Raw genomic sequence first — 72,089 nt, 5'->3', positions numbered from 1 at the left:
CTGAATGTGATAGATGTTATCCTGTGAAGCTTAATTTCATCTGAAAGAAATGTAAGAGAAAATAAAAAGCATTGTATTGCTTAGTAATTATCCTATGGCTGATAGGGATATTTCATTAAAAAGTGGATAGAGTGCTAAATATCCCATAACACAGCTATTTAAGTGAAGTACCAAAGTGTTGAGAGAGTGCTCATTGTTTTGTATTCCTTATGTAGGCTAAGGTTTTCCTGTTTCAGTTGTTGACAATGTGTGTCTGTATGTGTGTATGTGTGTGTGTGTGTGTGTGTGTGTGTGTGTGTGATCTGTCTGGTTCCATAAGTGGACATGAATATTGGATTCCTTTCCTTTCTAAACAATACTTAAGTTACTTGTGAAATGTTATAGTTCTCTTTTCAGTAAACGAAAAAATCAAGGCCTTCTATTTAAGTGACTTAACCAAGTGTTATTTAGCATGCCTGAGGTTTGAACCTAGCTCTCCTGACCCCACATTTATTGGCATTTCTACTACATTATGCTGATCCTGTTTGGAAGATTAAGCAGTAAACATGGTACAGGTGAATCCTGTTGGTTCTGGGGGAGAGTAACTCTCTTCAAATTCCATTTTTATTGCAATCAAGAATGTGAAAGAAAATGGCATTCACCCCTAAGCATTACCCCACTTGAGAATTTTAACAATTGCTAATGTCATCTCTTTTTTTTGCAAATAAAGACTATGTTTCCCTATTCTAGATGCCCACATGGAAACTTAAAAACCAGTCAATAGTCCATATTGTCTTGAGATTGAGACAATATGTCAGGTGGACAGAGAGTAACTAGATCTTTTTACCTGAATGCTTTGATTTTCATCAGACACTTGAATGTCATGGCGATATGGCCAAAATGTTTTCTTGTTTCATTCTCTTTCCCAGTGATCAGAGTGAGGACCAGTGCTCTCTACAGACAATGTCCATCTGTCAAGGCTAGTGACTACTGCTTACTTGGTTCCTTGTTGTGAGTTTGAATTTCAGGGCCAATTTGCTCAGCCATACGCATTACTTCCCAATGCTAGTGAATATTCTGTTTTCCCATTTAAAATCAGTTCAGATTTGTTGGCTTTTTTCTTTACAAAACATAATCTTTTCTATTATTTAAAAATAATCAAATAAATGAATAGGGTGAAACTTTTAAATAGTCCAAATTTCTTTTTCTTTTCTTCTTTTTGAGACAGAGTCTCGCTCTGTCACCCGGTCTGGAGTGCAGTGGCACGATCTCGGCTCACTGCAACCTCCCGCTCCTGGGCTCAAGCAATCCTCCCACCTCATCCTTCCAGGTAGCTGAGACTACAGGTGTATGCCACCACATCTAGCTAATTTTTGTATTTTTAGTAGAGACTGGGTTTCACCACGTTGCCTAGTCTGGTGTCAACCTCCCTGGTAGCTGGGACTATAGGCATGTGCCACCATGCCTGGCTAATTTTTGTATTTTTAGTAGAGACTGGGTATCCTTATGTTGCCCAGGCTGGTCTTGAACTCCTGAGCTCAAGTGAGCCATCCCCATCAACCTCTCAGAGTGTTGGGATTACAGGCATGAGCCACTGTGCCCAGCCCAAAATGGTACGAAATTCTGAAAGTTAAAATATGAGTCTTCTTTCTATTTGAGAAGTGCATTTCTCCCCAACCCCTGGTCCCCAGAGAAGAGCTAAGTACTAGAAGTTTATTTTGTATTCTACCAGAAACTTTTTTTGTGTGCATTTATGCCAAAACACAAAGTTGGTGTTTCCCATGTATGATAGCTTACTAGAATGGCTCACAGAACTCAGGAAAGGAGTTTACTTGTTCTTTCCAGTTTATTATAAAGGGTACAACTCAGGAATCACCAAATGGAAGAGATGCATAGGGTAAGGTATAGGGGAAGAAGTGCAGAGCTCCCATGCCCTTTCTGGGCACAACCACCCTTCTAGCACCTCCATGTCTTCACCAATTGGGAAGCTCTCTAAACTTTAATTTTTAGACTTTTACTGGAGATTCCGTTTATATAGGCATGATTGGTTAAATCACTGGCCATTGGTAATTAACTTAATCTTCAGCCCCTCTCCCCTCACTGGAAGTTGGGGAGTAGGACTGAAAGTTCTAATATTTTAATCACATAGTTGGCTCCTCTGGCAAGCAGACCTGATCTTGAAGCTCTCTAGGGGCGCAGCAAGAGTCCCCTCATTAGCACAGACTCAGATATGTTGGAAATGATGCAAGACAGAAGCTTCTGCATCATTTTTAATCAAGGGGAGGAGAACTGGGAATATGGAGGAATAAGGCGCTTCTCCAAGCCTGGAGTGGCCAGGAGAATCTGGAACTTCAAGATTTCTGAGTGTATTGACACGAGTCTTTTTATCCCACATCTCCTTTCTAATCAGAGCTCTTACCTAAGGGGAGCAGACTTGCCAGGGTTGAGAATTCAGTCTTCTCTGAAACTCCATTACCACTATGCTTAAATGCTGGGGTCTGAGCCCTGGTTTTTTTCTGTCCTCTAGCTATAGAAGTAGGAGAGTCTCCTTACATGCTGCCAGGGAGGCCCTTTGGCTTTGGTACTCTGTCTTACATTTGTGATTGATCATCTTAGCCTTTCACTGTATTTTTTTTAGTGCATCAATATCCACCCCCCAACCTGCAAAATCCACTTACTTTTATAATCCTTGAAATTATTGCTTTTTTTGAACATCAGCAACACTTGAGATACTGCCCCTACTTGCTTATTTTCATCCACCAAGATTCCATCTCAGTTTTCCACTAGTGAAAACTGTAACAATTGCAGCTATAGTATATGAGGGCTATTAGCACTTCACCTATCACTCGTGACGAAGTCCATAGTGTCAACCAACTAGTAGGTGATATAGCTCCAAAATCCCATTTAAAAATCTATTCTTGACAATGAGAACACATGGACACAGGGAGGGGAACAACACACAAGGGGACCTGTCTGAGGAGTGGGGTAGTAGGAGGGATAGTATTAGGAAAAATAGCTAATGCATGCTGGCTAATGCAGACCTAATACCTAGGTGATGGGTTGATAGGTGCAGCAAACCACCATGGCACGCATTTACCTGTGTAACAAACCTATATATCCTGCACATGTACTCTGAAACTTAAAACAGAAATTTAAAAACATCTATTCTTTTTTTTTTTTTTTTTTTTTTTTTTACAGTTTAATGAGTTTTTTTTTTTTTTTAAATTTATTTATTATTATTAAACTTCAAGTTGTAGGGTACATGTGCACAACGTGCAGGTTTGCTACATATGTATACTTGTGCCATGTTGGTGTGCTGCACCCATCAACTCGTCATTTACATCAGCACTAACTATTTTTGGGTTCCTTGGGAAATGCTCTTAGATCAAGATGTATGTGTAGGGAGTTTACTGAGCAGTTTTTGCAATAACACTTAATAGGGAATAAGGAAAACATAATTGGTCAGAGGGAGAAGTTAGTGCACTTGCAATAGAAGTTTTAGTTGATTCTATGGAGTCTGGAGCTGGGATGGCCCTTCAGAATTCTGCCAAATCTAGGTGGGGTTGATCTTTGTACTTGCCATGGTTTGAATGCTTCCTACAAAACTCATATTGAATTTAACTGCCGTTGTAACAGTATTAAGAGGTGGGGCCTCAAAGAAGTGAGGTTATGAGGGCTCTGCTGTTGTGAATGGATTAATGCTGTTATCACTGGAGTGGGTGTGGTTAAGCAGTCAAAAGGGTGGTTGTTTCATCTGGTTGGCTTGTTAGAAAAAATTAAACCAATGCAAAAGAGGTCACAAGAAGTGGTTTATACTATTAGTAGAAACCCAAACTCTGACATCCTCCTGAATATTGTTCTATTTTTTAAGCTTTTTTCCCCACTTCTATTTTTTAAATTAAACATTTTATTTTGAGATAATTGTAGATTCACATGAAGTTGTAAGAAATTCCTGTGTTCTGTTTATTCACCTTCTCCCAATAATAATATCCTACAAAATAATAGTATAATACTACAACCAAGATTATCATTGACAGAGTCAAGATGCAGAATATTCCATCACCATTAAGGATTCCTTTTGTTACCCTTTAGTAGCCACAGCCAGTTCCCCTATCCTTGTCCCTTCAGTAAACCCTGGGAACCACTAGTCTCTTCTCCATTTCTATAAATTTGTCACTTCAAGAATGTTATATAAATGGAATAATATAGTATGAAACCTTTTGGGATTGACTTTTCCACTTAGCATAATGCTCTGGAGATTCATCTAGGCTGTTGTGTATAACAATAATTCATTCCCTTTTATTGCTAATTATTAATTCCTTTTAATTGCTTTGTACTCCATGGTATGAATATACCAGTTTATTTAACCACTGAAGGACATTTGGGTTGTTTCCAGTTTTTGCTTATTATGAACAGAGCTGCTGTAAACATTTGTGTACAGATTTTTGAGTGAACATAAGTCTTCATTTCTCTGGAATAAATGCCCAGGAGTGCTACTTCCATGCCATATGGTGGCTGCGTGTTTAGTATTTTAAAAAACAGTCGAACTGTTTTTCAGAGTGACTCTACCATTTTATATCAATATCAGCAATGTATGAAAAATCCAGTTTCTCTGCATCCTTGCTAGCAATGGTGGTGTTGCTATTTTTACTTTAGCTATTCTAATATGTGTGTAGTATTATCGCATTGTAGTTTTAATTTTCATTTTCCTAATGGCTAATGATGTTGATTTTCTTGTGCTTATTTGCTAACTCTGTATTCCCTTTGAAGAAATATCTCTTTATGTCTTATATCCATTTTATACAGTTTCTTACTGTTGAGTTTTGAGAGTTTTTTTTTACATATTTTAGGTACTAGTTCTTTGTTGGATGTGTGGTTTGCGAATATTTTCCTCCATTCTGTAATTTCTCTTTTGATTTCTTGTTTGTTTTTAAAAACATTTTTAATTTTTAATTTTTGTGGGTACATTATAGGTATATATTTTTATGGGGTACATGAGATATTTTGATACAGGTGTGCGATGTGGAGAAAGCACATCATGAAGAATGAGTTAACCATCCCCTGAAGCATTTATCCTTTGAGTTACAGACAATCCAATTACACTCTTTAAGTTATTTAAAAATGTACGATTAATTGACTATAGTCACTGTTATGCTATCAAATTGTAGGTCTTATTCATTCTTTCTAAATATTTTTTGTACCCATTAACCATTCCCACCACCAACCCCACACCCTCCCATTACCCTTCCCGGCTTCTGGTAACTTCTACTCTCTATGTCCACGAGTTCAGTATTTTGAATTTTAGATCCCAGAAATAAGTGAGAATATGTAATGTCTGTCTTTCTGTTCCTGGCTTATTTCACTTCACATAATGATCTCCAGTTCTGTCCATGCTGTCTATGGCCATACCACCTTGAATGTACCCAATCTCATCTTTTCATTTCTTAAGTCTATTACAGAGCAATGTTTTTATTTGGATGAAGTTAAATTTATCATTTTTTCCTTTTAAGGGTTGTGCTTTTGGTGTCAAGCCTGAGAACTCTTTGCTTAGGTGTAGATCTAAATATTTTTTATTATGTAATTTTTGTTTACCTAAAATCCATGATTGTTTTTGAGTTAATTTTTGAGTAAGGCATGTAAGGTATGAGATTTGGGTTTAGATCTTTTTTATTTTTTTTTCCTTTCCTGTGGATGTTCCATTGGCCCAGGACCATTTCTTGAAAAGGCTATTTTTTTTTCTCCATTGAATTACTTTTGCAGCTTTGTCAAAAATCAGTTGGCCATATTAGTGTTGATCTATTTCTAGGTCCTGTGTTTGGGTCCATTGATTCATGTGTCTATTTTTTTTTTTTTTTGCCATTCCTACACAATTTTGATAATGTAGCTGTAAAATAAGTCTTGAAACTGGGTAGGCTAATTTTTTCACTTAATTAATTTTCAATATTGTTTAGCCATTATAGTTTCTATGCCTTTCCACATACACTTTAGAATAATCTTGTCTGTATCTACAAAAACTCTTGCTGAGATATTGATAAGCATTGTGATTAAATCTGCATATTAATTTGGGGAGAACTGACAGTTTTACTATGTCGAACCTTCCAATCCCTGAACACAGTATGTCTCTCCATTTACTTAGACCTTATTTGATTTTTAAACAATCAGCATGGGTAGCTTTTAGCATGCAAATCCTATGCATGTTTGTTAGATATAGCTCAGTTTTACATTAAAAGTAATCACTTATTGATACACAAATTTTCACCCTGCAGCAGGATCATAAAATCTTTTCACTGAGCTATTGTCTGTACCCAATGAGGTATTGCATAGGAAAGTGTTTAGGAACAGATTTACTTCACAAAAGCTAATAGTGGCAAGATATAGTAGAACAAAGACTTTGATTATTTGACCTCTTAGCAGCTGTGCTACATTCAATTTATTCCTTATTCTCTATGAGCCTTGGTTTCTCCTTCTGAGGATAAGTATTTTGTTCTTGCAAGGGTTTTCTCAAGGACAACTGAGTCAATGCTTATGAATGTGTTTTTTAAACTGGACGGCCCTATCCAAGGTAACATGCTATACTCTTACTCCATCTGAATCTGCTCACTCAGATAGATTTTGTCTTCACTATTCTTTGGTGTACTCAATATATGACTTATAACAATGGTGAGTTTAAAAAGGATGCGACTTTTATTTAATTTAAAAGTTTAAATAATTTAATGTCCCTTTTCTCACGGTACAAATCTGTGTTTGTATAAAGCTCTTTTGGAAGCAACATAGAAGAGACCATCCAGCAAGATAATAAAGGTTAGCCCTGTCTGGTTAAAAATTCCAGCTCACTGGGCCAGTCACAATTGAATACTGAGTCTTGGCTTCCCCAGTGCATCCCATGGTCAGTATCTGTCTCTCCAAGTAAAAGTCAGTGACAACTTGCCTGTGAGGGAAAGATCCAATTGCATCTCTAGAATGAAGATCGATACAATGACTGCAAGTAAACCGTGTCCGACCTTATCGTTTGTAAGAAGGAAAAGAATCAACAGGGCATGAAAAGTGTCAGCATTTTCAGTTTTGGGAGGTGATAAAGGGGAAACAGTTTGTGTTGTGCTTACCTGTCATTGGACATCAGTAAAATCATTAAGGGTAAAACTAGAGGTAAAGAAGTAGCAATTTATCCAATTTCACTGCTGGAACTCCTAGCACCAATTCAGTTCAATTCAGTTCAACAAGCATTTATTAAGTACCAACATTGTGTATGACTGTGCTAGCTTCAAAAAATCCCCAACTTCTGAATGTTCTTTCAGTTTATTTCAGGCCAGACTCTGCTAGTTGCTGGAAATAAACATGCCTGATATGCGAGGAGGATATGCAGACACAGAAAATCTATTGGAAAATCTTTATCCATAAAGAATATGGATAAAATTATCTGAAATTATTGTGGATGGAAACAAAAACTATGTGCTTACAGAAAAAAGGGGGTGATTTTTGAGTTAGGACTTCCTGCAGAATGAGTAGGCATTTACTCACAAGTAGAAAAGGGTTTAGTTTGGTTCAGTTGGAAAATTATTTGTTGAGACCTACTGTGGGCTGGACAGTAGGCACTGGGGTTAAGGAGATGAATAAAACATCATTGCTATCCTCAGGAGGCTCAAAAGTATCATATCAAGTGGAAGCAGCAGCCTGAAAGGGCTTGTAGCCTTATAGAAGAGATGAGCAAGTTTACAAGAAAAGGTCTCGTTTGCAACCCATTCAACACACCTGGTTTCTAAGATAATCTTTGGGCTGGTCCTAGTTGTTATATTTTGCTCTCATAATGGCAGAAACATTTTTTTAAAAAAAATGCTAGGGAACTGGAGATAAATAAGGACAAGTGCAAAGATATGGTGACGAAGTTTCCAGGGTGTTTTTTACTGGATTGTGATGCATATGTACAATGAGATAAAATACAGCTGTTCCAAATGGTATGATCAAAGAAATATACTATAACATGGAAAATTACTTATGATATATAGTTGAGTTAAAGATGCATGCAATAGTACAAGTATGTATGGTGTGACTCTACTCTGGTAAATATATATTGCACATTCACAGAAAAGAGTGTAAGAAGATGCCCTAAAATGTTAACAATTTTTTCATTTGGATGAAGGAATTATAAAGAGAGATTATGAATGATAATTTCTGTCCTTTCTTTCTTCCTTTTTTTACTCTTCTTTTTTTTTTCTTCTTTTAATTTGTTCATGCGCATTTCATTTCTTTTTTATGATGAATCTGACTTCACAAAGGAGGAAAAAGCAAATTAAAAGTTAATTTAAAAATTCTTTAAGTAAGCACTTTCATATATGTGACAATTCACCATTTATTCCATTGTTCCTCGTAAGAGTCCATGCTCTTGGAAGGTCAGATCTTATTACTAGTATTGTTGTTGTTGTTATTATATTTCCATGGACTGGTATTATTTTGAGGTTTTAATTAGTGTGCTTTCTTTACTCTCAATTCATAAAAAAGACACAAATCAGCTTCTTCAGAACTAGAAACAAAGGCTGCAAACATGAGAACAGAAAGATTCAGACTTCTTTTTTTCAAAACAAAGTTTTCTGTTGCCAGAGATCGTGAAAAACAAAAACAAGGCCACAGACAGGAGTGAGAACATGCAGACAGGAAAGCATGATAGACAGAAATCGGGCGACTTGACCTGGGAATCCTGGGGCTGTGTGGAAGCTGAGTGGGCACTGTCTTACTGCTCCTGACACTGAAGAGGAAGGACCACCAAATGATGGTCATCCACCCATCGTCCACTAATCTTCCAGTCTGAAGAGATACTCTTCTCTGCCTTGAGCTTCTGCTCAACCCCCATGCATCTGTGTGTGGACACTGTCTATCTTTTACCCTTGGCAATCCACTGTTGCATTCCCATTTTTTGATGAAGGAGTGAAGGTTTCGAGAGGCTGAGCAATTTGCCTACAAGTTACCAGCAGGCTTGTAACTAGAACTAGGGACTTACGAGTTCCTGCTGAGCACTCTTTCCAGAACCCCATCATATTGCCTAAAACTTGATTCATGGATCACAGTGTTCAAAGCCGACAGTTTTGTTTCTCATCGCTCTATGCACAATTATTCCTTCCTGTGACAAGAAATAAACAGGATAGTGACAAGCTCCTGAAGTTATGCCATTTTCAACCTGGTGCTCTGCTTCTGCAGCTAGAGACAGGGTTATTTCTGGTGAAATCCTTGCTGTAAAATACACTAATCAATTTTCCTTACAAATGATTTCTAATATGTAATTATGTAATCAAGCTCTCCCATAAAGAAGCTGAGCCTTGACATAGAATGATGGGGTGCAGTAATATTTTAAATAAAGGATGATCATGTCACCATTTATTTTGAAGTCCAATTTTCAGAGTTGGGAACTATGCATTAATGGCAGATTAGAGATTAGCAGCAAGCTAAATGTGAAACTCTATGAGTCAATGCCTTTGACATAAACAAATGTACAAAAATAGCATCCCACAACTGTTTGCAAAGTGTGACAGAGCTACGGGGCTTTCTGCAAAGCAGAGGGTGCAAAGAGTACAAGATTCATCACATTCTGGCAGCGATCTGCTCAAAAATAATGGTTTTGTCTACAAATGGAAACTGCTAACAGCTTTCCCCGTCCACTGCAATCGTCTTTCCATCTGCTTGGGTTTTATAATCATGTCGCCTTTGGAAAATTACAACACAGAACATATTCTCCTGGAGGTCTTTTGTCTCGCTGAATATTCTGTACCATGAAATGGTAACAACAGTTGAAGTTTCGCCGCAGAAGTGTTGCAACCATTGCATCCCAACAAGTCACGCTGGTGCCGCAAGGGTCTGGCAGGAGTAGAGCATCGAATTGCATTTGAGCACAATTTAAAAAAAGCTCTCACTTAAGTAGCCACTAACACTCACAGTTCCTTAGTGTAATGGCTGCTTCTTTCTTCCCTCTTTCCTTCATCTTTTCTCTTGCTGTTTTATTTTCCCCATTTCCCTACCAAAAATTATTATCTAAGATATTATTTTTGACCCAGCAACCCCATCACCGGGTGTGTATCTAAAAGAAAATAAATCATTTTTCCAAAAAGATACATGCACTCATATGTTCACCCCAGCAGCATTCATAATAGCAAAGACATGGAATCAACCTTCATGCCCATCAATGGTGGATTAGATAAACAAAATGTGGTACATATAAACCATGGAATACTAGGTGGCCATTGAAAAGAATGAAATCTTGACCTTTTCAGCAACATGGCTGCAGCTGGAGGCCATTATCCTAAGTGAATTAATGCAGAGACAGAAAACCAAATACCACATATTCCAGCTTATGAGTGGGAGCTAAACACTGAGTATTTATGCACATAAAGATGGCAACAATAGACACTGGAGACTTCTAGAGGTGGGAGGGAGGGAAGGAAGGAGAAAGGTTTGGAGGACTAACTGTTGGTTACTATGCTTACCACCTGGGTGACAGGATCAATCGTACCCCAAATCTCAGCATCATGCAATATACCCGGGTACTAAATGTGTACATGTACTCCTGAATTAAGATCAAAATTGAAATTAAATAAAAAAAGAATTTTACTTTCCTTCTCTTTTTTTTTGTTTTTGAGGCAGGGTCTTGCTCTGTCACCCAGGCTGGAGTGCAGTAGTGTGATCATGGTTCACTGCAGTCTCTACTTCCTAGGCTCAAGTGATCCTCCCTCCGACCTCAGCCTCCTGAGAAGCTGGGATCACAGGCATGTGCCACCACATCTGGCTAATTTTTTGTTTTTTTTCTAGAGACAAGCTTCTATTGCATTGTCCAGGTCTCGAATTCCTGGGCTCAAGCAATCCCCCAGCCTTGGCCTCCCAAAGTGCTGGAATTACAGGCATGAGCTACTGTACCCGGCCTAAGATATTAGTTTCTAAAACAAGGCCATAATGAATCTGGGGGTCTCCTCTAGCTTGTGATCTGGTCAAGAAAGGACATTGTTCCTTACTTCAAGATCCTTTGCCCAGGGCCCAGCTCATGGTGGGCCGATCAGTACCAAACTTTGGAATAAATGAATGAATGACACTGTCTCTTTCACAGGATACTTTGTATTTTGTAAAGCCTTATATACTTTATAAGACATTTTCACTGACACCATCTTCATAATAACATGTGAGGGAAAATAAGGTATTGTTTTCCCAGCGTGTTGGTTCAAGAAGCAGGAGTTAGGATGGTATTAAGTTTACAAGGGATTGATTAGAAAAACCACTCTTGAGGGAAACAGTGAAGGAACATGGAGAAGGGTGGGGGGCCATTAGATCATGATGTAGGTCTTATTCATGGGGAGCAGAGAGGCAAGAAGTTTGAGTGGGGAAAGTACTAGATTGCCATGCAGTGTGAAGAAAGTCTTAGCAAAGCTGGTGGAGTTGGGTCAGAGTTGCTGGTCAGAGGAGTTCTCTGTTTCCTAGAAATGCACCTGCCTCTTTCAGAAGTGTCCCTGCCACACACAGACTTTAGCTGGGAGCTGCCGGTGGTGCCGATGTGGTGACTGATTTCACACAGTCAGGCTGGGGCTCTTGGTCAATTCTGCTTCATGTAGAGGGAGTTCTCAGAGGTACATTCTCATAGCCACCACACCCTATTTTGTAGGTAAGGAAACTGAGAGCCAGAGAGGATAAGAGACATTCTCTAGAGACTCCAAGTGAATGGCAGAGTGGGGATTAAAGCCCAGCTCTTGGATCCTAACCCATGTTCTCTCTTTGCATACACTGCAGCTTCACTTGTCCAGCTAAGTCTCCCTCCCCATCTGATCTATTTGGTGTTTGGTGGGTGTGATGGTTAATATTGAGTGTCAACTTGATTGGATTGCAGGATGCAAAGTGTTATTCCTGGGTGTGTCTGTGAGGGTGTTGGTAAAGTAGATTAACATTTGAGTCAGTGGACTGGGAGAGACAGACCTACACTTAATCTAGGTGGACCCCATCTAATCAGCTGGCAGTGTGGCTAGAATAAAGCAGGCAGAAGAATGTGGAAGGACTAGGCGGCTGAGTCTTCCAGCATACCTCTTTCTCCCTTGTTGGATACTTCCTGCCCTCAAACATCACACTCCAAGTTCTTCAGCTTTTGGATTTTCAGACTTACACCAGTGGCTTGCCAGGGACTTTCAGGCCTTCGGCCATAGACTGAAGGTTGCGCTCTAGGCTTCCCTACTTTTGAGGTTTTGGGACTTAGACTGGCTTCCTTGCTCCTCAGCTTGCAGATGGCCTATTGTGGGACTTAACCTGTGATTGTGTGAGTCAAGTCTCCTAATAAACTCCCTTTCATATATATATCTATCCTATTAGTTCTGTCCCTTTAGAGAACCCCTACTAATACAGCGGGAAAGCCTAAGCACTGGCTGGACAAAACATCTGGCAGAGATAAGAGAAGAGGCAGGGGGTGGGGTTTCTGTCACTCATGGTAGGAAGCAGAGGATGAGGCTGGAAGGCAAAGATTAGACGTCTCATTCCAGGGTGGCAGTGTGTAAGAAACTCACTCTCTTGCGATTAAAATATTCCATAAGTAAGATAAAACCTTTTGAGAATTCAATAGCAGATTTTGCTCCAGGGAATCCCATAAACTCCCTGAAGGTAGAGACATTCTTGGCTGTTCTTCCACAGCTGTATTTACTGCATCTTGACAGTGCTTGGCACAAACACATGACATATATATATATGTCTGTCTTTGTTGAGTGAATGAATGTTAATTAACTTTAGCCTTGGAAGGGACCTCAGAGAACATCCAATGTATTTTAGAATGTAAAGAGAATGAAACATTGAATAATTATTAGTCACACCTCAGAGGGAACAAGACCCTGTGATCCTTGACTCCCTTCCTCAGGTGTCTGTTTCTGTCCCACCCAGGACATCCCTGGGTCAGGGGCTCTTCTGTGTCAATGCAGTAGGCACATTGATGCTGAATCTCTAGCATCTTTTACCAAAAGGAAGATGCTTCCTCTGTCCATTTTATTGGATTTAAACCCAAGTGTGGTGAGAAGATGAAAATAAAATTCTCAGATAAGGATGAGTGGAGAGAACAACGAATTGTTTCAAGAAAAACAATGCATAAAATTTCAATGATGAGACCAATATTTTGAGACAATTCTGGGAAACCTCAGCTGATTGACAGTAGATACCAGATAATTTATTAACTGTCATTTGTAGTTTTTTTGAAAACACCAGCCTTTAGGGGTTGTCTGGCAGGGTTAGGTACGAATTCATCCACCCATCTGGTCAGTATTTTTTGAGCACCAACTCTGTACCAGATGCTGTGCTAGGCCCTGAAGACGATCAGCAAACAAGACCTTATTCTTTCTCTTATAGAGTAGAAAATCTAGTGGGAGAGACAGGCAGTAAATGCACAAACACAATAAATTTACAGAGTTCAGAATGTTTTACAGAAAAATACCCAGGGGGATGGGAAGTTAGGATAACCATGTGGTGATGGGAGGAATCTGAGACACTGACATTTGGCTTGAGATCAGAATGACAAGGAGTTGCCTCTGTGAGGTGAGTCTGAGCTCAAGGGTTTCAGGGAGAAGAGAAAGCAGGTGCACAAGCCCTGAGGCCCCTCACAAGACTCTTGGTGTTTAGGGAGCAGAAGAAAAGCCCTTATGGAAAGAGCACAGTGTCAGGGAGAGGGTAGGATGTAAGGTCAGAGAGGTCGACAGGGCATGCTCCTAGGGGATCTCGTTTGGGTTAGACCTTAACTGTGTCTAGAAGCCATTTTGTTCTTATTATATGCCAGAGACTTTTAAGCTGGAGAGTGTTGCTATCTGAATTATATTAAGCAAATAAAACCAGGAAAGTCGGAAGGCAGTCCTGGAAGGAGGAAGAGTTTTTTGACAGAAGCCAGATGAGTGTCATGGGGGTTTGTGCTGAGCCCGATGGACAAGCTGCAAATAGCTAGGTGAACAATACAAACAGAGAGATTCTGGGGGGCTGAAGAACAGCATGTGCAAGGCAGATGGGCATAGGGTTGAGGACATAGTCTATCTGGGGGCTCGCACAGTTTACAATAGCTGGAGTACAGGCTGTGCACTGGGGAGCAGTGAGACGTGTAAAACAAAGAGGGTGATAACTTCGCCGAGCTACTGAAGAATAGCTTGAGAAAACAACTGCTTTTCCTTTCCATGCCTCCGTTTTCTCTTCGGTAAAATGGGGGGTGGTGTTGCAATACCATCACTAAGATCCCTTCCATTCTGCATTTCCGAAAACCTCCAGGTTGTGAGTCCTGATTGAAAAGTATTGTTTCTGTGATGTCTCAATGTTGGGGTTTCACTATGTGGGTTTTTATGCCTCCAGGTGCTGGGAACACACGCTGAGAAGTCAGAAAAATAAATGAATCATGGAAATAGGCATTGGTGATACACCAAGTGTTGAAAGCCCTTTTCATGGGAAATACAAAACAGGCTGTTATAGGAGACACCTGGTTCAGCCTGTTTACTTCCTATTTTTCCATCCTTGTCAGAGCTCAATCTCCCATGAACCCATGAAGTCTCTCCTTAGTGTCCTGAACGCACAGAAATTCCTTCTGTGGAAAACACCAGAGGCCAAGAAATAATGATTACCAAATTGTGTTTTTGTTCTTACTGTATGCCAGATGCTGACCTAAGCAGTTTACTTGTAGCAACTCATGTGATCTGCAAAGCTCCGTGATGTTGGTGATATTATCTTACCCATTTTACAGATAGAAAAGTGAAGACCAAAGAGATTAAATAATTGCTCCAGGCCATGTGACCTTTCTACAACTGCTAACAGTTGGCATGGAGCAAAAAGCACATGGGACTTAGCCTTCAGAGATTTGGGCTCTGCCAGTTGGCAGGGTATGACCTTGACCTTCAAGACATTTCATACTTATTGTCCATTGATTTCCTCATCTGTGAAGTGGGAATTGCACTAGCTATGTTATGAGCATTGAGGTAAATTATATAGTTTATATTATTATAAAGTACCTGATGCAATAAATGTTAGTTCTCTCCACAAATGAAGATACTTTATAAACCTCTATTATACAAAATAATTAATACAACCCCTCTGAATATTTCTAGGCAATTAACTTGATTTTGTGCAAAATTGCATTTAATGTGAAGATATTGGTATTGTAAGAGAATTCTTCGGGCTTTTGATTTCCACATGTGTTGGAGGGAAGCCTGGAGGTAAATATTTCCTCTGGAGATTGGAAATCTTTGAATGAGTTGATACTAATTTCAGGCAATATTTTCTTTTACTTTATGAAGTCAACACAGAATAAATGAACTAAATATTTATTAAGTACCAGGTTCTGTTCTCGTGCTTTGGGAGAAGAGATGGTGCCTGGGGATGCACCTGACTGTTCAGTTCCTGGAGGAGCTTGTCATCTTCTAGTGCTGTGATTGGAAGGGGTGGGCCTTCCGCTGGAAGCAGAGGAAGGAGTTTGTCTCAGCAAACTGTGTGTGTGTACATGTGAGAGAAAGAAAGACACACACACACAGAGAGAGAGAGAGAGAGAGAGAGAAAGAGACAGAGAGAGAGAGAGAGAGAAAGAAATTGTTTTTGTGTTAGTCAAAAAGTCCTGGATTAGCGAATGTTGAGAAACCCTTGCCTGGACAAAGAGATCTATGAGAGAAGAAATCAATCAGCGCGTTTGTGAGAAATTACACATAGTTTTTATTCAGATTATATATGGGTAATCAAACATTAGTCAGGGGGCTTCTGGGTCTGCGTGAGCCAGTTTAAACTGTCTAAAGGCAGTGATTTTCTATCTTAGGCCCTCTTTTTATGACAAATATTACGTAACCCTTTCTTCACTTTACTGAAAAAGTAATACAACCCACCTGTAATATAGTTTCAAAACCAAATCCACATAATTCTCTAACATAACCAAAGGAAATTAATTTAAGAGAAAGTATTATCTGTAATATTTTAGCATGGAAATGTTCAGATGTGGCTACACTAGACAGACAATGATAATCCAACTCTTGTATCCAAGATGCCTCCTAGACACCTCTGGGACTTAGTGGCTGCTGGCTGCAGTGCCTCAGTCTTTCTCCAGGTGGCTTTTCTCTGCATGTGATATTGCACTCTTCAGTGGCTTAGCCCCAGCTTCTTTCCAGGCCAGCTGTCTTCTAAGAGAGTAAAACAGATGCTCCAAGGCTTTGAAGTTCTAGGCCTTGAAGTCACAAAGCATCACTTCTTCTGCATTTTATTGGTGAAAGCAAGTCGCAGGGCCAGTCCAGAATATTCAAGTGAGGAGGTGGGTGAGAAATAGATTCTGCTTCTTGATAGGGGGAGGGAGTGATTGTCAAAGTCATGTTGCAAATAGGCATGTGGAATAAGAAAATATTGTTATTTATGTGGAGACAACATATCATAGTGAGAAGAGCCCTGAAAAGTACAAATAAAAAAATTAATCTAGCAAATCCTTCCTACATGCCTGGCATGGTATTAAGCTCTTACATGTTACATTAAGTAAACCTTATGAGGTAGGTATGACGGTTATCCCCAATTTAAAGATAAAAGAACTGAAGTTCAAAGAGGTAAAGTAACTAACCATGATCACACAGTCAATAAGGGGCTGAGATGGGATGCAAACCCATCTCTGTCTGACTACCAAACCTGTGGTCTTATCCATGGTCCATGTGTTTGTAGCAGTTACCTAGAGCAGAGAGAAATATGTTTTCCGAATAGAAGAAAGGGACTGGCTTGAGCATTGGATAGATCCAGGGACTGGACACAGAAGATGTTCAATCCTCTGTTAGTAGATAGTCATAGTCATCTACTTGATGCTTTTCAGTTTAGGGAGATAGAGGAATAAGTCCAAGTGTTGGTCTGTGAACTTGCTCCCACCTGATGGGTCAGTAACAGAGGCATTGATAATATTTTAAGTCTGTCTATTTTAATACCAGTGAGACATTCAGGTCTTCACTCTTACAGAAAAAGTGAGGATCTGGAGTGCCAGTCCTTTGAAGAATGGTCGTATTAGGCAGTTCACAAGAATAATTGCCAGCTGACCCAGGGAAAGAAAACAGCGTCAGAATGACAGATGAGGCATATGTGTACTGGCTCAACTGGGAAGGGAGAGACCCTGCTAGGAACAATTCATGGCCTGGTATGATCTTAAGGAGGGAAGAAGCTAAAACATTCCTGATCCTTTTGATCACTGTCCATCATCAGGCAAAGTTCATCTACTTAAATTTTTTTGTTTGTTTGTTTTTGAGACAGTGTCTCTCTCTCTCTCACCCAGGCTGGAGTGCAGTAGTGCAACACTGCTCACTGCAGCCTTGACCTCCTGAGCTCAAGTGATCCTTCTGCCTCAGCCACCTGTGAGCTGGTACCACAGGTGCATGCCACCATATTTGGCTAAAGCAAGATTAATATTTATGGAGGTGTGAGACTCAAGTCACAGTTGATATTAATTATTTGAATTGACTTAGAAAGTATAACAGACTAAACTGTCTCAGTCCTGAGTGACCCTCAACTCTGCATTTCTTGAAGGGTTCTGGTTAAGAGCATGGAGAATATCCTCAACATCATAGTATGAAAGCTGATTCTGATTTTTTATTCACATTTTTATTGTGGCCTTGATGTGTAAAAGGTCTTCCTAGAAAACATTAACAGCCTCATAACCCAAAAGTCCATTCATCCACTCATCATTCATTCATTAACTCAGCTAATTTTCTGAATGCCTCTAGGGACATTGTTGTAAGCACTGGCAATGTAGTATTGAACAAAAAGATGTGAAGTGCCTAGTCTCATGGAATACATATTCTAGTGGGGTGAACCAGAGATCACACAGGTGTCAGGATGGATAGACACTATGAAGAAAAACAAAGCCAAGGTGGAAGAGTGAGAGTGCACAGCTATTTTGCATGGATTACTTAGGGGTTCCCATTCTACTAAGGTAATTTGGGTATAGACCTATGTGAAATGGAGGAGGAAGCTAAGAGAGGATATCAGGAGGAAGAGGTTTCTAGTCATGAAGAGCACTCAGGACAACATTCTGGAGGGAGATAAGTGATGAATGGAACACAATAGCATGGAAGCCAGTGTGGCAGAAGCAAAGTGAGAGAGGAGGCATAGGTAGGAGATGGGGCCAGAGAGGGAGGGAGCCAGGCTGAGATACCAAAGCCCTTTAGGACTGGGTAAGGGCTTCTGGTTTCATTCTGAGTGACATGGGAATCTGTTGGAGAGTTTTGACCACAGCAGAGAAATCGTTTGATTTTAAAAGGTCATTCTGGCTACTATGTGGGAAACACAGTGTAAAGGGGCAAGAATGGAAATAGGGGGACTAGTTGACTCATTCAAAAATTTATTGCATTAATTTTTTAGGGAATGAATGTTGAAAGCTTGGCCTAGGGTAGTTGTGAGAAGTGGTTCACTTCTAGATAGTATTCAAAGTTAAGGACAACAGTTGACAAGTAATGTGATGGGATAGGAGTAAAGAATGACCCTAATGTTTTTAGCCTGAGAAATTGAAAAGATGGACCTGCCATTTACTAAGGTAGGAAAGGCAATGGGAAGAGTGGATGGGAGAAAAAATTAAGGAACTGAGTTTTGGAATTGTGGAGTTTAGAGATGCCTATGGAACATCTAGGAGATTTTAAATAGGAGGTTGAATTAGGAGTGTGGGGTTCAGAGACGTCTAGGTTAGTGATGAATGTATGGATATCATAAACATATCAATGATATGTAAAGCCATAGGATTAGATGAGTTGACCCAGGAAGTAAGTATAAATAAGATAAAGATAAAATAAATAAGAACCAAGATCCAAGGACTGTGTCCTGAGCACTTCACCATTCAGAAGTCAGGAAAAAGAAGAGATACCAGTGAAGGAACCTGAGAAGGAGAAGCTAGAAGAACCAAGTGATGCTTGGAAAATGAGTACAAAAGGCACTCAAGGGGGAGGGAGACTGACCTCTCCCTCCCCATTGAGTGCCTAGCTTAAAACCTAGATGACAGGTTGATAGGTGCAGCAAACCACCATGGCACATGTATACATACCTATGTAACAAACTTACACGTTCAGCACATGTATCTCAGTACTTAAAGAAAAATAAGAAAGAAAGAGGGAGAGAGGTAAAGAAAGAAAGAAGAAAGAAAGAAAGAAAGAAAGAAAGAAAGAAAGAAAGAAAGAAAGAAAGAAAGAAAGAGAGAGAAAGAGAGAAAGTAAGTTCCACTACACAAGCTCTCTCTCTTTGATGTAAGATGTGACTTGCTCTTCCTTGCCTTCTGCCAAGATCATGAGGCCTCCTCAGCCATGTGGAACTGTCTTTATCAGCAGCATGAACACGGACTAATGCAGTGCCTTTTAAGCTCGCCATGCATAGGGTATGTGTTCTGATGCTCTCCCTCCCCTTTCCCCCAACCCCTGACAGGCCCCGATGTGTGATGTTCCCCTCCCTCTAGGTCCATGTGTTTTGTTCAGCTCTCACTTTTGAGTGAGAATATGTGGTGTTTGGTTTTCTGTTCCTGTGTTAGTTTGCTGAGGATGATGGTTTCCAGCTTCATTCATGTCCCTGCAAAGGACGTGAACTCATCCTTTCTTATGGCAACACAGCATTCCATGGAATATATGAGTCACATTTTCTTTATCCAGTCTATCTTTTTTTTTTTTTTTTTTTTTTTTGAGACAAAGTCTTGCTCTGTCACCCAGGCTAGAGTGCAGTGGTGCGATCTCAGCTCACTGCAAACTCTGCCTCCTGGGTTCACACCATTCTCCTGCCTCAGCCTCCCGAGTAGCTGGGACTACAGGCACCCCCCAACCATGCCTGGCTAATTTTTTGTATTTTTAGTAGAGAGAGGGTTTCACCGTGTTAGCCAGGATGGTCTCGATCTCCTGATCTTGTGATCTGCCTGGCTTGGCCTCCCAAAGTGCTGGGATTACAGGCGTGAGCAGCCACACCTGGCCTAGCCAGTCTATCATCAATGGGCATTTGGATTGGTTCCAAGTCTTTGTTATTACAAATAGTGCTGCAATAAACATATATATGCATGTGTCTTTATAGTAGAAAGATTTGTAAACCTTTGGTGATATACCCAGTAATGGGATTGCCGGGTCAAATGGTATTTCTGGTTCTAGATCCTTGAGGAATCACTGTCTTTCAAAATGGTTGAACAAATTTACACTCCCACTAACCGTATAAAATTGTTCCTATTTCTCCATATCCTTGCCAGCATCTGTTGTTTCCAGATATTTTATTGATCACCATTTTAACTGAGGTGAGATGGTATCTCATTGTGGTTTTGATTTGCATTTCTCTAATGACCAGTGATGATGAACTTTGTCTGTTGGCCACATAAATGTCTTCTTTTGAGAAGTGTCTGTTCATATCCTTTGCCCACTTTTTGATGGGATTGTTTGACTTTTTTCTTGTAAATTTGTTTAAGTTATTTGTAGATTCTGGATATTAGCCCTTTGTCAGATAGATTGCAAAAATTTTCTCCCATTCTTTAGGTTGCCTGTTCACTCTGATGATAGTTTCTTTTGCTGAGCAGAAGCTCTTTAGTTTAATTAGATTCCATTTGTGAATTTTGACATTTGTTGCAATTGCTTTTAGTGTTTTAGTCATGAAGTCTTTGCCCATGCATATTTCCTGTCTTTGCCCATGCATATTTCCTGTCTTTGCCCGTAATACTGAATGGTATTGCCTATGTTTTTTTCCTAGGGTTCTTTTTTTATAGTTTTAGGTCTTACATTTAAGTCTAATCCATCTTGAGTTAATTTTTGTATAAGGTGTGAGGAAGGGGTCCAGTTATTCTTTTCTGCATATGACTAGTCAGTTTTCCCAGCACCATTTATTAAATAGGAAATGCTTTCCCCATTGCTTATTTTTGTCAAGTTTGTCAAAGATCAGATAGTTGTAGATGTGTGGTGTTATTTCTGAGGCCTTTGTTCTGTTCTATTGGTCTATATATCTGTTTTGATACCAGTACCATGCTGTTTTGGTTACTATAGCCTTGTAGTATAGTTTGAAGTAGCATGATGCCTCCAGCTTTGTTCTTTTTGCTTAGGATTTTCTTGGCTATACCAGCTCTTTTTTGGTTCCATATGAAATTTAAAGTAGTTTTTTCCAGTTCTGTGAAGAAAGTCTATGGTAGCTTAATGAGAATAGCACTGAGTCTATAAATTACTTTAGGCAGTATGGACATTTTTATGATATTGATTCTTCCTATCCATGAGCATGGAATGTTTTTCGATTTGTTAGTGTCCTCTCTTATTTCCTTGAGCAGTGGTTTGTAGTTCTCCTTGAAGAGGTCCTTCACATCTCTTGGAAGTTGTATTCCCAGATATTTTATTTTCTTTGTAGCAATTGCAAATGGGAGCACACTTATGATTTGGCTCTCCACTTGTCTATTATCAGTGTGTAGGAATGCTTGTGATTTTTGTACGCTGATTCTGTATCCTGAGACTTTGTTGAAGTTGTTTATCAGCTTAAGGAGATTTTGGGCTGAGACGATGGGGTTTTCTAAATATACAATCATGTCGTCTGCAAACAGAGACAGTTTAACTTCCTCTCTTCCTATTTGAATACCCTTCATTTCTTTCTTTTGCCTGATTGCTTTGGTTGGAACTTCCAATACTATGTTAAATAGGAGTGGTGAGAGAGGGCATCCCTGTCTCGTGCCAGTTTTCAAAAAGAATGCTTCCAGCATTTGCCCATTCAGTATAATATTGGCTGTGGGTTTGTCATAAATAGCTCTTATTATTTTGAGATATGTTCCATCAATACCTAGTTCATTGAGAGTTTTTAGCATGAAGAGATGTCAAGTTTTATCAAAGGCGTTTTCTGCATCTATTGAGATAATTGTGTGTTTTTTATCATTGGTTCTGTTTATGTGGTGGATTACATTTATTGATTTGTGTACGTTGAACTAGCCTTGCATGCCAGCAATGAAGCCAACTTGATCATGGTCGATAAGGTTTTTGATGTGCTGCTGAATTTAGTTTGCCAGTATTTTATGGAGGCTTTTCACATCAATGTTCATCAGTGATACTGGCCTGAAATTTTCTTTTTTTGTTGTGTCTCTGCTGGGTTTTAGAATCAGAATGATGCTGGCCTCATAAAATGAGTTGGGAGGAGTCTCTCTTTTTCTATTGTTTGGAATAGTTTCAGAAGGAATGGTACCAGCTCCTCTTTGTACCTCTGGTAGAATTCAGCTGTGAATCCGTCTGGTCCTGGGCTTTTTTTAGTTGGTAAGCCATTAATTACTGCCTCAATTTCAGAAATTTTTATTGGTCTATTCAGGGATTAGACTTCTTCCTGGTTTAGTCTTGGGAGGGTGTATGTGTCCAGGAATTTACCCATTTCTGCTAGATTTTCTAGTTTATTTGTGTAAAGGCATTTATAGTATTTTCTGATGGTGATTTGTATTTCTATGGGTTTAGTGGTGATATCCACCTTATCGTCTTATATTGTGTCTATTTGATTCTTCTCTCTTTTTTTATTGGTCTGACTAGCAGTCTATCTACTTTGTTAATCTTTTCAAAAAGCCAGCTCCTGGATTCACTGATTTTTTTTTTGAAGGGTTTTTCATGTCTCTATCTCTTTCAGTTGTGCTCTGATCTTAGTTACTTCTTGTTTTCTGCTAACTTTTGAATTTGTTTGGTCTTGTTTCTCTAGTTCTTTTAATTGTGATGTTAAGCTGTTAATTTTAGATCTTTCCCACTTTCCGATGTGGGCATTTAGTGCTATAAATTTCCCTCTAAACACTGCTTTAGCTGTGTCCCAGAGATTCTGGTACGTTGTCCCTTTGTTCTCATTGTTTTCAAAGAACTTTGTTATTTCTGCCTTAATTTTGTTATTTACCCAGTAGTCATTCAGAAGCAGGTTGTTCAGTTTCCATGTAGTTGTGTGGTTTTGAGTTTTTTAATGCTGAGTTCTAATTTGATTGCACTGTGGTCTGAGAGGTTTCTTATGATTTCCATTCTTTTGCAATTGCTGAAGAGTGTTTTACTTCCAATTATGTAGTCGATTTTAGAATAACTGCTATGTGGTGCTGAGAAGAATGTATATTCTGTGAATTTGGAATGAAGGAATGAAGAGTTCTATAGATATCTATTAGGTCTGCTTGGTCAAGAGGTGAGTTCAAGTCCTGAATATCCTTGTTAATTTTCTGTCTTGTTGATCCAATATGGACAGTGGGGTGTTAAAGTCTCCCATTATTATTGTGTGGGGGTCTAAGTCTCTTTGTAGATCTCTAAGAACTTGTTTTACGAATCTGGGTGCTCCTGTATTGAGTGCATATATATTTAGTATAGTTAGCTTTTCTTGTTGCATTGATCCCTTTACCATTATGTAATGCCCTTCTTTGTCTTTTTTGATCTTTGCTGGTTTTAAAGTCTGTTTCATCAGAGACTAGGATTACACCTCCTGCTTTTTTTTGCTTTCCATTTGCTTGGTAAATATTCCTCCGTCCCTTTATTTTGAGCCCATGTGTGTCTTTGCATGTAAGATGGGTGTCCTGAATACAGCACAGTGATGGGTCTTGACTCTTTATCCAATTTGCCAGTTTTTGTCTTTTAACTGGGGCATTTAGCCCATTTACATTTAAGGTTTATATTGTTATGTGTGAATTTGATCCTGTCATCGTGATGCTAGCTAGTTATTTTCCACATTAGTTGATGCAGTTTCTTCATAGTGTCATTGGTCTTTATATTTTGGTGTGTTTTTGCAGTGGCTGGTACTGGTCTTTCCATATTTAGTGCTTCCTTCAGGAGCTCTTGTAAGACAGGACTGGTGGTGACAAAATCCCTCAGCATTTGCTTGTCTGTAAAGGATTTTATTTCTTCTTCACTTATGTAACTTAGTTTGGCTGGATATGAAATTCTGGGTTGAAAATTCTTTTAATAATATTGAATATTGGCCCCCATTATCTTCTGGCTTGTAGGATTTCTGCAGAGAGATCCACTGTTAGTCTGATGGGCTTTTCTTTTTAAGTAACCTGACCTTTCTCTCTGGCTGCACTTAACATTTTTTCCTTCATTTCAACCTTGGGGATTCTGACCATTATGTGTCTTGGGGTTTTTCTTCTTGAGGAGTATCTTAGTGGTGTACTGAATTCGAACATTGGCCTGCCTTGATAGGTTGGGGATGTTCTCCTGGGTAATATCCTGAAGTGTGTTTTCCAACTTGGTTCCACTTTCCCTGTCACTTTCAGGGACCCCAATTAATCGCAGATTTAGTCTTTTCACATAGTCCCATATTTGTTGGAGGCTTTGTTCGTTTCTTTTCAATCTTTTTTCTCTTGTCTTCGTGCCTTATTTCAGTAAGTTGATCTTCAATCTCTGATAACCTTTCTTCTGCTTGATCAATTTGGCTGTTGATACTTGTGCATGTTTCACAAAGTTCTCGTGCTGTGTTTTTCAGTTCCATCAGGTCATTTATGTTCTTCTCTAAACCGGTTATTATAGTTAGCAGTTACTGTAACATTTTGTCAGTCTTTTTAGCTTCCTTGTATTGGGTTAGAACATGCTCCTTTAGCTGAGAGGAGTTTGTTATTACCCACCTTCTGAAGCCTACTTCTGTCAATTCGTGAAACTCGTTCTCTGTCCAGTTTTGTGCCCTTCCTGGAGAGGAGTTGTGATCATCTGCAGGAGAAGAGCCATCTGGTTTTTGGAATTTTCAGTCTTTTTGTGCTGGTATTCCTTATCTTTGTGGACTTTGAGGTTGATGACCTTTGGATGGGGTTTCTGTGTGGGGGTTCTTTATGTTGATGTTGATGTTAATTGCTTTCTGTTTGTTAGTTTTTGTTCTAACAGTCAGGCTTGTCTTCTGCAGGTCTGCTGCAGTTTGCTAGAGGTCCACTCCAGAACCTATTTACCTGGATATCACCGTAGAGGCTTCAGAATGGCAAGGATTGCTGCCTACTCTTTCCTCTGGAAGCTCCTTCCCAGAGAGGCACTGACCTAATGCCAGTCGGAGCTCTCTTGCTGAGATGTCTGTCAACCCCTGTTGGGAGGTCTCTCCTAGTCAGGAGGCATGGGGGTCAGGGACCCACTTGAGGAGCCAGTGTGTCCCTTAGCAGAGCTCAAGCGCTGTGCTGGTAGAACCCTCCTTGTCAGAATTCGCAGCTTTCTTCAGAGCTGGCATGTAGGAATATTTAAGTCTGCTGAAGCTATGCCCACAGCCGCACCTACAACCAGGTGCTCTATCCCCGTGAGATGGGAGATTTATCTATAAGCCCCTGCCGGGGGCTGTTGCCTTTCTTTCAGAGATGCCCTGCCCAATGAAGAGGAATCTAGAGAGACAGTCTGGCCACAGCCTCTTTGCTGCACTGTGTTGGGTTCCGTCCAGTCCTTAGCACTGTCAGAGGAAAACTGCCTCAGTAATGGTGGACGCCCCTCCCCCCACCAAGTTTGATTGTTCCAGGTTGACTTCAAACTGCTGTGCTGGCAGCAAGAATTTCAGGCCAGTAGTTCTTAGCTTGCTGGGCTCTGTGGGAGTGGGGTCCTCTGAGCAAGACCACTTGGCTCCCTGGCTTCAGCCCCTTTCCAGAGGAGTGAACGATTCTGTCTCATTGGGGTTCCAGGTGCTACTGGAGTCTGTGGGAAAAAAAAAAGAAAAGAAAACTCCTGCAGCTAGCTCAGTGTCTGCCCAAACAGCTGGCCAGTTTTGTGCTTAAAACCCAGGGCACTGGTGGTGCAGGTACACAAGGGAATCTCCTGGTCTGCGGATTGCAAAAACCATGGGAAAAGCGACTGGGCTGGGTAGCACTATCCCTCATGGCTTCCCCTGGCTGGGAAAAGGAGGCTCCTCTGCTCCTTGCACTTCCCGGGTGAGATGATGCCCCACCCTGCTTCTGCTCACCCTCTGTGGGCTGCGCCCACTGCCTAACCAGTCCTAATGAGATGAATGGGTTACCTCAGTTGGAAATGCAGAAATCACCCACCTTCTGTGTTGTTGTCTCTGGAAGCTGCAGACTGGAGCTGTTCCTATTTAGCCATCTTGCCAGAACCTAAAATATATACTTTTAAAAATCTCAGAACTCCTCTTTTTAAAACCATCAGATCTCATGAGACTTATTAACTATCATGAGAACAACATGGGAAAGACCTGCCCCCATGATTCAATTACCTCCCACCAGGTCCCTCCTACAACATGTAGGAATTCAAGATGAGATTTGGGTGGGGACACAGCCACACCACATCAGGACCATAGCTGGAAGGGGTTGATGTGGGATATTATATCCTATTGGTATGCTGCTGGTGATGATTTGGAAGAGAGGAAAAAGTAATGGAGAAGATGGAGGGAGATTTTGCTGGAGCAATTTTCTTGAGTTGGTGAAATGGGATTTAGTGACATGGGATAGGATCTAGCAGACACACGAAGTGGATGGCTTTAGATAGAGCATATCCTGTCACCATTATACAGAAAAGAATGTAGTACATATGGTCCAGATGTAGTTAGTGTGGTAGATATGGTATGGGAACATGTGAAAGTTATCTTCTGATTACTCTGATGTCTCAGTTAAACAAGATGCAAGGCCAATTAAGAGTCAGGAGATGGGGACAGATGAGAGAACTTTGAGGAGAGATAAGAAGGTGAGAAATAGACAACCAGGAGAGTGGGAGAGACATTTGACTAAGACATTAAACATACCACAGTATGTGGTATGTTTCTTGTACAGCAGTGAGGACCTTCTGAAGGTTAGTGCTCATGAATTCAAAGCAGAACCAATCCATGTGTTTGTGTGTTTTCCTAAACCATGTTTGCAGGTAGAGAATGGGTGGCAAATTGGCCTTGAACATGGTTTAGGTCTCCCTCCCTGCCCAGGTAAGAATGAGGGAGGGATGCTGAGAGTATATAGGGTATTGACAGACTACAAATTTCAAATTGAGTAGGAAGAAGAGGTGAGGAAGAAGGACAGTGCAAAAAAAAAAAGTTTTAATCTTTGTGGGAGGAACTGTTGCAATGTGGACACAGCAGGAGAAGCTGTATATGGAGCTGGCAGTAAGTATATTATTCTTAATAATTTAAAGGACTAGTAGTAGAGTGTGGTAGTCTGGGAAATTCCAATAAAGTGGGTGGCTGAAGTGGGATGGAGGACCCAATTTCTATAGGGGAGGAAGTCAAAGAATCAAGCAGTCTGGGTCTTTGATAGATCATCTATATGGGTATCGAAATCACCAACCTAAAACTTATCTGTATTGCCACTTACTAGGATACTTTCAGGAATACTGTAGATTCCTAGGGAATATTTGTTCAATGAAGAGTTGCTCTACAATAAAAATCAAATTGCAATCTGAAGCTACTTTCTTACATGCACAGGTAAGGCAGAAGTAGATTAATCTTATTCTGAAGTGAGCAAAAGTGAGGGTACTAATCTCTAAAAGTAGAGTAGCACATTAGGTCTTTGAGGGAATTACTTGGTAAATTCTCTCTCCCTGTATCCTGAGAGCATTTAGCTTCCCAGAGCCCTAACAGAATAAATTCACATCTACAAGCATTTTTCTCTTTAAAAATATTTGTTTCCTATATAATTGGATGTTTGGAAAGAAGATGAAAATAAGCAGAAGGTATGTGCAGAGAAGATGAATGAGAAAAGAGTCAGTTGAATTTGAATTTTCTTCATTATGATGGTTCCTAGAGTTTAACATAGTGTTGTTTTTTTTTTTTTCAATTAAAAGTGAGATGTTTGGAGCTGATTCTCTCATAAGAAATATTGAGCACTTTTGAGAACATGGTGCTATATTTATACTGATAAATGGATTGTGTTTCCAGTTTTTGGTGAGTGGGTTGTGCAGATTGTAGAATGTATTTTTGCATAGAAACAATGTTCAATGTGGAAGCTAGGTTCTTAGACAAGCTACTTAATCATAATGTACCCAAGATAAAGAGTATTATTTCATCTTAATAAATAGGACTGTATATTTATTATAATACTATGTTAATATAATTGGAAAGAGAGAAGTATCTCCTTTTCCTTGGAGTTATTTTGGCTCAAAACTTAGACAATTCCAGCAGTATTTCTCCCCTCTTAAAGAAGGGTCCATGTCAAAGAATTGAAAGTGATTCTTGTATACATCTTAATCTCTTAGTTTCCTCTGGAAATGGAATCTGGGGGAATGCGGGAGAAAATAAAGGATAGTCGTTCCAGAAGCTCATTTTGGCTGTGGGTCCAAACAGCATCTACAATCCAGCTTTATCAGTAAAAAAGCAGGCACTGGATTTTACCCTCTGCCTTGTAACTGAGTCTAGTTCTGAAATGAATCCAAATCTTTAGAGGAGGATATTTACTCCATATATTCTCCTCTAAAAATTTGGATTCATTTGGGAACTACAATCTTGTATTAAAGTATCAGCTATCACTTGGTACTTTGGCATACTCAAACCCCCAAAATATATAGCACGAGACCAAGATACGGTCTAGTGACACACTTCATGGATTCAAGTGAAGACAGATTTTTCCACCCAAATTGTCCAGCTTCCCTTACTGTCTAAGAGTTTCTCCCTGATGTTGACATTGTTCTTTCCCTCTGCTTCTCTTCTGCATCCTTTTTCCTGCCTTGAATTTCATGTTCTTGAAGGGAGTATGTGTTGTAACTTAAAGACTCCTGGAGAAAAGCTTCCTATGTGTCACCATTCTGCCTGTCTCCTATACACCTGTGTGTTATTTGATGGCTGGCAGCATGGTGTGCAAGAAAGCTATAACTCTGGGCTTAGATAATTTGTTTTAAACTTGGGTTGACTACCTACAAGTTCTGGAACCTTGAGAACCTTAATTAGCTACTGGAGACTCAGTTTCTTCATATGTAAAATAGAAGATGCTGATTAATGCCTGGCTTGAGGAATTTCTGTATGAATTAAATGTGCTCGTATGTGTATCTAATATGGTATGTGGCATAATTATGTATACCATCTTTAATAATAACTCCCTTTTGCTAACTACGGAGAGTAGGAATTATTTACATTTTATAATATGAAATAGCTGAGGCTCTGAGAGGTTAAGCAAAGCACAGATATGGAATTCCTATCCAGGCTGATCTTACTCCCATTACATTACACTCTCTGCCTCCTCAACAGGGACCGTTCATGGCATCTGCAATAATGGGGTGTTATTTGAGGTGGCTGCTGGTGCCATCCACAGTATCCTCACAGAACACAGCTACCAACCAAAAGAAAGTGACCGTTAAGGAATGACAGAATGCCTAGCTTGTTCTAGGCTCCTTCCAAGACAAATTTCGACGTCTGGTGATACACTTTCTAACAAGAAATTATACCATTTCCTTTTTTTTTTTTTTTGAGATATCAGTGGGCCCCATTAAAAATGGCTATTTAATGCCAAAGTCAAGAATCCCAGCTTGATTAGAAATGATTATCAAAACTAAAAAAAGCAATATAATAGTAAGAGAATGGAGATAGGCATGTGAGACACATTATTTATTTGTAGATGGAGATGGCATAGAATATAAAGATAAAAGTATGGCTGATCAGGTTTCTGTTATAAAGGAGAAACACAACAGATCTCCCAAGGTAGGTGGCCCTGAGTAGGAGTAACTTTGTCATTACACACCCAGCACAACATCTTTCAATTGCCAACTCCCCCCCCCCCAGACACACACACACACACACACACACACACACACACACACACACACAGCGGAAGAATTACTAGGGTTTCAGAGGTTTTGAGTTATGAGTAACTTTTTGATAAGACAAGTCAGTATTGGGATTTTTTTTTGTGTAAAGTTCAAAAAGTCACCCAAATCGTTCCCTCAAAGCCTTAAGCTGTCTTCCAAGAATTTATTTTACTTGTTTCACAGAGAGATGGGAAGTGAAGATAATAAAAAGAGGGAATGAAAACTGCTGAAGGAGACTATGAGCTAGAGAGAAGCACAAAAGGAGAAGAAATATTAACACTAGGGTAGAGAGTGGGTGCTACCTATCATGAGGGACAAGAAAACACTGTGGTCTGTGGTGGCTCCCAGCCAACGCAATGAAGTTTACTTGCTCTTTTAATGAGAAACTCTAGGGAAAGACATAATCATTTTTTTATTGGAATTTGATTCATTTTCAGCTGTGTAGGTGGGAAATAACCTTGGATGGCTGTGTTAGTCTTACGAGTCCCAGGAACACTCCTGTCTGAGTCCTGTATTGCAACCACCTGTTGGTAGTAAATCTGTGTGCGATTGATATCTGTGGGTGGATGGCAAGGACACCATACTCCTTTATCCAGGTAATTTGTCATGTACTTTTGGTTCTAAGAAGGACCCTGGCAACAAGGACACGAATTCACTGTAGGAACTATACGTCTCATGCAAATAGTTACTTTTAGACAGGACTGCATTGAGTTTAGAAGCTTCTCTTACTGCAATTTAGACTTGTGTGATCTTGGTCAAAACCTTACTATCTCTGTGTCTCAGTTTACCTGCTCGTGAAAAGAAGACAATGTACCCATAGAGTTTCCGTAAAGAGCAAATGTAATGATGTGTTTAAAGGCTTAGCATAGTGTCTGGTACATAGTAAGTTGAGTCGGTAAGGATTCATTCAGGAAAGCAGAAGCTCTAACTGATATTTTAATAGGGGCAACTTAATGTAGAGAATTGGTTAAATAGGGGTTGGAGGACTCAACAGGCAGAGGGAAACATTGAGGTAACACAGGGATATTAACTGGGAAAATGAAGGAGGGTGGGATCAGAACCTAGAAACTTGGGGGAAAAGCTCAGGACCCAGGCTTCTTGGGAGGGGGTACTATCCAGCTGGTACTAGTGTCTGAGAGAACACAATAAGGCTAATGTTGAGAGTGTGGGGGTTATGGCAGGCTGGGGGGTAAGGGGACAACTGAAACCTGGTAAGGAGCTTTACCTGGTGTGGAACAGAAAGGAACAGAATAAATACACGCAACCTTTCCTAGAAGGGAGGGAAAGAGGACACAAAGGAGATACCTGTTTGTTGTAACTAGAAAAGAGGACAGACAGAGGGGAGGCAGGACCTCGGGTGACTCATTACTTTGACCTCAAATTTATTGCTTGTCTACTTTTGCCTTGCAGCAGGTGTGCTGAGGGTTCTAAGAAGTCAAGACACTTTCTCATTCTCCAAGCGCTCAGAGAAGGCTAGAACAGTAGTCTCCCCTTATCCTGGTTTCACTTTCCTGGGCTTCAGTTACCCATGGCCAACCAGAGTTTGAAAATATTTAATGAAAAATTTCAGAAATAATCAACTTATAAGTTTTAAATTGCATGTTGTTCTGAGTAAAGTGATGAAAGTTTGCATCTTATTGCTTTGTCCTGTCCAAGATGTAAATTATCCCTTTGTCCAGCATATCCATGTGGTATATATGACATTTATCCTTTAGTCACTCAGTGGCTATCTCAGTTATCAGATAAACAGATCACAAAGAAGGAGAAGGGTAAGTAGAGTAAAATATATTTAGAAAGAGTAGGGGGCAGAGAGAGAGAGAGAGAGAGAAAGAGAGAAGAGAGAGGTCATATTTATACAACATTTATTGCAGCTGATTGTTATAATTGTTCTATTTTATCATTAGTTATGGCTGTTAAACTCTTACTGTACCTGAGTCATAAATTAACCTTCATGATAGGTACATATGTGTAGGAAAGCACATAGTGTATATAGGGTTTGGTATTGTTCATAAGTTCAGGCATTTGCTGGGGGTCTTGGAACCTCTCCCCTGCAGATGAAGGGGATTGAAGTACAAAAATGCCTAAAATATGAGGCAAAATTCTAGAATCAGCCCTGCTCCCAGAAGTAGCAGCAGTAATTTCTTCTTTGCTGAATCAACCACAGTTTTTGTCCTTTTCAAATATTATGGGTTTTAGACTATGACAATAGTAAATGGGTTTTGTATGACTTAAGATAGAAAATAATTTAAAATTGTGGGCAAACCTAGTAAGGATGGAGAAAACACACATTTCTAGATTCAAAATGATGAGATACTACTCTATACAATTGGCAATTTATGATTAATCTAATCATCTACTCAGATAACCATCTAACCACCAATCCTTGCAAAAATCCATCCATCCATCCACCCACTCACCATCCTTTCATCCACCTACCTGCCCACCTATGCTTCCATCCATCCATCCATCCATCCATCCATCCATCCATCCATCCATCTACTTTGCCCACCTGACCTTTATTCCTTCCCTCCCTTCCATCTATGCAGCTAACAAATCTCTAGAGGGCAATGTGCCTACCTATAATATACCAGACCCAGGATGCAGTGCTGGGACTATTACAAAAGAGTACAATATTGTTCCCACCTGTAAGGAGCTCACAGTCTAGTGGAGAAGAGAGGTAGGTAAAAACTAAGTTATTACGAAATGGCAAATGGTTTTGCAGAGGCATGAGCAAGGTACTGATTTCTTGGTGTAATGGGTAGTATTACAAGCAAATCTAAAGCAACAGAAAAACAACTCCTAGGATGTTCAATGTAGCATCATGGTTAAAGCTTGGTCTCAGATCCTGGATCTTGCATTACTGGCTCTGTCATCTTAGCAAATTCCTCAAATGTTTTGTGTCTTGTTTTTTTCAAATTTAAAATGAGACTAATAGTATTTAGCTCATATGATTACTAGTAGGCTGAAATTAATCAACAAGTATAAAGCCCGTAGAGTCACATCTAGCACACAGAAAGCATTACAAATGTTGGCTAAATTAGTATCTGTGTGGCACCTGACAGTTTAAATTCATTGTTACATTTAGTCCTTAAACTCTCTCTCTGCCTCGGGGAAGTAGGCAGAGTAGTTACTGCTTTCCAGTCAGGGACAGTGAGGTCCACGGAGATTTTTTGAAGAAGTCACAGAACTTCAGGGTAGTGGAGCTGGAAATCCACTTCAGAGCTTCTTCTACAATGTTCTTGCTATCATGACTTGAAGTCTCATATATTGATTTGGAAAAGCAATTGTTGTTCCCCAAGTGTCATAGCTGCTGACTGGCTGCAGCTGGGCTGGCGGTAAACAGAGCCAAATGACACAGACTGCAGCACCACCAAGTCACTGCTGCTTTGTCCGCATCTGCCACTCAATACATGGTCCCTGGTGATGAAGAGAAAGAAGGCGTGGGTCAGAAAGCTGCCAAACACCAAATATACATCTTAATTGGTGGCAGGCAGTCACCTTCATCCAAGTCCTGGATGGTAAAATATCTCCCACAGGCATTTATACAATTAGGAAGTTAATGTCCTTTTAAAATAAAAACTAGCTTTGCTTTGGAGTTTGAAGTCAACTCGAGTGAGATATTTTAAATTGATACCCTGTTCAAAATGTGGACAAGTTTCCTTGATTGATTTGGTTTTTGGGTTGAGTCTTATGAAAATGCATCAGAACCATGAGTGCTGCAATATGTGAAGCTGAGAGAGAAGCAGAAAAGTATGCAGGAGCCCAGTGCTTCCATGGAAAGCAGTCTCAGACCACAACCTACAACTGTCACAGAATTAATGGGGGCATGGTAGTTATGGAAAGAGATGTGGAAGACTCGGGGGGTCCTCATCATTTCAGTGCCTTTTTTGCCATATATTGAACCCTGGGGCAGCAAAATGAAACCATCCTTGCTTTCTATTATAAAAGTCACTGGTCTAACTTGGGGAGAAACATAAATACAAAATTATAATACAGTGTAATATGGGGATAATACAACTTTGTATAGGCAGCACAGAGAAAGAAATTATTGATTTTGCTTCTGGCATTTTGAGGTCTCAGTAACTAGATGTTATCAAAGTAGGCTTTTAAAGCATAAGTAATAGTTCTTTTAGATAGACAACTTGAGGATGAACATTCTAAGCAGAGGCCATAGCATATCTAAACACCTGGAATTATTAACATGCTCCACTTAACCCAAAGTGTCTTCTTAAACAGTTATATCTGTTACCAACACTTGGTATTATCTTCTTAATTTCTGCCAAATGAGTGGGTATAAAAAGATATCTTATTTTGGTCTTAAATTATACTTCCTTAATTTCTTTTTTTTTTTTTAAATTTATTTATTATTATTAAACTTCAAGTTGTAGGGTACATGTGCACAACGTGCAGGTTTGCTACATATGTATACTTGTGCCATGTTGGTGTGCTGCACCCATCAACTCGTCATTTACATCAGGTATAACTCCCAATGCAATCCCTCCCCCCTCCCCCCTCCCCATGATAGGCCCCGGTGTGTGATGTTCCCCTTCCCGAGTCCAATACTTCCTTAATTTCTAATGAGGTTCAGTATCTTATGTATTTTCGACAATTTATATTTTGCGTGCCATACCTGTTTATGACGTAGGCCTATTTTTCTGTTTTGGTTGTTTTTTTTTTCTAATTGACTTATGCAAATGTTCATATATTCTGACTACTAATCCTTTTTAGGTTTTGTTTTACAAATATATTCTCTTACAAACTTATTTTCATATATTCTCATTCATATATATAAATACACATATGTATATTACACATAGGCATAAAGATATATAAAATCGACATATACTATATAGATATATATCAATGGCTCATATATTCCTTTTATAGTATTTAAAATGCATCATGTTTGAGAAATAGCCTCCAACCTTCATCATCAAAATATGCTCTTTTAAATATTTTTAAATAGTTTTAAAGTTTTGCCTTCTATATTTGAATATGAAAACTATTTAGAATTAACATATGTGTGTACTGTGATATAGGCATGTACTATGTTTTATTTGCCAAGAGAGATAATGGTTCTCTCAGCAGCATTTATTAAATGATCCATATTTTCCCATGTGATCTACAATACTAACTGACGTATATGACATTTCTTAGAGGTACATTATTACTATTATTATTTTAATTTCAGTAGGTTTTTAGGGAACAGGTGGTTGGTTACATGAATAAGTTCTTTGGTGGTGATTTCTGAGATTTCGGTGCACCCATCATTCAAGCAGCATAGACTGTACCCAATGTGTAGTTTTTTATCTCTTACCCTCCTCCCATCCTTTCCCCCAAGTTCCCAAAGTCCATTGTATCATTCTTATGTCTTCATGTCCTCATAGCTTAGCCCCCACATATCAGTGAGAACATGCAATACTTGGTTTTCCATTCCCGAGTTACTTTACTTAGAATAATAGTCTCCAGTCTCATCCAGGTCACTGCAAATGCTGTTAATTCATTCCTTTTTATAGCTACATAGTATTCCATCATATATCTATACCATAGTTTCTTTATCCACTTATTGATTGATGGGCATTTGGGTTGGTTCTACAATTTTGCAATTATGAATTGTGCTGCTATAAACATGAATGTGCATCTTTTTTGAATAATGACTTCTTTTCCTCTGGGTGCATACCCAGTAGTGGGATTGCTGGATCAAATGGTAGTTCTACTTTTAGTTCTTTAAGGAATCTCCACACTGTTTTTCATAGTAGCTGCACTAGTTTACATTCCCACCAGCAGTGTAGAAGTGTTCCCTGTTCACTGCATCCCTGCCAACATCTGCTGTTTTTTGATGTTTTGATTATGGTCATTGTTGCAGGAGTAAGGTGGGATTACATTGTGGTTTTGATTTGCATTTCCCTGATATTAGTGATGTTGAGCATTTTTTCATAAGTTTATTGGCCATTTGTATATCTTCTTTTGAGAATTGTCTATTCATGTTCTTTGCTCACTTTTTGATGGAATTATTTGTTTTTTTCTTGCTGATTTGTTTGAATTCTTTGTAGATTTTGGATATTAGTCTTTAGTCAGATGCAGAGTTTGCAAAGATTTTCTCCCATTCTGTGGGTTGTCTGTTTAATCTGCTGAGTATTTCTTTTGTTTTGCAGAAGATTTTTAGTTTAAGTCCCATCTGTTTATCTTTGTTTTTGTTGCATTTGCTTTTGGGTTCTTGGTCGTGAAGTGTTTGCCTAGGCTAATGTCTAGAAGGGCGTCTCCAATGTTATCTTTCAGGTTTTTATGGTTTCCGGTCTTAGATTTAAGCCTTTGATCCACCTTGAGTTAATTTTTGTATAAGGTGAGTGATGAGGATTTCATTCTTCTACATGTGGCTTGGCAATTATCCCAGCGCCATTTTTTGAAAAGGGTGTCCATTTGACACTTTATGTTTTTATTTGATTTGTCAAAGATTAGTTGGCTGTTAAGTATTTGGGTTTACTTCTGGGTTCTCTATTCTGTTCCATTGGTCTAGGTACATATTTTCACACTAGTAACATGCTGTTTTGGTGACTATGCCCCATAGCATAGTATGAAGTTGGGTAATGTGATTCCTCCAGATTTGCTCTTTTGCTTAGTCTTGCTTTGGCTATGTGAGCTCTTTTTTGGTTCTATGCGAATTTTAGGATTGTTTTTTTCTAGGTCTGCAAAGAATGATAATGGCATTTTGATGGGAGTTGCGTTGAATTTGTAGATTACTTTTGGCAGTATGGTCATTTTCACAATATTGATTCTACCTGTCCATGAGCATGGGGTGTGTTTCCATTTGTTTGTGTCGTTTATGATTTCTTTCAGCAGTATTTTGTTGTTTTCCTTGGAGAGGTCTTTAACCTTCTTGGTTAGGTGTTCCTAAGGTTTTTTTTTTTTCTTTTTTTTTTTTTCTTTGCAGCTGTTGTAAAATGGGTTGAGTTCTTGATTTGATTCTCAGCTTGGTTGGTATATAGCAATGCTACTAATTTGTGTACATTAACTTTGTATCCTAAAACTTCACTGAATTCATTTATCAGATCTGGGAGATTTTTAGATGAGTCTTTAGGGATTTCCAGGTATATGATCATATCATCAGCAAACAGTAACAGCTTGATTTCCTGCTTACGGATTTGAATGACCTTTATTTCTTTTTCTTGTCTGACTGTTCTGGCTAGGACATCCAGTACCATGTTGAATAGAAGTGATGAAAGTGGGGCTCCTTGTCTTCTTTCAGTTCTTAAGGGGAATGCTTTCAACTTTTCCCCACTCAGTATAATGTTGGCTATAGATTTGTCATAGATGGCTTATATTACCTTGGGGTATGTCCCTTTTATTCCCATTTTGCTGAAGGTTTTAATAATAAAGCAATGCTGGATTTTGTCAAATGCTTTTCTGTGTTTATTGAGATTATCATGTCATTTTTGTTTTTAATTCTGTTTATGTGGTATATCACATTTATTGACATTAAGTCTATTGTTTCTTTGTTGACTTTCTGTCTTGATTACCTGTCTCATGCTGTCAGTGGAGTATTGACGTCTCCCACTATTATTGTGTTGCAATCTATCTCATTTCTTAGGTCTAGTAGTAATTGTTTTATAAATTTTGGAGCTCCAGTGTTAGGTGCATATGTATTTAGAATTGTGATATTTTCCTATTGGACTAGTCCTTTTATCATTACATAATGTCCCTTTTTGTCTTTTTTTACTGTTGTTTCTTTAAAGTCTTTTTTGTTTGATATAAGAATCTCCTGCTCACTTTTGGTGTTCATTTACATGAAATATCTTTTTCCACCCCTTTACCTGCAGTTTATGTGAGTCCTTATGTGTTAGGTGAGTTTCTTAAAGACAGCAGATACTTGGTTGGTGAATTCTTATCCATTCTGCCATTCTATATATTTTAAGTGGAACATTTAGACCATTTACATTCAGCATTAGTATTGAGATGTGAGGTACTATACTATTCATTGTGCTAGTTGTTGCCTGAATGCCTTTTTTTTTTTTTCTATTGTGTTATTGTTTTACAGGCCTTCTGAGATTTATGCTTTAAGGAGGTTCTATTTTGGTGTACTTTGAGGTTTTGTTTCAAGACACTTAACTCCTTTTAGCAGTTCTTATAGTGCTGGCTTGGTAGTGGCAAATTCTCTCAGCATTTGTTGGTCTGGAAATGACTGTATCTTTCCTTCTTTTATAAAGTTTAGTTCTGATAGATACAAAACTCTCGGCTGATAATAGTTTTGTTTAAAGAGGCTAAAGATAGGACCCCAAATCTTTGCATGTAGGGTCTCTTCTGTTAGTAAACAGGAAAAACAGTAAATAATTAACATAATACATGAGTGGCTACCTCTAATGTGTTGGATAACATCTTCTGGCTTGTAGAGTCTCTGCTGAGAAATCTGCTGTTATTCTGATAGGTTTTCCTTTATATGTAACCTGATGCTTTTGTCTCACAGCTCTTAAGAGTCTTTCATTCCTCTTGACCTTAGATAACCTGATGACTATGTGCCTTGGCAATGATCTTTCTTGCAATGAATTTCTCAGGCATTCTTTGAGTTTCTTGCATTTGGATGCCTAGATCTCTAGCAAGGCCAGGGAAGAGTTCCTTGATTATTCCCTCAAATAAGTTTTCTAAACTTTTAGATTCCTCTTCTTCCTTGGAGAAGCCAATTATTTTTTGGTTTGGATGTTGAGCATAGTCCCAAACTTCTTGGAGGCTTCGTTTATTTTGTTTTCTATTCTTTTTTCTTTGTCTCTGTCAGATTGGGTTAATTCAAAAGCCTTGTACTCAAGTTTTGAAGTTCTTTTTTCTACTAGTTCAATTATATTGTAGAAACTTTCCAATGTAGTTTGCATTTCTGTAAGTGTGTCTTTCATTTCCCGATGTGGTAATTGTTCTTTATTTATGCTATCTATTACTCTGGAAATTTTTCATCCATATCCTGCCTTATTTTAAAAATTTCTTTAAGTTGATTTTCACCTTTCTCTGGTGCCTCTTTGAGTAGTTTAATAATCAACCTTCTGAATTCCTTTCCTGGCAATTCAGAGATTTCCTGTTGGTTTGTATCCATTGCTGGTGAGCTAGTGTGATCTTTTGGGGGTGAGAGAACTTTGCTTTGCCATGTTACCAGAATTATTTTTTGGTGCCTTCTCATTTGGGTAGACTATGTCAGAGGAAAGATCTGGGGCTCAAGGACTGCTGTTCAGATTCATTTGTCCCACAGGGTGTTCCGTTGATGTGGTGTTTTTCCCTTTCCCCTAGAGATGCGTGCTTTTCTCTTTCCCCTTTCTTCCTGAAAGCCAGACTGCAGTGATTGCTATTGCTCTTTTGGGTCTAATCACTCAGTGAAGCTACCCAGCTCTGGGCTGGTGCTTGGGAGTGTCTGCAAAGAGTCTTGTGATGTGATGTGTCTTCAGGTTTCTCAGTCATGGCTACCAGCATGTGATCTGGCGGAAGTAGCAGAGGCATGAAGTGGACTCTGTAAGTGTCCTTGGTTGTAGTTTTGTTTAGTGCACTGGTTTTCTTGAATGCTGGTTGTGATAGCAGTGAAGTTGTCATGTGGACAGACTCAGGATCTCTGGTTAGCCAGGATGTTATAGGCCATAGAATTAGCTGTTATTTTCTCCTTTGCTGAAGTGGGTTATTGTTTTATATAAATAGCTGTAATGGTTTAAGTTGGTTGGTCACAAGCCAGGCGGTGGCACACTAAACAAAACTATACCTCACAGCACCACAAATGAGGGAACCTACTAAACTGTAGTTTCTTCATTGGTAAGATGATACCATTACTCATATGTAGAACTGTTGCGAGGACCAGGTGATATATATGGAACACTCAGCACAGAGCTCAATGAGCATGAGGTCATGTTGTTTGTATGAGTAGTCGGGAAGTCGGGGTGTACACATTGAGTCCCTTAATTGTCCAGTGGTTCTGTGAGGGGATGGTGGTACTGGAATGGTAATGAAGATGCTTACTGTGCAAGAGCTATTCCAAATAATGGGAGAAAGAACCAAAAATTCACAATTCCCTTCTTCTTCTGGCTTTTGCATAGAAGGCAAAATTGGCTTAAAATGAGAAGGAAGGGCACTGGTTTAGACTGTCCTTTTCCTGGTTACTACAAATGAGTGAGGCCAAACAGAATCTCTCAGATTCTTGGAACTGAAAGTCAAAAAGTATGGTGGGTTCTCTGAAGCTGGCTGCCTGTTTGGTAGGTCACCTTCTTGAAACATGGCACGATGTGTCTTGTTTTGTGTAGAATTTGTTTGGTGTTCAAGTGATTTCTTTTAGAGTGTGCTGTCTGAAGTTATGGGAGGGAAAATTTCATTTTGTAGATATTTAGCTAAATGTAGGTTTAAAGCTATCACAAAAAGAGCTCTGGATGGGGAGAGCCAACTCTCTGGGGTTGATATTGATTCCCTTACCACCTAGCTGTGTGATTTTTAGTTAAGATCTGGAGAAGGAGAGGTTTGGACTCAGCATTTGGTAATTTCCATTTAGTTCTCCAATCACCTGCAATACAAGATCCTCCCTAAGCAATTCTTGCATCTTGAAGATGTAGAATGAAAGGGGATTCAGTTGGCAGGAGGAAGATGTTATCCAACACATTAGAGGTAGCCACTCATGTATTATGTTAATTATTTACTGTTCTTCCTGTTTACTAACAGATTTGCTTGACAAACATTATCCTTTCTGCTAGGTGCTGAAAAATGAGATAATCACCAAGACAGACCCAACTCTAACTACATGGACATTATCATCTTGTTTTCACTGAGGTAGCCTAATAGGGACCTCCATTACACAATAGAGTATGCTTTGATACTTCACTAAATAGTGTAGACTCAGCTTGATTGCATTCATCTACTATTATATACTTTGAAATTTATTTTATTCACATTTGTATGCCCAGGATCCAGCACAGTTCTAGCACATACAAGGTATACAATAAACATCTGAAAGAAACAGTCCCTGGTAATTTGAGAATGTGTAGACTGAATAATGTAATTTCTATTTTGGTACATTATGGAGGAAAGAGCATATATACAAATATATATACATAAATGGTAGGGAATTAACATGTCTTTAGCATTTACTATGTGACATCCATTATGTGGGTACTTTAAATACATTTATTAGTAGGATCCTTTTTAATTGCTTGGTTTTTATTTAAGGTGAAAAAACTGAAATCCAGAAAGGATACATAACTAGCCTATATCATTTAGCTAATATGTAGTAGAGAAATAATTTAAATCATGGCCTGTATGACTCTAAAATCTATAATCACCTTGTTCTATTTCTGTGTGTTTCTATGGTTGCAGGAATTACTATTGCAATCAGATGTAAAAGTCCTAACCAGTGCGATTATGTAACTGAAGGCTCTGTGGTAATTGGGAAGCCTCCAGATCCTGCCTGCCTAGAATCAGACTTTCTCTAGCTTTGCTGTAACCGACCACAGAGATTCCAAAGGCTACAGAACAGAATAGACCCCAAACTGAATATGGCATGAAATTACAAATTGGAGTTAAAATAAGTGCTGTTGTTGTTTTTAACCACAGTGATAATAAAAATTTATACTGACATGATGGTTTATAGATTTCAAAGCTCTTGTTTATGTGTCAACACGCCTGGGAAACAGGCATGACAGGGACCAGCAAGGGTTACATTACTCACTCGAGCTCTCCCTGCTGGTTAGAGGCCTGACTGAGTCTGTTCTTTTTGCTCGTATGTAGAATAATGAGACACTCTCAGATTAGCTCAACCATGTGTATACCAACTCTAAGCTAATGCAGCAGACACATGGATTTATAGTGAGGCTTAAAATAGTAACAGTGTAATTTCATATCATCTCACAATTTATTTTCCCTGTTGGAGAGGAAAGATGCCCTTTCTTCTTTCTTTCTTAGTGCTTTGTAAGAAAACCTAGTTGTGGGTTGCAGTAATGGGTGGAGAAGAGGGTCCTTTCAGTTTGTTCAATTTTCAGACAATCACAAAGGAAGGAACATTTTAAAGTTATTTGGAAATGGTAATAAGTGAGACTGTGAGACAGGCAATTCTCAGGAGAACCAAGCAATTATGATACTTTAACATTCTTTGAAAAAATCTCCCCACACAGGAGGATCTTTGTAGGCCTTCCAATCAACATCTCCCACCTAAAGTTGCAGCCAACGAAGGTGCTGGAAGGCACATCTTACTTTTCTTACCCGAGGGAGCTAAGACACAGTTTACCTGTGAGTTGGTCATTAGCCAAGAATTACACACTATTGCTTCTATGGGTTTCAGTGGTGGGGGTTACTTTTCTGTCTCCTTTCCTCCTCTGAGTTATGTTTTGGGCTCAGCACACTTCCTTTCCTCTGGAGGCAGGCAGCTTGGTTCAAAGAAGTACACAGTGGATTTAGGAAATGCAACACTGGAAGTCTGATGCCAGCTCCATTATTTACTTGGGCACTCTTGGGAGAGTCACATACCATCGCCAGCCTCACTTCATCTGTGAAATGGAAATAAGGTCTGTCTCACCGGGTTGCTGAGTAAAGGAAATGTGATGCTCTATATGAAAGTGCTTTGCCCCCAGAATAGATCTTTACTGTCTTAATTATTGTGTCTTTCTCACATTTATGGCTCTTTTTTTAAAAATGGATTCTTCATTTCCAACAAAGTGCTCCTTCCTAAAACTCATTTCAACTTGCTCTTTGCCATTCTTTCTTGTAAGGCCTGGGCTGGTTTTGGGACAGTGTCCTTCTGTAGTTGCCTTTGAGTTGAGGAGTGATCCTCTCTCATCAGAGCCCCTGGGCTACTTGGTCCACTAGGATGCTGAGCTGAGCTGCTGGCACTTGCTGATCCTAAGGGAGGCCTCCTGTTGTGAACACAATTGCAGCATGATGGGAACTGACCCCCTAGTACTAATGAACTTCTTGAGTAGGAAGCTCTGGGGCTCCCACTCCCTTTCAATGAACTTCCTTCTCCAGCAACTTTAGGCAAAGTAACATCCCTCTTCCAGATGTTTAGAAACTTCATACCTTGTGCCCACTGACCTTGATTAAACATCAGCAACTCAAGTTACTCCCTCCTTTGACACCCCTGTGGTTCCCTATTTCTATGACGTTAACTCCAAACACCCTTGTTTCCTGGTCCTGAGCACATCATAGCAGTCTTCTTCCTGTGCCATGAATGTGACATGCACACTTCTGCCTCCATACTCTTGCCCATTTTCATCCTTTCTCAAATGGCTGTCCTCATTTCATTCAGGGCTGCCCAATCTTCTAGCCTTTCTCAGGTTCTCCTTCCCCCATGAAAGCCCCTTGATGCCACCCCATCTTTTCCTTCTGCCTTGCACTTCAACACCTCTGAGAAGTCTGTTGTATCACAGGGTTTAGCACCAAGTTATACACTGGCTTGTGGTCATTTCTTGAAATGTCAGTTTTAGATCCTTAACTGAGTTGAGAGCTTTTAAACTCAACCATGTGAGAAATGGTTAATTGAACAATTACTATTCACTTTATTGGTTATCAAAGATAAATGTATGAGCCATGGCTGATATTCTTGAGTGGCTCATATCTAGTAGTAGAGACAGACCAGTAATCTAAAAGCTAAAATACATTGTTATAAGTGCTGTAAAATAGAAATATGTACAAAGACTTATGGGAGAAGTGGGAATGAGTATGGGGCTGGGGGTGACTATGGAGGAGGCATCTATTATTGAATACCTTCATGTTCCAAGCCCTGAGCTAGGAATTGGTATGCATTATCTTATTTAATACTTAAAACTATCTTGTAAGAAGATGTGAAGTAGTGTTCCCATTTTCCAAATGAGATCTAGAAAGAAGTGATTTGTCAAGCTTAGAGAGCTTGGTGCGGCCCACAGGTCTGCTGGTTGTAAAACCTATACCATTTGGATTTCCATTATCCTGCCTCTGAAGAGGGTCGATTGGTAATTGCTAGCAGGTGCTACTCAGCCATTGACCTTTCAGGTGCTTGCCTTCCTTTAGGAGATTTTGGGCCATTTGCACCTTTTCTTTCACATGAACTTCAGGTTTGCTGGAGTTAGACAACAAACAATAGTAAATAAAAAATCCTTTCTTTTTTTGTGCTGTAAAGAGATCTTTCATTATTAATTTGCTCTTAAAACATGAATTTGGAGGAATGAGTTTTAATTTTTTTTACTACTGTTTGCTTGGTAGCCAGACACAATCATGAGAAGTGCAACACACATTAAGATAGTCCATCAAACCTGGTTTTGAAGCAATTTGTTCTCTTGGTGGCTTTGTTATAAAACCTCTTTGTTATTCAAGCAGACATATCTATCCCAACAAACAATAGATTCAAATATGATTTTGACAGTAAGGGAGGAAAGAAGGAACAAAGCAAAAAAAAGGAAGAAGAGTAGAAGGAAGAGTGGACTAAGAAGGTGGATCACTGAAAGGCATTCTGGGAGTGATAGTCTACCAGTAACTCTGGGTCCCCTTCCCTTGGACACATTGAAGATTCTGTGTTCAGTCACCTCAGGTCAGAGGAGTGCCTCTCATTACAGGGCTCCTCTGTCGCTATACTGCAGCGGGTCAGTATTTTGTCTTCTCTTTTCATCTGACACTTAAAGTGTCCAATGCCTTATTGACTTAATAATCCTGCTGGTGGGAATGAGGTATCTTTCACTCGATTGATGGGTCTTTCCATCTAAAACATTTCCACCTTTCCAACTTAATTTTTCAAAGCACCTCCTCCCAACCTTACATCACTCTATATTCCAGTCAAACTGGGATTTGCTGCCCCTCAACACTCCCTTGGTTTCTGTCAATTCTTCCCTTTCCGTTTTTACTTTGTTCTTCAAAACCCAATTCATCAAAGGCTTCACTATGTCATCAATCAAAATCTATCTCTTCCCCTGTTATTAACATTTGTAGGTGGAAGATACTCACACCAGATCCAAATCCAACTTCAGTCACTCACCAACTGTGTGATCTTGGGTAAGTTAAATAACTCATTTGAAACTCAGCTTCCTCTCTTATTGGATGAGGAACGTAAGTCTCCCCCTTGCCTTTGGGATTTGGTACATGTTATTTTCTCTGCCAAAAGCAATCTCCTCCTCTGATTTATTTGGCTGATTCATTCTTCAGGACTCAGCTCAGAAGTCACTTCTTCCTGGAAGCCTTCTTTGATTTCCCAAATCAGATTAGATGTCCTGGCTATTCTCTCATACTTTCTCTGTCACTTCTTCCTGTTACATTGTAATTACATGTTTGTGTCACTCTCAATACCATATCAACAGGCTTAGACCATAGATTACATGAAGAGTAAATATCACCAAAAGATGCTTTACTAATCACATGGGTAAAGCACCAGGCACATAGTAGCTGCTCAATAAGTCATTCCCTATCCTTTAGTATACATTGCACTGAAGTTAGTGTTATTTGTTTATACTTGTATATTTGTTATCTCCACTTGACTTTGTGTATTGGAAGACATAGACCCACTCAATTTTATGCATCTTAAGACTTAGATGCACGACTTGATTATCTTTGTGTCCCTCACAAGATCTAATGCATACAAAAGGACAAATGTTGGATTGAATAATGATGCACATAAATTAAAATTCTTTAAATTCAAGCCATCACATGAGGAAAACATTTTGCCAACCTTCACTGGTGTTATGATAGAGAATCCAGTTTACTTTAAATAAGTTTTCTCTTTTTGATAAAAGGTGCTCAGTAAATGATTATGGAACACACAGATGATGAACATATTGGATTTTTCCTGTTTGTGCATGTACTGGATTCTAAATTGGTCAGATGAGGATGGAGTAATCCCCATTCTTCCTCTTGCCTCTCATTGTGCCTCGCACCTGGGCTGGTGCTCAGAAAAGCTTACTGAATTGAACTGGGGAAGGAGCTATTGTGATTCTTCGTTTTCCTTGCTTTTTGGGATCTTCTTAGAGAACTGCCCAAAAGGTTGCTTTGCTATGCAGAGGCAGATAGTATGTCAGTATGTGAAAAGAGAGAAACAGAGAGGAGAGGTATGGTTAAATTGTTAAAAGGAAAAAAGATCATGTCAAGTCAGGGATGAAAAATCACTTTCTCTCATCTCTTTTTCTTGCTGCCTATTAAAGGGTTGTCCAGGAAAGATCAAGTAAGAGACTGAGGTTTCTTCCATCAGAGATGAGTGACCAAAATGTCAGCTAGGGATAGAAGATCAAGGCAACATGAAGGCGGCAGCGAGGGGGGCGCGGGTGGGTGGTGGTGTCTTCCTCAATCTGCTCCCAGCCCTGCCAGGCAGGTCTTGGCTTGTCTAGAAGTTCCATCGCCAAGGGCTTCCTCCTCATTCTCTCAGCTCAGCTGAACTGCTGGGGCTGTTGAGAGACAGAAGTGTGAAGAGGGTAGGCATGAGGGCAGGTGCTGAGAGCAGGCGCTGCAGCAGTGATGCAGAATAATCATTTGTTTCGTATCTGGGTTTACAAGTATAATGAGGCTTTGTCTGTTGACTGTCTATCTACCATCCATCAACCCTGTTCTGCTGGAGGCAACGCCCAGCTCCTGATGGGCCTCCAAAATATTGGTTTGTTCTCTTCTCCTGCCTACTAGTGCTAGTAAATAAAGGAAATGGAGCTACAGATGGAAGTTGTTTGCTGCAGTATTATGTCTGGGGGCGGGCAAGGCTACGGCTGCAGTCCCTGCCAGGAAACACACCAGCTGGTGATGTTTTTACGTCTGCTCTCCCCAGCTCCAACTCCAATGGGGAGCAAGTGGGAGGATTGATGTGCTAAGCCTACGTTTCTTTTCCCTCCAGCTTCCATTTTGGGTTTATGCACTCTTGGCATGAGGGCTGCCCAGCTGTAGGCCCTGCTTCTCACACATCCTGGCAGTGAAGCTGTGATGATTGCCCGTTTGAGACGAAGGAAGGAGGTGGATGGCTTCCTGCACCTGCTCTGGCTTGTATTAGGGATTTCCCCCCTCACCCATTATGCTGAGATGACTTTTTACAAATGGACTATTTCTAGCTGATTTTAGTGATATAGTTGGATTGAATTCTCTGCTGAGAAGGAAAGCCTCATGGATATCATTAGTGCTGCATCTTGAGAGGAGACAGCCTGGATCCCATGTTCAAAGCTGGCCACCCATCACCTCTGTCACACTGGGTTCCTCAACGCTAAAGGCAGTGCAAAGTATTTGGACCACATGATTCTGGATTCATTGACTTTTCAGACTTACTTATTTAACCTTCGTTACTCTCTCAGTGTCTTCATTTGTGAAATGGAGAATGAATGAATAAATGGATAGATAAATAATGTATGTATGTATGTATGTATCTAGTATCTATCATGTATGTATGTATGTATCTATCTATCTATCTATCTATCTGTCATTCATCTGTTTCTCTCTCTCTCTTTCTGAGTTTTAATTCTAATTCCTACATGCTCTTTTGGCTCTACAAGTTGTGCTGATTTGTGTAGAAATCTCATGGGTTTTCAAAATCCTATTTTGCAGTGAGATGTTTATAACTTGGGATTACCAGTACTTTACTTTCTCAAATCATTTACATTTGCTTGTATGTGTGAATATTTGCATGTGTTCATGTGATGGTTTTTAATACCCTATCTTGAGAGTTATATGGCATCATGAAGGCATTCTAAGGTCAAAATGTCCAGGTTAGATCTTAGCACTGCTATTCACTAGTGATTTCACCCTGGGCAAGTGGCTTAATGTCTCTGTATTTTGATGTTTTCTTTTATCAAATGGAGATAATAATGATAATGCCTCTTAGTGTTGTATGATTGAATGAGTTTATATAATTACTTAGACAATGCCTGGCATATGGTATGCTATACAAAGGTTTGCTGTTATTCTGGGGGATGGTCAAGGTACATGGTATTAGAGTTTCTTACTCTCAGCAAGTTGTTTACGGGTATATAAACATCTTTATCTTGGGCACAAGACTACAATTTTGCATTCAGAAAGTATTCCATGTAAAGGCTCTCTCACTCCTTAATTTTCTTTCTGTCCTCCATCTTTCCTTGTCTTCCTCCAGAAGCTCCTCCTTAAGTATCCCTCCTACTTATGTCCTACCACCCTCTGACATAAAAACACAATTCCTGCTCATGTCCCTTCTTTGTCATATAGATATAGATATATGCATACACACCTACTTATATGTGTGTGTAGTATAAGAAATAATTCCGATGTCATTAGGAACTGAGGCTTTTACTCATTAGAGAGGAAAGATATAAGTAAAATAAACTCCTGATATATTTTCTTTCAGTAACAAAAAATAAGTTAGTTGTGTCCACTGAAAAAGTCTAGACAGAATGATCAACCCAGTAACAAGGAGGACTCTTAACATCCAAATTGTGGTCTCCAAATGTAATTTCTTACTAAGGAGCTTGGGTTTCTTTGAGAAATGGATGATTATAAGTGTGGGACAAAAAACACATAAGATGAGTTATGTGTCTCATTGCATCTCATTAGAGCATCTCATTGCATCAGAAAGCAAGGAAGCTATCAAAGGCCCTTGGAGCCATGTAAAATTAACTTAGGAACAATATGAAATTGCTTCCAAAGGCTAACTATGGGAAGTTTAGCATCAAAAGAAATAATATGTGCAATATATTGAAATACATCAAATATGTTAAAAACCCTTGAGTCCGTAATGATGTTTTAAACAAACAACAAAGTCACTGGTTACTATTGGATGTTTCTAGAGACCCTATTAATTATTGTTATTATCATTAATTTTATTTTTCCATAAGTTATTAGAGTACAGGTGGTATTTGGTTCTTTGATGGTGATTTTCGAGATTTTGTTGCACCCATCACCCGAGCAGTATACAGTGCACCATATTTTTAGTCTTTTATCCATTGCCCCCTTTCCACTCTTCCCCACAAGTCCCCAAAGTCCGTTGTATCATTCTTATGCCTTTGCATCCACATAGCTTAGCTCCCACATATCATTGAGAACATATGATGTTTGGTTTTCAATTCCTGAGTTACTTCACTTAGAATAATAGTCTCCAATCTCATCCACATCACTGCAGATGTTAATTCATTCATTTTTATGGCTGCTTAGTATTCCAGTGTATGCATGTGTCTATCTAGTATCTCTCTATCTATGCAGATAGTTTCTTTATCAACTAGTTGATTGATGGACATTTGGGTTGGTTCCATGATTTTGCAGTTGTGAATTGTGCTGCTATAAACATGCGTGTGCAAGTATCTTTTTCAAATAATGACTTATTTTCCTCTGGGTAAATACCCAGTAATGGGATTGCTGGGTCAAATGGTAGTTCTACTTTTAGTTCTTTAAGGAATCTCCACACTGTTTTCCACAGTGGCTGTACTGGTTTACATTCCCACCAGTAGTGTAGAAGTGTTCCCTGTTCACTCTATCCTGGCCAGCATCTACTTTTTTTTTTTTTAATTTATTGATTATGGCCATTGTTGTAGGAGTAAGGTGGGATTACATTGTGGTTTTGATTTGCATTTCCCTGCTCATTGGTGATGTCAAGCATTTTTTCATAAGTTTATTGGCCATTTGTACATCTTCTTTTGAGAATTGTCTATTCATGTCCTTAGGCCACTTTTAATGGGATTGGTTTTTTTCTTACTAATTTGTTTGAGTTTGTCGTAGATTCTGGATATTTGTCCTTTGTCAGATGTATAGATTGTGAAGATTTTCTCCCACTCTGTGGGTTGTCTATTTACTCTGCTGACTATTCCTTTTGCCATGAAAAAGATATTTTGTTTAATTAGGTCACAGCTATTTTATCTTTGTTTTTATTGCGTTTGCTTTTGGGTTCTTGGTCATGAAATCCTTGCCTAAGCCAATGTCTAGAAGGGTTTTTCCAATGTTATCTTCTAGAATTTTTATAGTTTCAGGACTTAGGTTTAATTCTTTAATCCATCTCGAGTTGATTTCTGTATAAGATGAGAGATGAGGATCCAATTTCATTCTCTTACACATAGGTAGCCAATTATCCCAGCACCATTTGTTGAAAAGGTTTCCCACTTTTTGTTTTTGTTTGCTTTGTTGAAAATCAATTGGCTCTAAGTATTTGGGTTTATTTCTGGGTTCTCTATTATGTTCCGTTGGTTTTTGTGCCTATTTTTATACCAGTACCATACTGTTTTGGTGACTATGCCCTTATGGTATAGTTTGCAATCAGGTAGTATGATGCCTCCATATTTGTTCATTTTGCTTAGTCTTTCTTTGACTACGCGGGCTTTTTTGGTCCCATAAGAATTTTAGAATTTTTTTTCTAACTCTGTGAAGAATGATGGTGGTATGCTGGTGGGAGTTGCATTGAATTTGTAGATTGCTTTTGGCAGTATGGTCATTTTCACAACATTGATTCTACCCATCCATGAGCGTGGGATGCATTTCCATTTGTTTGTGTCACCTGTGATTTCTTTCAACAGTGTTTTGTAGTTTTCCTTGTAGAGAGGTCTTTCATCTCGTTGGTTAGATATATTACTATGTGCTTTATTTTTATTTTTTTCCAGCTATTATAAAAGAGGTTGAGTTCTTGATTTGATTCTCTGCTTGGTTGTTGTCGGTGTATAGAAGAGCTACTGATTTGTGTATATTGATCTTGTATCCAGAAACTTTGCTGAATTCTTTTATCAGTTCCAGGAGCTTTCTGGAGGAGTCCTTAGGGTTTTCAAAGTAAATGATCATATCATCAGCAAACAGGGACAGTTTCACTTACTCTTTACCAGTTTGGATGCCCTTTATTTCTTTCTCTTGTCTGATTGCTCTGGCTAGAACTTCCAGTACTATGTTGAAGAGGGGTGGTGAGAGTGGGCATCCTTGTCTTGTTCCAGTTCTCAGAGGGAATGTTTCAACTTTTTCCAATTCAGTATTATGTTGGCTGTGGAGTTGTCATAGATGGCTTTTATTATCTTGCAGTATGTCCCTTGTATGCCGATTTTGCTGAGAGTTTTAATCATAAAGGAATGCTGGATTTTGTTGAATGTTTATCTGCATCTATTGAGATGATCATGTGACTTTTTTTTAAAATTAGCATACTTTAAGTTCTAGGGTACATGTGCATAACGTGCAGGTTTGTTACATATGTATACTTGTGCCATGTTGGCGTGCTGCACCCATCAATTCATCAGCACCCATCAACTCGTCATTTACATCAGGTATAACTCCCAATGCAATCCCTCCCCCCTCCCCCCTCCCCATGATGGGCCCCGGTGTATGATGTTCCCCTTCCCGAATCCAAGTGATCTCATTGTTCAGTTCCCACCTACGAGTGAGAGCATGCGGTGTTTGGTTTTCTGTTCTTGCGATAGTTTGCTGAGAATGATGGTTTCCAGCTACATCCGTGTCCCTACAAAAGACACAAACTCATCCTTTTTTATGGCTGCATGGTATTCCATGGTGTATATGTGCCACATTTTCTTAATCCAGTCTGTCACTGATGGACATTTGGGTTGATTCCAAGTCTTTGCTATTGTGAATAGTGCCACAAAAAACATACGTGTGCATGTGTCTTTATGGTAGCATGATTTATAATCCTTTGGGTATATACCCAGTAATGGGATGGCAATCATGTGATTTTTATTGTTAATTCTGTTTATGTGGTGTATTACATTTATTGACTTGTGTATTTTAAACCATCCCTACATCCCTGGTATGAAACCCACTTGATCATGGTAGATTATCTTTTTGATATGTTGTTGGATTTGGTCAGCTAGTATTTTGTTAAGGATCTTAGCATCTATGTTCATCAAGGATATTGGTCTGTAGTTTTCTTTTTCTGGTGGTGTCCTTTCCTTGTTGAGGTATTAGGGTGTTCTGGCTTCATAGAATGAGTTAGTGGGGGTTCTTTCTTTCTCTAACTTGTGGAATAGTGTCAAAAGCTTTGGTACCAATTCTTTTGAATGTCTGGTAGAATTCTGCTGTGAATCTGTCTGGTCCTGGACTTTTTTGTTGTTGGTAATTTTTAAATTATCATTTCAATCTTGCTGCTCATTATTGGTCTGTTCAGGGTATCTGATTCTTCCTGATTTAAACTAGAAGGGTTGTATTTTTCCAGGAATTTATCCATTTCTTCTAGGTTTTCTAGTTTATGTGCATGAAGGGGTTCATAGTAGCCTTGAATAATGTTTTGTATTTCAGTAGTGTCAGTTGTAATATCTCCTGTTTCATTTCTTAGTGAAGTTATTTGGATTTTCTCTCTTCTTTTCTTGATTAATCTTGCTAATGGTCTATCAATTTTATTTATCTTTTCAAAGAACTAGCTTTTCTTTCATTTATCTTTTGTAATTTTTTTTGTTTGTTTCAATTTCATTTAGTTCTGCTCTGATCTTGGTTATTTCCTCTCCTCTGCTGGGTTTGGGTTTGGTTTGTTCTTGTTTCTCTAGTTCCTTGAAGTGTGACCTTAGATTGTCTGTTTGTGCTCTTTCAGACTTTTTGATGTAGGTGTTTAGGGCTATAAACTTTCCTCTTAGCACCACTTTTGCTATATCCCAGAGTTTTGGTAGGTTGTGTCATGATTGTCATTCATCTTGAAGAATTTTTAAATTTCCATCTTGATTTAGTTTTTGATCCAGTGCTCATTCAAGAGCAGGTTATTTAATTTCCATGTATTTGCATGGCTTTGAAGGTTCCTTTTGGAGTTGATTTCCAGTTTTATTCCACTGTGGTCTGAGAGAATGCTTGATATAATTTCACTTTTCTTAAATGTATTGAGGCTCGTTTTATGGCCTATCACATGGTCTATCTTCGAGAAAGTTCCATGCCCTGTTGAATAAGAATGTGTATTCTGCGGTTGTTGGATGAAATGTTCTATATATATCTCTTAAGTCTATTTGTTCCAAGGTATAGTTTAAATCCATCATTTATTTGTTGACTTTCTCTCTTGATGAGCTGTCTAGTGCTGTCAGTGGAGTATTGAAGTCCTCCACTATTATTGTGTTGCTGTCTATTTCATTTTTTAGGTCTATTAGTAATTGTTTTATAAATTTAGGAGCTTCAATGTTAGGTGCATATATGTTTAGGATTGTGATATTTTCCTGTTGGACAGGGACGTTTACCATGATCTAATGTCTCTGTCTCTTTTAACCACTGTTGCTTTTCTTTTTGAGACAGAGTCTCGCTTGGCTCATGGCAACCTCACCTCCTGGGTTCACGCCATTCTCCCGCCTCAGTCTCCTGAGTAGCTAGGACTACAGGCGCCTGCCACCACGCCCAGCTAATTTTGTTTTTGTATTTTTAATAGAGACGGGGTTTCACCATGTTAGCCAGGATGACCTCGATTTCCTGACCTCATGATCCGCCCACCTTGGCCTCCCGAAGTGCTGGGATTACAGGCGCGAGCCACGGCCCCCAGCCAACCACTGTTGCTTTAAAGTTTGTTTTGTCTGATATAAGATTAATTACTCCTGCTTGCTTTTGGTGTCCATTTGCATACTTGCTCACTTTTGGTGTCCATTTGCATGAAATGCCTTTTCCCACCCCTTTACATTAAGTTTATGTGAGTCTTTATGTGTTAGGTAAGTCCCCTGAAGGCAGCAGATAATTGATTGGTGAGTTCTTATCCATACTGCAGTTCTGCAGTATCTTTTAAGTGGAGCATTTAGGCCATTTACATTCAATGTTAGTATTGAAATATGAGGTACCATTGCATTCATTGTGCTCTTTGTTGACTGTGTACTTTGGTTTTTTGTTTTTGTTTTTTGCTTTTGCTTATTAGTTTGTATTTTTGTTTTACAGGCCTTGTGTGAGTTATGCTTTAAAGAGGTTCTGTTTCTTTAAAGAATTCTGTTTCCAGGATTCATTTCAAGATTTGGAGCTCCTTTTAGCAGTTCTTGTAGTGGTGGCTTGGTAATGGCAAATTCTCTGAGCATTTGTTTGTCTGAAAATGATTGTATCTTTCCTTCATATATGATGCTTAGTTTTGCTGGATACAAAATTCTTGGCTGATAATTGTTTTGTTTGAGGAACCTAAAGACAGGACCCCAATCCCTTCTAGCTTGTAGGGTTTCTGCTGAGAAATCTTCTGTTAATCTGATAGGTTTTCCTTTACAGGTTACCAGGTGCTTCTGTCTCACATCTCTTAAGATTCTTTCCTTCATCTTAACTTTGGATAACCTGATGACAATGTGCCTTGGAGAAGATCTTTTTGTGATGAATTTCTCAAGTGTTCTTTGTGCTTCTTGTATTTGGATGTCTAGGTCTGTATCTAGGTTGGGGAAGTTTTCCTCAATTACTCCCCCAAATATGTTTTCCAAGCTTTTAGAATTGTCTTCTTCTTCAGTAACACCAATTATTCTTAGGTTTGGTAGTTTAACATAATCCTAGACTTCTTGGAGGCTTTGTTCATATTTTCTTATTCTTTTTTATTTGTCTTTGCTGGATTGGGTTAATTCAAAGACCTTGTCTTTGAGCTTTGAATTTCTTTCTTCTACTTGTTCAGTTCTATTGCTGGGACTTTCCAGAGCATTTCACATTTCTAAAAGTGTGTCCAAAGTTTCCTGAATTTTTTATTTTTATTTATTTTATTTTTATTTTTTTGAGACAGAGTCTTGCTCTGTCACCCAGGCAGGAGCACAGTGGTGTGATCTCAGCTCACTGCAAGCTCCGCCTCCTTGGTTGACACCATTCTTCTGCCTCAGTCTTCCGAGTCACTGGGACTATAGGCACCCACCACCACGCCCGGCTAATTTTTTTTTTTTTTTTTTTGTATTTTTAGTAGAGATGGGGTTTCATCGTGTTAACCAGGATAGTCTCGATCTCCTGACCTTGTGATCTGCCTGCCTCCGTCTCCCAAAGTGCTGGGATTACAGGTGTGAGCCACCATGCCCAGCCTTTTTAATTTTTTTTAAGCTATCTATTTCATTGACTATTTCTCCCTTCAATTTTTGTATCGTTTTTTGGATTTCCTTGCATTGGGCTTTGCCTTTCTCCGGTCCCTCCATGATTAGCTTAATAACTAACCTCCTGAATTCTTTTTTAGGTAAATCAGGGATTTCTTCTTGGTTTGGATCCATTGCTGGTGAAGTAGTGTGACTTTTTGGGGTGTTGAAAGGCCTTGTTATGTTATTTTACCAGGGTTGGTAATGTAACAGGTAATACTACAGGGTTGGTACAGTGTTCAATGAATTACATAAGATATTTAACACTGTATTAGAAAATAGGCTTTGTGTTGTTGATGATTTTGCTCAACTGTAGCCTAATGTAAGTGTTCTAAGCACTTTTAAAGTAGACTAGGCTCAGCTATGATGTCTCTAGTTTAGGTGTATTAAATGCAGTTTTGACTTAGGATATTTTCAACCTGCAACCAGTTTATGACATAACCCCATAATAAGCTGGGGAGCATCTGTATAACCATTAGGTGGAATGTTAATGGGGGACATCATGAAAGATACAACTGACAACACTGATTAATCTTAACATCATGCAAATAGAAGCAATCAGACATTAGGTGCCTCCTGGTAGAACCTCACTTTATCATAAAAGTTGACAGAAATTGAACTTCAATGTGATCAAACCTCTAAATCTACCTAACAGCTTCTATGAAATACAGGAGATAAAGGAACATACTAAACAAGACCTCAGACACGCATTTGGAAAAATCTAGACTATGAGAAACTCTGTTGAAATATCATTACAGATTATTCCAACAAATAACTTGTATGGGAAAACAAAAGAGATTGAAAAAGCCTAAAGATAAAGAAAAAAAAAATAAAAGACAGATTAACCACTGTAATAAGGAAGAGGAGGAGCTTTGAACAGATTGAATACTTGATAATACATTAGAGTTAGTGAATTGGTCTGTTCTCACACTGCTAATAAAGACATACCCAAGACTGGGTAATTTATAAGGAAAGAGATTTCATTGACTCACAGTTCCAAGTGGCTGGGGAGGCCTCCAAATCATGACTGAAGGTGAATGAGGAGCAAAGTTATGTCTTACATGGCGGCAGTCAAAAGAGTTTGTGCAGAGGAACTCTCCTTTAGAAAACCATCAGATTTTGTGAAACTTATTCACTATCATGAGAACAGCATGGGAAAAACCTGTCCCCATGATTCAATTACTTCCCACTGGGTCGCTCCCATAACATGTGGAAATTACAGGTGAGATTTGAGTGGGGAACGCAACCAAATGATATCCTTTTGCCCCAGGCCCTCCCAAATCTCATGTCTTCATATTTCAAAACCAATCATGCCTTTCCAACAGTCCCCCAAAGACTTAGCTCATTTCAGCAGTAACTCAAAGTCCACCGTCCAAAGTCTCATCTGAGACTAGGCAAGGCAAGTAAGTATCTTCTGCCTATGAGCCTGTAAAATCAAAAGCAAGTATTAGTTACTCCCCGGAAACAATGGGGGTAAGGCACTGCGTAATCCATTCCAAATGGGAGAAATTGCCCAAAGCAAAGGGCTACAGGCCCCATGCAAGTCTGATATCCAATAGGGCAGTCATTAAGCCTTCAAGTTTCAAAGTGATCTCCTTTGACTCCACGTCTCACATGCAAGTCACATTGGTGCAAGAGGCGGGCTCCCACAACCTTGGCTAGCTCTGTCCCTGTGGCTTCGCAGGGTATAGCCTCCCTTCCTGGCTGCTTTCATGGGCTGGCATTGAGTATCTCTGGGTTTTCCAGGTATACCGTGCAAGCTGTTGGTGAATCTACTATTCTAGAGTCTGGAGGATAGTGGCCTTCTTCTCACAGCTCTGCTAGGCACTTCCCCAGTGGGGACTCTGTGTAGGGGCTCCAACCCCACATTTCCCTTCCTCACTGCCCTGGTAGAGGCTCTCTATGAGATCCCAGCCCTTGCAGCAAACTTCTGCCTGGACATCCAGGCATTTCCATACATCCTCTAAAATCTAGGTGGAGGGTCCCAAACCTCCATTCTTGACTTTTGTGTATCCACAAACCTAACACCATGTGTAACCCACTAAGGCTTGGGACTTGTACCTGCTGAAGCCATGGACTGAACTATACTTGGCCCCTTTTAGCCACAACTGGAGCTGAAACGGCTGGAATGCAGGGCACTATGTTTGGAGGCTGCATAAAGCAGGAAAGCCCTGAGTCTGGCCCATAAAACCATTTACTTTCCTAGGCCTCCAGGCCTCTGATGGGAGGGGCTGCCATGAAGCTCTCTGACATGCCCTGGGGACATTTTCCCTATTGTCTTGCTGATTAGCATTTGGCTCCTCTTTACTTATGCAAATTTATGCAGCCTGCTTGAATTTATTCTCAGATAATGGGTGTTTTCTTTCCTGTTGCATCATCAGGCTGCAAATTTTTCAAACTTTTATGCTCTGTCACCTCTTGAATGCTTTGCCATTTAGAAATTTCTTCCACCAGATACCCCAAATCATCTCTCTCAAGTTCAAAGTTCCACAGATCTCTATGGCAGGGGTAAAATGCTGCCAGTCTCTTTGCATAGCAAGAGTGAACTTTATTCTAGTTCCCAACAAATTCCTTATCTCCATCTGAAATCAGCTCAGCCTGAATTTTATTATCAATATCACTATCAGTATTTTGGTCAAATTCATTCAACAAGTTTCTAGAAAGTTTCAAACTTTCCCACATCTTCTTGTCTTCTGAGCCCTCCAAGTCTCTAAGAAGCTCCAAATTTTCCCACATTTTACTATTTTCTTCTAAGTCTTCCAAACTGTTCCAACCTCTGACTGTTACCCAGTTCCAAAGTCACTTCCACATTTTGAGGTATCTTTACAGCAGCATCCCACTCTCGGTACCAATTTACTGTATTAGTATGTTCTTTGGCTGCTAATAATGGCATACTCAAGACTGGGTAATTTAGAAAAGAAAGAGGTTTAACTGGCTCACAGTTCCCCATGGCTGGGGAGGCCTCACAATCATGGCTGAAGTTGCATGAGGAGCAAAGTCACGTCTTACATGGCAGCAAACAAGACAGTATGTGCAGGGGAACTCCATTTTCTAAAACCATCAGATCTCACGAAGCTTATTCATTATCATGAGAACAGCATGGGAAAAACTCACCCTTATGATTCAATGACCTCTCCCTGGGTCCTTCCCACAACAAGTAGGAATTATGGGAGCTACAATTCAAGATGAGATTTGAGTGGATACACAACCAAACCATGTCAGTTAGTGGTTTTTTTTTTTTTTGACATAATGATATTCTGAATACACTTTTAAAAATTGTGTATCTTTGAGAGAGAAATACTGAAATAATAAATGAAATAATATATCTAGAATGTGTCTCAAAGTAATCTGGAATGGAGAAATGGGGGCATATGAATGAAACAAGAGTCATCATGAATTAATAATTGTTGAAAGTTGAAAATGGATACATAGGATTTTATTATATTATTCACTTTGCTCTTATATATGTCTGTAATTTCCCTAATAAAAATTTTAAAACCAAACAGAAGAACAGTAGTGGCCATACTGTCTTTCCATGGAATTTCTCCACATCCTGCTTTCCAAGGTTCTCCTTGAACCCTCTTGCTTCTGAGTTCCAATCTTGCCTCCATTTGCTAGTCATGTCCTCTTCCTCCAGGTTCTGCTGCTGTCTGGTTTTATTTTCTGTTTTGCCCTTGAATGCTGTCCCTGTTTTTTTTTTTGTTTTTTTTTTTTTTCTCCCCAAGAGTCCAGCTTCCAGCCTTATTCCAGGTCTTGCCCCGCCCTCAAATACACTAACACAAATATCAACCCCATACTTTCAGAGCCTATGTTCTTTGCCCCAGATGCTCACTCAACTGGGTTTGGAAATTGTTCATTTTCTTTCCTTTCCTTCCATGTAGCCAGTAGAATAAGTCTTGGAGGTATGACTTATTTGGGAAGGCAAATAATTTTAAGAAAAGTACAGAATATAAGGTACTAGGGAAGGCACATATGGTGGGGTAAATTGAAAGTCCCCATCCTACTCCATTCCCAAGTCTCTGCCATGCCTTCTATCAAAAGTGAAATATAAAAATTGGAAAAGAGGCATTGTGGCATGGTGCCATCTTTTCCAGAGGGGTTGGCAAGAACTATCCTCAGTTAATATGGGAGGTTTTAAAAAGAGTGTCAGCCCAGGGAAAGATGAATAAATTATTTGCATGATAGGGTGACTGTATTAGTCCATTTTCATGCTGCTGATAAAGATATACCCAAGACTGGGAAGAAAATGAGGTTTAATTGAACTTACAGTTCCACAGGGCTGGGGAGGCCTCAGAATCATGGCAGGCAGTGAAAGGTACTTCTTACATGCAAGGGAAAATGAGGAAGAAGCAAGGGCAGAAACCCCTGATAACCCCGTCAGGTCTCATGAGACTTAGTCACTATCACGAGAATAGCACGGGAAAGACTGGCCCTCATGATTCAATTACCTCACCCTGGGCCCCTCCCACAACATGTGGGAATTCTGGGAGATAAAATTCAAGTTGAGATTTGGTGGGGGTGCACAACCAAACCATACCATTTTGTCTCTTGCCACCCACAAATCTCATGTCCTCACATATCAAAACCAATCATGCCTTCCCAACAGTTCCCCAAAGTCTTAATTCATTTCAGCATTAACTCAAAAGTCTACAGTCCAAAGTCTTATCTGAGACAAGGCAAGTGCCTTCTGCCTAGGAGCCTGTAAAATCAAAAGCAAATTAGTTACTTCCTAGATACAATGGGGGTACAGGTATTGGGTAGATACAGCCATTCCAAATGGGAGAAATTGGCCAAAACAAAGGGGTTACACGGTCCATGCAAGTCCAAAATCCAGCAGGGCAGTTGAATTTTAAAGCTCCAAAATGATCTCCTTTGACTCCAGTTCCCACATTTAGGTCTTACTGATGTAAGAGGTGGGTTCCCATGGTCTTGGGCACCTCTGCCTCTGTGGCTTTGCAGAGTACAAAGCCTCCTTCCCGGCTGCTTTCACAGACTGGTGTTGCATGTCTGCGGCTTTTCCAGGTGCATGGTGCAAGTTGTCGGTGGATCTACCATTCTGAGGTCTGTAGAACAGTGGCTTCCTTTTCACAGCTCCAGTAGGTGGTACCACAGTAAGGACTCTGTTTGGGGGCTCCAACCTGACATTTCCCATCTGCACTGCCCTAGCAAAGGTTCTCCATGAGGGCCCCATCCCTGCAGTAAACTTTTGCTTGGGCATCCAGGCATTTCCATACATCTTCTGAAATCTAGGCAGAAGTTCCCAAACCTCAGTTTTTGACTTTGGTGCATCTGCATGTTCAACACCACATGGAAGCTGCCAAGGCTTGGGGCTTCCATCCTTTAAAGTCACAGCCAGAGCTGTACCTTGGCCCCTTTCAGCTACAGCTGGAGTGGCTGGGACACAGGGCACCAAGTCCCTAGGCTGCACATAGCATGTGCAGGACCCTGGGACCGTCCCACACAATCACTTTTCCTTCCTGGGCTTCTGGGCCTGTGATGGGAGGGTCTGCCATGGAGGTCTCTGACATGGCCTGGAGACATTTTCCTCATGGTCTTGGGGATTAACCTTAGACTCTTTGCTACTTATGCAAATTTCCACAGCTGGCTTGAATTTTTCCTTAAAAAATGGGTTTTTCTTTTCTACTGCATCATCAGGCTGAAATTTTTCTGAACTTTTATGCTCTGTTTCCCTTTTAAAATGGAATGCCTTTAACAGCACCCAAGTCACTTTTTGAATGCTTTGCTGCTTAGAAATTTTTTCTGCCAGATACCCTAAATCATCTCTCTCAAGTTCAAAGTTCCACAAATCTCTAAAGAAGGGGCAAAATGCTGCCAGTCTCTTTGCTACAACATAACAAGAGTCACTTTTGCTCCAGTTCCCAATAAGTGCCTCATCTCCATCTGAGACCACCTCAGCCTGGACCTTATTGTTCATATCACTATCAGCATTTTTGGCAAAGTGATTCAACAAGTCTCTAGGAGGTTCCAAAGTTTTCCACATTTTCCTGTCTTCTTCTGAGCCCCCCAGACTCTTCCAACCTCTGCCTGTTACCCAGTTCCAAAGTTGCTTCCACATCTTCAGGTATCTTTTCAGCAATGGCCTACTCTACTGGTACCAGTTTACTGTGTTAGTCCATTTTCATGCTGCTGATAAAGACATATCCAAGACTGGGAAGAAAAAGAGGTTTAATTGGACTTACAGTTTCACATGACTGGGGAGGCCTCAGAATCATGATGGGAGGCAAAAGGCACTTCTTACATGGTGGCAGCAAGAGAAAATTAGGAAGAAGCAAAAGCAGAAAGCCCTGATAAACCTGTCAGATCTCATGAGACTTAGTCACTATCACAAGAGTAGTACAGGAAAGACCAGCCCCCATGATTCCATTACCTCCCCCTGGGTCCCTCCTACAATATGTGGGAATTCTGGGAGATACAATTCAAATCGAGATTTGTATGGGGACACAGCCAAACCACATCAGTGACCAACCATCCCTGTTTGCCCAGAAATTAGGCTTTATTTAGGACACTGGATTTCCAGCTAAAAACAGACAAGTACCAGGCAAGCCTGGACAAATTGATCACACAGTAGTCAAACCAAGGATACATTTTTTAAAAAGATATAGGTCAAGTTATGTGGGTAGATAATTTCTTTTATCATTGGAGATGAGTCTGTTTACTTTAGGATAAAATTAATAATTCTTGTGATACAGCATGTTTGCTCTTGAGTAATTGCCTAGACACAGACAAAGATGGTTGGGAGATAGATATAGATTTAGAACACTCATTCTCTTTTCCCAACTCATAAGACTACCTTCCATTGTTCTCTACTTTAAAGCTAACAGAAACCCAGGCAATGAAAATCTCCAATAACACTTTGCTGAAGGCTTATAGTTTGAAATAACAATGTCAATATTAAACTGAAAATATAATTACTGAAAAGAGTTTACAATTCCTTTCCAGTTGCTATTTTTGTTCATAGAGGGATGTACTGTCAAATTACTGTGCTCCAGAAGTCAATGAAAATACTTCTTTTCTTTGAGTGGTTAAGTACTAACTCCAAACACAATTAGCTTCACTTGCTTCATTTTGCTTTTGATATTTAGGATTTCTCATTTCAAAAATTTAAGAACTTTAAAAAAATTGATCCTTGCCTAAGAGAATGACAGTGGGAGTTGGGTAACTGTTAGCTTGGCCAGAAGGTAACTTTGGCTCCTTTGCTCTTTCACCCTAAAGTTCCATCCTGTAGCACAGAGGTTAATTTTGTGTTTGTAAGATGGATAGCAGGGTTTTTTTTTTCTTTTCCATAGAAACAGCATAAGTGGGAAACATTTGAACTCTTCAGATGGGAATTACGTCTTATCAGGAATATATGAAATGTATAATTTCTGTGGAATGGCTTCAGGAGACGTCAGACTGTATCCCACACCATGTCAATGCAATGTGCATTTTTCTAGCTAGAGTTTCCATAACTTTCACCAGACTCCAAAGGAAACTTTAATCCAAAAACAAAGATTGGAACCAATGTCTTAGAATGGTGAAGGACAAAAGGAGAATCAACAGAAGTGCCTTTCACCAAATGACGGAGGAATAAACACTCTTGACACATTTCATTGTATTGATTCTTAAGTCTAGAATTTTTAACATCACAAATTGGGGTGAATCTTGTAACTGATATCATCCTAGATCAGATGAAGTATAGTAATTCTTTGTGGATTTTGTTGACTTTATTTTATACTTCTGCACTTCTTAGGAAGATAGCCTAGTTGTCACAAATGAGACATCAAAATACTGTCAAAAGAGCTTTGGCTTTGGAGCCAGGGGACTTAGAATTCCTGGCCCTGCCGCTTTTGAGCTGAGTGAGCTCTAGCAAATGATTTCCTCTTTCCAGGCCCTTCTTTCCACATCTGCAGACTATGAAGGTGTAATCAGCTGGTGCCTCAGAGTGCCTTTAAGGGCACCTGGGTGGGAAGGGAGTGACAGGTGGGTGAAGTTTTACAGCTCACCCAACCTTCTTCAACCTCAATAGTTCTGTATTATCTGTTTTACAAAGCAGACTTGTTTCTAAGGTTGGTTTTGTTTTGTTTTGTTTTGTTTTTGAAGAATGACTTCTGTTATTACAGAAACAGAAAAGTTAAAAGACCATCCAACTGGCATTTCCAATTGTGGGTCTAAAGAGTTTTACGAATGTGTCACTGAATTTTTGTACCTTCCTTTTGATGTCAATTGACTTGCCGTTTGAGAGATCGTACAATAGAGTGACTAGAAGCACAGACGTTGGGTAAGATGGACCAACCTGTAAAGTTATCTTTGCTGTGTGACACTGGGCAAGTAATTATAACAATGGGGATAATTTTGGTACCTCTTTCAAAAGATTGTTTTGAGACACCAAGAAGATATTTCATGGAGAAGGTTCATACAATGCCTAACAAATACGGATCCTCGGTGACCACCAACTGGTGGTAGTATTTCTGTCTCTTGGGTCTTAATGAGGGGAAGGATCTTTATTTCTCCTCACCAGAGTATCTACATTGGAATTCTATCCCCCTAAATCCATCATATAGAAAGTCTTTCAGATTCTTGGACCCATAATCAACCTCTAAGAGACATTTGCTGCTGCAGATGACCATAGCATGTTGGAGAGCTCATTATTCATTTAGCAAGCACTTTCAAACAGGCAGGGGACATAAGATAAAGGCAGAATGAAGTTTAATTTAAGGAATGTTCACTATGTCCTTAATGAGAGCACACAGGTGGTAAGATGTGGTCTCTGCCATTTAGGAGCTGGCAGACCAACTAGGTACTTAGGTGACACAGCAGTAAATGATATGGCAGGAGCTCACAGCAGGACTGAGTGATCCCTACATGCAGGTCTGAGGGTAACTGGAGGAATTGATGTTTAAATCAAACTTTGAGGGAAGAGAAGAAAGATCACAGGTGGAACAGTGAAAGCGAGGAGGCCATCTTAGCCAGGGAAAGGTAAAAACCAGGAGTCCCCTTCAAAATAACAATAAATAAAATAAAGGAGTGATTAAGCAGAATCATAGTTAATATTCCTTAAGTGCTAGGTACTTATGAAACACTTTATACGCATTATTACTTGTAGTTCATTTAGTCCTTAACCAACTCTGCAAGATAAGTTTTATTATTATATTATCCCCATTCTATAGATAAGGAAAAGGAAGCACAGAGAATGAAGTATCTTGCCCAAGCTGGTAAGTGGGGTAGCTTGGTTTAGAACTCAGAAGTCCATTCTCTCAACCAAATGTATTCATCATTCATGAGGCTGCTCTACCAAACTGGGACCAGTTTATGGATAGAGAGGACCACTATGCCTCCCACCAGTCAGGGAAAAAAATCCTGATTCTTCCTGATAGATTAGAATTACTTGACTACAGTAATTCTGACTACAGAAGTTTTGACTACAGAAGTTTCAACATTTTAGGCTGGATAATTCTTTGTTCTGCAGGGCTATTCTGTGCATTATGGGACTGTTAGCAGCATCACTGGCCTCTACCCACGAGATGCCAGTAACACTTCCTTCCCTGTTTGTGACAAACAAACATGTCTCCAGACATTTCTTTATGTCCCTGGGGTGGGGGGCAGAGTGACTCCCAACTGGGAACCGCCATTGCAGGCAGGCTCGTGCTAGGCACTGGCTTGCTGCTCTGCATGAGCAGAGCTGAAGCCAGGAGAAATCCTCCCTGCTGTGCACAAAATTGTCTCCAGCAAACTTTCAGCTTTAAAGTTGTTCATCTCAGCAGCTGGGGTCTTGATTTCTGCAAGGTGACTCATACAGCCGCAGTCTGTGGGAGTCGGTCGGTTATCTGTTCTGACAAGGCCCCTTGTGTGTTTGAGGGAGGTGCGGCCTCCAACCCATCAAAGCATGCCGGATGCACAATTACATCTCCGCATTGTGCTTGCCAGGGCATGACAATTGGAACACTGTGATCCAAGGCTTGTTTTGTTCTGACCAGCATCAGAAGTTCAGAACCTTAGCTTGAGTAACAAAATTGATTATATGTTCTGTTTGCTACAAGCCTACCAGCTAGTGCATCCACTCACCCTTTCATTTTCAGGGACTACCTCTACAGACAACACTTACATAACATTCTTGAAGGCGTTCTCCATGGTGATTAAGCTTTGCAGAGTAGGTTTGAGTGGTTTATCTGCATTACCAGTATCTCTTCCTTGGGATTTTGGAAGAGAGACCCTGGGTAGGCCCAGCAGGCAGAGTTTTTGGGGTTGGGGCTGGACTACAGGAGAAAGAGCAAGAAGGGAGGAACAGTGTGGAAGGAAAAACTGAAACTCGGAGGAACAGGGTAAAGATTTTTCTCCAGAAAAGTACCAAAAGCAGGCCAGGCGCGGTGGCTTATGCCTGTAATCCCAGCACTTTGGGAGGCCGAGGCAGGTGGATCATGAGGTCAGGAGATTGAGACCATCCTGGCCCACATGCTGAAACCCTGTCTCTACTAAAAATACAAAAATCAGCTGGTCGTGGTGGCATATGCTTGTAGTACCAGCTACTCAGGAGGCTGAGGCAGGAGAATCACTTGAACCTGGGAGGTGGAGGTTGCAGTGAGCCAGGATCATGTCATTCTACTCTAAACTGGGTGACAGAGCAAGACTCTGTCTCAAAAAAAAAAAAAAAAAAAAAAAGAAAAGACAAAAGCAGATCCTAAAACCAGAGATTGAGCCACACCCTTGAATATGGGAAATGAGAGCATGGGGACGGAATCAGAAGTAGTTGAGCAGAAGAGTCGAGTCACTGCCTGTAGAGACATTTGTTAGACAAACATTTAATGAGCACAGATACGGGGCTAAGAGCTAGATACGGGACTGTGCAGCGTCAGAACAAACCCATGCAACAGTTTCTACCATTCTGGAAATGGAGGTAGAGAGGGGTTGAGTTACCTGTTCAAAGTCATTTGGCTGGAATGTAGATGGGCCAAGGTAAGGATTCAGGCCTGTCTGATTCCAGAACTCAGGATTTGAACCAATGAGGTCTGTACCACTCTGAGTAGGGCATGCCTCTGGGGTGGAGTCTGGGAGATCTGTCTCAATTTAAGGGATAAGGGACAGGGAGGAACACAATATTATTTCAACCATCTTCCCAGGGGCAGAGCCAGCGGAGAAGAGAAAGAGGTCCCTGGTTACAACTGCTGGAGCTGAGAGAGGGATATTGGTTTATATGCCTCCTGAAGAAGACACAGGTAGGATCCTGAATGCTGAATCCTTGTCCCATTGCCTACCATGGAGGCTGTATTCATTTGCTTTGGCTGTTGTAACAAAGTACCACACAGTGCAGGGCTTATACAACATACACTGATTGTTTCTCTGTTCTGGAGATTGGAAATCGCGAATCAAGGTGTTAGCAGCATTAGTTCCTTCCGAGGGCTATGGGAATCTGTTCCAGATTCCTCTCTTAGCTACTGGTGGTTTTCTGGCAATCTTTGGCATTTCTTGGCTTATAGATGCATCATCTTGATCTCTGCCTTCATCCTCACATGCATTCTCCCTGTGCGCACCTCCATCACTGTGTCTAACTTTCCACCTTTTATAAGGACACCAATCATACTGGATTTGGGTCCGCCCTAATGATTTCATTGTAGCTTGGTCATCTGTAAAACCCTATTTCCAAATCGGGTCATATTCACAGGCACTGTGGGTTAGAGCATCAATATTTTTGAGGGGACACCATTGAATCCACAACAGAGAACATCCCAGTAAAACACACAGTCATTACACACATCACAATCACCCAGCTAATTTTATTTGGGTTTTGGTCCCAAACCTCTTTGTGAGATGAGTTGGCCATTTGAGATTAGTGAGGCAGCTGTGCCCCTTGAAGGTAAGACTTGAGGAGAGGTCAGCTCCAACAGTATCCTATGTCTTCTCCTGTCCTTGCCACCCTCTTGTCCTGCACCAGCCTTTGCACGCTAGTTAGTAAAGGAAACTTAAGAACACCTAGGGTCTGGAAGCAATTGGAGAAAACAGAGGGAAGAGATCAATGGTAGTTATACCTATAGTTCTTCTCCCTTCTCCCAACAATGCCATCTTCTTGCCTTCTGACCCCTTTGTGTGAGCTTGAAACTCCATTTTCTTTTTCGACTATGTCATGGAGACTTCTCTTTAAAGCAGGGTTTCTCTCCTTCCCTCCCTCCTTGTTTCCCTCCCTTTTTTCCTTCTTCATTTTTTTCCTTTTCTGTTAAGGAAGAGGAGGTATAGTGAAAGGAAGAAGCCTGATTCTCCTAGGGCATAGAGTGTAATGAGTATAACAGGGAGCAGGTGGGAAGTCTAAACTTTCCTTCTTACTTTAATTTTTTCCCTCTCCCTTTACCCCATTCTTCTTAACTGAAGGGACTGAAAGTATGTAATCCTCAGGTAGGATTGAGTCCAGAAATGGAGTGTGGTGAGGGCTACACAGAGGTGGTAGGAGGGAAGGAAAAACAGGCCTGACCATGGAATATACGCTCCCATCCAGTTCAGCTAGACGTGATGAGACCAACTCATTGAGATTAGCTTATTTTGTCTTGATGTATAAATGTCAGATAATCCGACTGTGCTAGGATTTTTGCATATCACAAACATGTTGTTAGTAACCACCATCTGTAATTAGCAAAATAGTCAGCTAAATAATGAAGGAAGGAAGAAACTAACATTTTTGAGCATTTATCGTGCATCAGGCACTGCATTAGGGACTTCTGCATATATTCTTTTGTTGCATCCATCAAAGCCAAGGAAGCAGGCAAGATCAATCCGGTTTCACTGATGAGGATGTAGAAGCATCGTCTGAGGTTACAGAATATTTCTAGGCACCACAGGCCTGGTCAACACATGGTTTACATCGCACAACCTAGCTGAACTCATTTGTTAAATGTTTTTTAGTGAATTCCTCACAATTTTCTATTTTAAATTTTTTTGTTATTTATTTATTTATGAGACAGGGTCTCGCTCTGTTGCCCAGGCTGGAGTGGCTCACTGCAACTTCAACCTCCTGGACTCAAGCAATCCTCTCACCTCCGTTCCCTGAGTAGCTGGAACTACAAGTGTGCACCACCACACCCAGCTAAGTTTATTTTTTTGTGGAGACAAGGTCTCACTATGTTTCCCAGGCTAGTCTTGAACTTCTAGACTCAAGCGATCTTCCTGCCTCAGCCTCTCAAAGTGCTGGGATTACAGACGTGAGCCACTGTGCCAGGCCACAATTTTCTATGTAAGTAAATATATCACCTGTGAATAGATATAGTTTTACTTCTTTTTTTCTTTTCAATCTGGTTGCCTTTTATTTCTATGTCTTCCCTAATTCCTCTTGCCTAATTGTTCCAGTACAATGCTGACATAAATGTGGCAAGAGTGGATATCCTTGTGTTTTTCCTGATCTCGTGAGTGAAAGCTTTCAGTTTTTCACCATTGAGTGTCATGTTAGCTGTGGGTTGGTTGTAGGTGCTCTGTATGAGGTTGAGGACATTTTCCTCTATTTCTAATTTAACAAACTAGATCTTTTTTACATCATGAAAGGATGTATAATTCTATGTTGCTAGCTTTTTAAATAATTTTCCATCTATATTTATAAGGGATATGAGGCCATATTTCCATATTCTTGAAGTATCTCTATTTGATATGGTTTTAGGGTAAGAATGGTCCCATGAAATAAGTGAGAAAATTTATTTTTTATTTCTAATTTTTTGAAGAGTTTGTGAAATATTGAAGATTGGTATTAATTCATCTTTAAACATTTGTAAAATTCATCAGTGAAGAATCTGGGTCTGAAATTTTTCTTTTTGTAGAAAGTTTTAAAATAATGACATCATTTATTATAGGTCTATTAAGTTTTTCTATTTCTTGAGTCAGTTCCAGTGATTTTTATCTTGCTAGGATTTTGTCTATTTCATCTTGGTTCAAACTTGTTGGCATAGCTGTTTATAGTATCCTTTTATAATTTTTAAAATTCCTATAAGGTAAGTAGTGATGTCCTATCTTTCATTTGTTATGAGAAATTTGAGTTCTCTCTCTCACTTTGTTAGTCTAATTAAAGGTTTGTCAAGTTTGTTGATCTCTCTAAAGAAAGAGCTTTTGATTTTTCTCTATCGTTTTCCTATTTTTAATTTTATTTCTATATTTTCCAGTCTTTATTATTCCTTTCCCCTACTTGCTTAGGTTTCAGTTTGCTCTTCTTTATTTCTTAAGATGAAAAGTTAAGTTACTTACTCATTTGAAATATTTCTTATTCTTCTTTTTAAAATATAGATGATTACAGCTATACACTTCTCTCTAAGCACTGCATTAGCTGCATACCACAAGTTTTGGTATGTTGAATTTTTGTTTACATTCATCTCTATGTATTCTCTTAGAGAATAGGTCTTATAATTTCTTCTTTGATCAATTGGTTATTTAGGAATGTGTTAATTAATTTTCATATATTTGTGAATTTCCCAGGTTTTATTATGTGTTTTATTTCTAATTTTATTTTATTGTGGTCAGGGCACATGTTTTGTATAATTTCAATCTTTTAAAGTTTATTGTTTTTATAGACAGACATATGGTCTATCTTGGAGAGGTTTCATTGTACACTTGAGAAGAATAAGAGAAGAATATGTATTCTGCTGTTGTTGGGTGGATCATTCTATAGATGTCTGTTAAAAGAAAAAACTTTAGATAAATTAAATTTAGCAGAGTTTTTTGAGCAAAGAATAATTCATGAATTAGGCAGCACTCACAACAAGAAGAGGTTCAGAAAACTCTGCCTAATAACCTGAGCAGTGAGATTTTATAGGCTAAACATGGAAGGAAAGTAGAAAGATCACTTAATTGGCTACATCTCGACATCTGCCTTATTTGGGCATGGTGTGATCAGTTGACTGATTTGATGAAGCTTGGTTGTTTGTGATGGCTGAAACTCAGTTATTAAGTCTGGTTTCAGTTTGTTTATATAATATGTTAGGTTGTGCTACATTATAACTCAAAGTAGGGAGATAGCCTTGAGTCAATGACTTTCTGCTTATTTAGTTTAAAAAATGTAGTTAGAGTTGTTCAAATCTCCTATCTCATTGTTGATCTTCTGCCTGTCCTGTTCTGTCCATTGTTGAAAGTGAGGTATTAAAGTTGTTACCTGTTATTGTTGAATTGTCTATTTCTCTCTTTAATTCTGTTATTTTTTATCTTCATATATTTTGGAGCTCTCTAGATAGGTTCATATACAATTGTTATGTCTTCCTCATGACCTAACCTTTTTTCTTAAAATTATAAAATGTCCTTCTTTGTTTCTAACAACAATTTTTGTTTGAACGTCTATTTTGTCTGATTTTAGTATAGTGACTCAACTGTCTTTTGGTTACAGCTTGCATGGAATATCTTTTTTTCCCCCATTTTTAACATTCAACCTATTTGTGTCTTTTCTACATCTACTGAGTTTCTTCTTTATTATGTTTTTCTCCTTTATTCTGTTTATATGATAAATTACATTTATTGATTTTTGAGTGCTATACCTACCCTGCATTCAAAATATAAATCCCACTTGTTCATATTGAGTTATCTTTTCTGATTATTGTTAGATTCCAAATGCCCATATTTTAAAAAGGATTGCCCCATCTCTGTTCATGAAAGGGTAGTTTCATAGTGTCAGAGTGACATTAGCCTCATAAAATGAACTGGGATGTGCCCTGTACTCCTTTATTTTCTAAAAGTATCTGTGTAAGATTGGTATTTCTTTTCTAGAAATTTGATAGAGTTCACCAGTCATGTCATCTCAGTCTGGAGGGTTCTCCTCCTCCCTGGGAATGTTTTTAACTGAAAGCTCAATGCCTTGAAGAGATATATAGCTATTTTGATTTTCTCTTTTCTCTTGTTTCAGGTTTGGTAAATTTTTTGCGTAAAGTTTGGTCTTTTGATAAATGTATTCATTTCACCCACGTTCTCACATTTGTCATATGTTGCTCATAACATTTTATTATTGTCTACTTAATGTACAGAGAACGTTCAGTGACATCCTATTTTGCTTTTGATATTAGAAATCTTTGTCTCTTTGTTTTTGACCAGTCTAGCCAGAGATCTATCATTTGTATTGATCTTTTTAAACAAGCAACTTATGGTTTCATCGATTTTTCTCCATTGTTAGCTTGCTTTTCATTTCATTGATTTACACTTTTGTTTTCCTTGCTTTCATTGTACTTTGGGTTTCAGTTTGTTTTTGTTTTTGGTTTTTTTTTTTTTTTTTTGCCTCTTACGGTGGAATCTCTGATAACTAACTAATTTGGACATTAAAAAATTGGCAACAGAAGCATTTAATGCTATAAAATTTCTTCTACATTAGGTATATCTCCTAATGCTCTCCCTCTCACTATCCCCTCCCCACAATAGGAGCCGGTGTGTGATGGGTGCAGCACACCAACATGGCACATGTATACAATGTAATAAACCTGCACGTTGTGCACATGTACCCTAGAACTTAAAATATTTTTTTCTAATTGCTACTTTATTTTCATCTAATACATTTTGATATGATGTGTTTCATTCATTTCAAATTATTTTCTAACTTCTTTTGTCAATTTATCTTTGAAAAATGGGCTATTTGAAATGAGTATTTACCAGGTATTTTAATTATTTTTTGGATATCTCTCTGTTTGTGAAATGTATTAAGACTTGTTTTATGACCTGGTTTTGGGTTAGTATATGGCATATCTTAGTGAATTTTCCATGTGCTCTTGAAAAGTATCTATATTCTGTTGTTGAGTTATTTGTACTATAGATATCAATTTGATCAGGTTGAAGGTAAGTGTTGTTTAAGTCTTATTTGATCCTATTCTGTCTAATTTATCAACTACTAGAAGAGGAGTGTTGAAATCTCCAAGTATAATTGCGAATTTGTCCATTTCCCTTTTCAGTCTTATCAGTTTTCACTTCATGTATTTTGATGCCTATTACTACATGTCTATTCAGTTAGTATTGTTGCTCTTCTTAGTACATCGACTCTTTTGCTTTTATAAAATGTTCTGGTTTATCACAAAAATCAGTAATATTTCTTGTCCTAAAGTCTACTTTATCTAACATTAATATAGCCACTCCAGTTTTCTTATTATTAGTGTTTGCATTATTTATAATTTTCTATCCTCTTACTTTTATAATGTCAGACTCTTCTGTTCACCCCAAGGTTTTCTATTATTATTGTAATGCAATTTACTTCTACATGTTATAAACTCTATGATACATTGTTCTTTACGTTTTTTTAAGAAAGCAATTTTCTTTTAAAGAATTGAAACACAAGGAAAAACTTTTTCTCTTTATATAAATAGTTATCATTTAAATGGTTCTAAATTCTTTTGAGCAGATCCAAGTTTCCATATGGTATCATTTTCTTCTCTCCAAAAAACTTCCTTTAACATTTCTTGTAGTTGAGATCTCTTTACAAGTAAATTCTTTTAGTTTTTGCTTATCTAAAAACATTTTAAATTACTCTTAGCTTTTGAAAGACATTTTCACTGGAGATAGAATGACGTTTTTTCCCAGCACTTTGAAGATGCTTTGTTGTTTCTTGTCTTGCATTGTTTGTGATCTAAAATTGATAGTAATTCTTATCTTTGGTTTTCTGAATGTAATGTGCCAATTTTGTATGACCAATTTTATATGGCTTCTTTTAAGATTTTTCTCTTTATCACTGGTTTATAGCAATTTGATTATGATGTGC

This window comes from Chlorocebus sabaeus, chromosome 27, assembly GCF_047675955.1.
Source record: "Chlorocebus sabaeus isolate Y175 chromosome 27, mChlSab1.0.hap1, whole genome shotgun sequence".
In the NCBI taxonomy this organism is placed as follows: domain Eukaryota; kingdom Metazoa; phylum Chordata; class Mammalia; order Primates; family Cercopithecidae; genus Chlorocebus; species Chlorocebus sabaeus.
Note: the sequence above shows the minus strand (reverse complement) of the source record.